Genomic DNA, 67979 nt, shown 5'->3' with positions numbered 1-67979 from the left:
ATATATATACATATATATATATATATATATATATAACTAGATGTGTTGTCTGTATAGTTTTGCCTAATCTTTTCTCCGCCTGGTAACAGTGTATCAGGAAAGTGGAACCAGATTACTTCCTGCCATACTTGTGTGTAGACCTACGTAATAAACTCCAAACAGAAAAAAACAGTGTGTTTGCACTTAACCACAGAGGATCAGCTCTTGCTGTGGAGTCCTGCTGTGGGTGAGCTGTGGCTCGCTTCACTAATTCTGATCCGAGTAGGGTGGGTGAGGGGACAAGGTGATACTTCATACCCAAGATGCTGAGATGGGAGAGATTATTGAAAATTAATTTTCATTTGTTTCTGATGAGGACGTGTGTTTTGACTCTGCCTCCACCGCTTAAGGGGTAAAGACCTTTGGTACACATAATAATAATTTACCTCGATTTGCATGCTAAGTAAATACATGGCGTGTACCTACTGATCATATTATTTTCTTGATATTTTTCATAAACCGCCTCTGATATAATCATCTCCGTTGTGGATGTCCTGAAATGGACGAATTAAATTTGGGCTCACGACACGGGACGTCACGAATCCGCCATAATTGAGCTCAGTGCAATCATATGAAGCGAAGCCAGAACGTTGGCATTTTCTTCTTCTTCTTTTTTTTCCAAACCCTTCGCTAATGAGAGGGTGCCAAGGAAATTAATAAGATAGTATGTTGGCGGCCAGAGGAAAAAGGGAATTGTCATCCGGCACAGAATGGGTTAATCAATATAGACTCCAGCAGTCATTCTCAATCTAGGACTAACTTGACTTCCGAGGGTATGAATGAAATGGTAGGGAGTAAATTTATGTATGTGTACATTTTTTTCCTGATTAACGTTCATTGTGTGCAGAGCCTTGATGTCAATGGTGTTTACCTACTTTTTTTGTACTTAAGAACATAAGAATGAAGGAGACTGCAAGAGACCATAAGGCCTACACTAGGCAGCTCCGTATCCATCAACACCTGTCATCCCCATCCATAAAGTTGTCTAATCGTTTCTCAAAACAACTATGTTGGTTATCCTTTTTTTTTTTTTTTTTTTTTTTTTTTTTTTTTTTTTTTTTTTTTTTTTTTTTTTTTTTTTTTTTTTTTTTTTTTTTTTTAAATAAGGAACGGGATAAATGATTAAAAGTACCAAGAAGAGAGCGTAGTGAATCAATGACGGAAAATCGTTGTGCTATATATGCTGAACCCGAGCGTCACGGAAATGAATCACGCTAGAACAAATGAACATAAGAATGAAGAAGACTGCAAGAGACCATAAGGCCTACACTAGACAGTTCCATGTCCATTACCACCTGACATCCCTATCCATAAATTTGTCTAACCGTTTCTTAAAACAACCGATAGTTTCAGCGCTCACTACATATTTATTAAGTCTATTCCATTCGTTGACCACCCTATTAGTAAACCAGTTCTTGCCTATTTATTTTTTAAATCTAAATTTGTCCGATTTAAATCCATCACTACGAGTCCTGTCCTGTTGTCTTATTATGATGACCTCGTTTGCGTCACCCTTGTTAAAGCCAAAGCCTTTGATCCACTTGAACACCTCTATTAGGTCACCCCGCACTCTGCGTCTTTCCAGAGAGTGTAAGTTAAGGTGCCTAAGCCTCTTCGTAAGGTAAATTTCTGAGCCCATGTATCATTTTGGTCATTCTCCTCTGTACTGATTCTAGTGAATTGATGTCCATTCTATAGGACGGAGACCAAAACTGTACCGTATAGTCAAGGATGGGTCTAACTAACGCTAGATAGAGTTTGATAATTAACTCTGGACTTCTGTTCGTAACCGTCCTAGCAATGAAACCTAATGCTCTGTTATCTTTATTTTTGGCGCTAATGCACTGTTTCCTGGATTTAAGTTCAGGACTCACTAAAACTCCTAAATCTCTCTCGCACTCAGTTTTCTCTAAAAACGTGTTATCTAAGCTATATCTATTTCCAGGGTTGTGTAGCCCTACGTCTAACACGCTGCACTTTGAGATATTGAAGTACATTTGCCATTTCACCGACCATGTGAACAATTTATTAAGATCATCCTGCAGAATCTCGACGTCGTGTCCTGACCTAATTAGGCGTCCTATTTTAGTGTCGTCCGCAAATTTACTAACGTCATTATTAATCCCATTGCCCAAATCGTTTATGTACATAATGAACAATAAGGCACCCAAAACTGAACCCTGGGGAACTCTACTAGAAATACTCCCCTATCTGGATTTTACACCAACTATGGTGACCCGTTTTCTGTCGCTGATCCAAGCTCTAGTCCATTCTAACACTTTTCATCCTATGCCATGGGCTTTGATTTCATTAGTCTATGGTGGGGCAACTTGTCAAACGTTTTGCTAAAGTCAAGGTAAATAACATCGTAACTATCATTGTTATCTAACGTCTTATATACGCTAGTGTAAAAAAGATAGAAGATTAGTCACACATGACTTACACTTGGAGAAATCATGCTGTGACTCACGAATCAAATCATGTCTCTCGATGTGATCTCTGAGTCTATTAACTATTATTGATTCAAGCATTTTACCTATAACTAATGTCGAACTAATTAGCCTTTAGTTGCATGTAGACGATTTATCTCCCTTTTAGAAAACAGGAACTATGTTTAGCTGCCCCCAAGCAATAGGCACAAAACCAGTGTCTACCGACTTATTAAATGTTTCTGTTAACCGGTCGCAGATTTAAAATTTACACTCTTTAAGCACTCTCGGAAACAAAAACGCCTGGACCCGGGGATTGTGTAGCTTTAAGTCTTTCAATCTATTTGACTACTTCTACCTTACGAATGCTGATATTAGATAGTCTACTTTCTTCATCCCCACTGAAAATCGGATAGCATTCAGGTACCTCATCTAACTTCTCCATAGTAAACACCAAAAGAAAACACTTGTTAAACGCCTCACTTATTTTTCCTTCGATTCTATCATGACATTTTCGTCGTTTTTAATTGGGCCTATCCTTTCATTATTTTTTGTTCTGTAGAGATGAAAGAAGCCCTTAGGGTTGGATCTAGCTTTGCTGACAAACTTAATTTCATAGTTACGTTTGGCTCTGCGCGTGTTCTTTTTAACCAGTTTTGCCATATCGTTATATTGGGATCTAAGTTGTGTTTCCCCGTTTTGTATTCTTCCATAAAGTCCTCTTTTCATTCCGATCTCATGTTTCAGTCTGTTCGTCATCCATTTGGGAGAATTGCTATTCTTCCGTATGGACTTTAGGGGAACAAATTAATTTTGTACATTTAGAATTAAAGCTGTTAGGTTTCTGTAAATTTCATCCAAATCGCTGACCGGGCTGTTGACCTCGCGTTTGTAAGTGACCTGATCCAAGATACGCATATTCACCTACGTGACCTGACACCTGACCACGCTAATGACGTCCGGACTGACCGTGTATTTTATCCCGTCACAGCCCCCTGGGTCGGTCTCGTAAGTGACCAAATGTCTTAAATACTTTCTCATCTAATCAAAATTGGCTCTTCTGAAGTCCTGTACTAGAACGTTATTCGTACTATTTAATTCTTCCCAAATAATGTTAATTCTTATTTCTTGATGATCGCTAAAGCTTAGATTATCTTCCACTTTTACGTTTCTTGTTAGGTGCTCATCATTAGGTAAAAGTAAGTCCAGAGTATTCTTTCCCATCGTAGGATCAGTAATCATTTGTTTTAGGAAATTATCCTACACCACACTAAGAAAATTTGCGCTTCCTGATCTCCTAGTAAAAGATCCCAGTCAGTGTTTCTGTAATCAAAATCTCCCATGATCACAACATTTTTGTACTGGGGCATCCTGCAAATTTCATGAGTGAGGGGGTCATCAGTCTGCTCAAGGCTGAGGTTAGGAGGTCTATATAGGACGCCAGTAATAAGTTTCTTATTCTTGCCTATAATCTCCACCAAACAGATTCTGTAATTGAATTGTTGATCAAATAATTTATTGTATTTTTAACGAAAAGTGCTACTCTTCTCCCATTCCTGCCAATCCTGTTCTTGTGAGAAAAAAATTATATCTTTCTATCTCGATTTCCGGAAGGAAATGTTTATCAGCCATATTGATCTAGGATTCAATAATAGGTATTATATCAAATCTATGCATGCTTTACTTCGCAGCAAATAGAATTTATCTATTACGCTTTTGCTCTTTGTATAGTATTTTTTTAGTCTATGTTCCCAACACCTGATTAGGTGATTCTTTTCACAGTCCCTCTCGGAGCTGTTTCCTTGCCTAAACTATATTCCGATAACTCCCCACCCCCCACCCCGATTCCCACGTAATCTACCGAAAAAAAAGCAGGATGCCTAGCCCTCGCTCAAGGAATTCAGCTAGGAGCCGAAATCCTTTGGGTCACAAGTGCACCCCTCCCTTGCATATAGATGATTCTTACCGTAAAAGTGATCCCAGTTCTCGACAAATGCCCATCCATTGGCCTTACATTTTGACAGACCTGGAATTTCACATGCCTCCAACTCTACACCTGACTCCCTATAAAACTATTTCCTGTTCCCATCCTTACACAACACGCGTGAACGCACACACTTGTAAGCTTCATTAATGAAGTACATAAAACTATTTCCTGCCTGTTGACGTCAAAGGTATCAACGCCACCCCTAACTATCTATGCGCCAATCAGATTCCATCAGTTCATCCCCTTACATACGTAAAAACAATCAACACATGTAATGTCAGCGTATGGCCTCCATACACCCGACCCTCTTACACCAATCAAAACACGAGACATTTACGTACAACCAATCAACACACAGAGCGTCAACTTCTAAGCTCCACCCCCTTACACGTGACGTCATCGTGCGACCTTCTTTAGCCCCGCCCACCACCAGACGACGCAGCATCCGAGTTGAAATGCATGTTAACAGTGCGGGACTCGAACCCGGATATCTGAATTAGTGGTTGACAGCGGTACCACTGCATCCGTATAGCCGGTGTGTATGTGTGATTCAACACGGTCTTGTATCACGTGTTGGACTTATGATCGACATTCATTATCATCCCGGATGAGAGCTCATAGCTCATATATATGGTTCGATCTATGGATAATGTTGTGATCTTACACACACACACACACATGCACGCACGCACACACACACACACACACAAAACGACTTGACCATCAGAGCTGGAGTGCCGGCTCGCAGTGAAGCGATACTAAATTGTATTCATCCCTGGGCGGGACTCGAACTCAGATAGCTTCATTAACGGTCAAGAACCCACTGCGCCGTCGAGCCAGTGTGCGCGTGTGTGTACGTGTGTGTATGTGTGTGTGTTCGTGTACAAGTGTGCATGGATGCAAACGAGTATGTGTGTGCGAGCGCTAAGGAAGTATGTATTAGCACGCAAACATGTCATTATGCTAGGGAGAGAGAGACAGAGCGAGAGAGAATTTTACTCTGTGCGATGGTAATTGTATTTATGCATGACAACGTAATGGGAGTGAATGGGAGATGGTGTATAAGTATTGCTACCTAAAGATAAACGTTCATGAATAGGCCCTACATCGTATGCAATCCTGTAGAATCTAGATTGGAAGTGAATTCTATTTAATAATGTTGGAATCCACAACACATGTCCTTGGGATGCTCTAGGTGTAAATTGAATTTTTACAGCACGGTAATACCCTGGGTGCAGCCGGACTATTGGTGCTGTTATCATCATCGTCATTATCATTATTATTATTATTATTGTTATTATTATTATCATTATTATTATCACTATTATTGTTGTCGTTGTTATTACTATCATCATTATTATTATTATTATTACTATTATTATTATCATTACTATTATTATTATTATTATTATCATTACTATTATTATTATTATTATTATTATTGTTTTTGTTGTTATTATTATTATTATTATTATTATTATTATTATTATTATTATTATTATTATTATTATTATTATTATTATTATGGGTGTGAATGTAGTGTGAAAGGGAGTGGGGGTGGAGGTAGGATGTAGATTGAGAGAAGCGAGCAAAAGCCTTGGGGGATTGAAAAGTGTAGTGAGAAATAGACATTTGGGAATGGGTGCTAAGAGGAGATTGTATGAAGGAGTGATTGTGCCGACAGCACTGTATGGGGCAGAAACATGGAACATAAGAGAGGAAGAGAGAAGTTTGAATGTGTTTGAGATGAGGTGTCTGAGAAGTATGATAGGGATTACTAGGCTGGATAGAGTGAGAAATGAGGAGGTGAGGAGGAGAACAGGGGTAGAAAGGGAGATGGGATATTGGGTTGATGAAAGAGTATTGGGATGGTTTGGACACATGGAAAGAATGAGTCAAGAAAGAAGTGTGGAAGGAGTGAAGATGAGGGGTCGACCTAGGATGAGATGGATGTATGGGGTTAAGGGCATTGGGAAAGAAGGGACTCTGTTGAGGAAGGACGGGAGAGGACAGAAGATAGGGGTGAATAATGGTTGTATATGGATGATGCTATGATGCACGAGGGGGAGTGAGTGGGGGATGGGGTTGAGGGAGTGTGTGTGAGAAATATATTGACGCAGTCCGAAGGGATTTCTTCCTGTCCTTTCCTTTTATGCATGAGGGGACGGAGAAGGGGGGGGGGACGCGGATTTAATGAAGCGCCCTTGCTGTGGATGTGCTGTGTCTTACGACACTGCTTCTGACCCAGGGCAATGGACGAGATGCAGGGATAACCCGTCATCCAGAAGCTGCTAAGATAAGAGGGAGGGAAGGGGGTGGATGGGAGTGGAGTATGTGGGGATGGAATGGGTGGGAGTGGGTTTTTTTTTTTTTTTTTTTTTACACTTCCCTTGTAAAAGGAAAAAAGGCCTTGGTATATGTATGAATTATTATTATCATTATTACTACTACAATTATGTTATTAATGTTATTACTATTATTATTGCAATTTTGTAGTTGATCTACATTGGTTTGGTAAGATAAACTAGGAGCAAGTCCGTTTTACTGGTCTCAGTCTTCTCTCTTTTACAAATAAAAGCAACCTCCGAGGAAGACTCGGGAGGTTGCCAGATTCTAATTTCCACAGGTACAAGTAGGCTGTTGCCATGATCATACATTATTTTCTTATATTTATTATTTACATTACATGGACTGAGTCTGGACTCTCAGTATCCATGCATGGGATATATTTACATAAGAATTTACAAAAGATAAGAGACATACGAGAAATATGAGGTGAGGAAATAAAATGTTGACACAAGTTGATCTGGAAAGGTTGGCAATGACGAAAGGAGAAATATCTATTGTGCTCACAGGTGTTGAGCGTCGCCCGAATCCCCTGGCTCCGCTGGTCTCTGCCAGATCCGGAGACAATGTCGCGGTCCCTTGGGAGGAAAATCCGAGCACAATAACGGGTCCCCTGGGAATTGCCTGACGATGTCGCAGTTCACTGATCCTCCATATGCGTGCGTGCGCGCGTGTGCACGCCAGGCATCTTTAGGATTGACTCTTCCTTTCAGTCATCTTGCAATAGATGCTCGGCTCAGCTACCATTCACTGTCCACAGTGAGGTTGATGCTCAAGGAAGATAAGAAGTAATACAAGGCCTTTGCAGAACCTTGGCATGAAGATACATACACATAATGTTGGAATAATGGTGGTATCGGGAAATACTCATTATTAAAATTAAATTGACTTAATTGCATGAGCATGCGGCAGTAGATATTTCCGTTCACATAGGCAAAAGGTACTCTTATAAAATTGTCGCTCGATTTCGAAGACTGTATGGGGAGGGGGTTAGGAGGTTTTGGTGAAGAGGATTGGTGATGGTCCTCTATTGCAGGGGTGGTGTGAGTTTGTGAAGGAACAGTCTATGTCGAGGCCACGGGAGATTTTACTTTTTTATATGATTTTTGTGCAATACGGTCTCTGTAAGATTGTGCAACCTGAGTGCTTTGACTTTGTTCTTTGACTCATGTCCAATAACACGATAGGGTCCAGAGTATTTAGGGGAGAGCTTCAAGGTGGGGGTGTGGTTGAGTGTGTCAACAATGTCTCCAATTTCAAATGTACAAGTTTTGGCTGGTTTGTTATGCAAACGGACCATTTCGTTCTTAGATGAAGAGTATTATGGATTCTCTTGAGAATATATATATTTTTTTTTCATTTTTTACTTCGACCTTGACATAATCATTTAAATTGTACATGGAAAGTAATTCTCAAAGAAGGTCATATGAAAGCCCTTTGTCCGAGCAAAGGAGGACAAAATTATGTGATTCCGATATTGACCTGTTAATGGAACTATTTATGCAAGCTTGAATCATGGGGACATGTTCATCCCAAGAAGGCTTGTCGTTCCCACCGTGGGAGATGGAAATCCACTTATGACACTGTGGTGGTTCTCAACACCATCCTAGATATCAAGACTGCTCTTTGAAGTCAACCAGTTGAAGATCAGCAGTTTCAGTGAGCAGGATATTGACTTACTAAAGGTGTATGCTAATGTGATAACCTAATACGAAACGTTGAATTATGATGTAGATAACATTTGATCCGACAGTCAATGCTTCGTAATTTATCCGCATGCTTGATATGCCGCCATACTCGGGGAAACGAAATTTTGGCGGTATACCAAGGCTTGTGATATAACGAGGTATACCAAGCAAGGAAACCAAAGTATCATTAACAGTTTGGTAATTTGATTCAGTATATATGGGTGCTGACAGCACTGTACAGGGCAGAAACATGGAACATAGGAAGAGAGAAGGCGTTTGAATGTGTTTGAGATGAAATGCCTGAGAAGTATGATGGGGGTTACTAGGCTAGAGTGAGAAATGAGGAGGTGAGGAGGAGAACAGGGGTGGAAAGGGATTTGGGAGATAGGGTTGATGAAAGAGTATTAAGATGGTTTGGACACATGGAAAGAATGAGTGAAGAAAGATTAGTAAAAGAGATGTGGAAGGCAGATGTGGAGGGAGTGAACATGAGGGGACGTCTTAGGATGAGGTGGATGGATGGGGTGAAGGGGGCTTTGGGGAAGAGGGGAATGTCTGTTGAGGAAGGACGGGAAAGGACAGAAGACAGGGGTGAATGGAGAATGGTTGTATATGGATGATGCTGTGATGCATGAGGTGGAATGGGCGGGGGATGGAGGGTGAGGTAGTGTGTGAGCAAAATTTGACGCAGCCCGAAGGGATTTCTCCCCGTCTTCTTTTATGCATGGGGGGACGGAGAGGGGGGGTCGCCGATTTAATGAAGCGGCCTTGCTGTGGATGTGCTGTGTCTGGCGACACTGCTTCTGACCCAGGGCAGTGGACAAGGTGCAGGGATGACCCGTCATCCTGGAGGTGCTAAGATAAAAGGGAGGGTGGAGTGTATTTAGGGATGGAATAGGTGGGAATGATTTTATGCCTTTTCCTTTTTGGCCACCTCCCTTGTGAGGGGAAAAAAAGCCTTGGTATATGTATGTATATATGGGTATGCGTCTGTAAGTATATTACTAAAAGGCTGCAGCTAGTCATTGATAGGTTCAGATTTCAAAATCTAAAGTAAACTGTGTTAAAGTACCCTATATCAATCTTGAGCTAATCATGAGATGTCACAAACTTCAGAGGGACTTCAGCTTTGTTATAATATGTTGATGTAGCGGCTATCACCGATTAAAAACATTACCAATAGCTATTGTGTAATGTGGATGCTCCATTGAAAACATTCCTTTAATTAATGTACAGTGCAAGTGGATGACCATTGTGTAATTTGTCAAGGAACCGGCTCCGACTTCTATGACTTTGACCATTCGGTGTACAGAGCTTGGCGATTAATAACGAAGTTAACTTTTGGTTAACAGTGCCCACTTTTGCATATATATATATATATTCATGTGTGTGTGTATGAACATGCATATATATTTTCGAACCTAGATTTCTCCAATCAATGCTTTTGTGCGCCCCAATGTGCAACACTCGAGCAGACGCTGCATTGTATTCAGAACACTTGCATGCATGCATGTTTGTGAGAGTGCTTGCATGTGTGCGTGCTTGTGTGCTTGGGGGCGTCCGTGCTTTCGTGCGCGGACCAGTGCTCAAAGGGGAGGAGCGGCTTCGGAAATTTCTAGTGACCCGTTTCTCCATCCTTCCCTCCTTTCTCGTTTTCTCCCTCTATTTCTTTCTCTTTTTTTTTTTTTCTCTCTCTCTTTCAGTGTCTCATTGTCATTTGTATCTTCCTTCTTCCTTTTTTATTATTTATTCTTTTGTTTCATTCATTCATTGCATTCTCTCCCTCTGTCACGATTGTTGTCACAGGGCTGAATGAAATCGATTGGCTGCAGCCAGAATGGAACTTGTACCTTCCGGTACAGGAAGAGTTGACCGGAAAGAAACACCGACAAGGGTATTGCAGCTATGGATGTACGGAGGGCAGGTACAGGAGGAAAAACGCAACCTCCATTCTTATCATATAGCTAAATGAAATCGCTTGGCATCGACCACAAAAATATGTAAATAAATATTGAATAAGTCAATTAATTAATAAACAAATTATATATATATATATTATATATATATATAAATGAATAAACTAATAAATGAATGAGCTCTGCTAGATAGATAAACAAAATTTTGTGTATAAATAAACTGATGAATAAATTACCCCTTTTTGTTCAGGGGGTTGTTATTACAGTGCAAAATACGAAATAATATCTAACAAAGCTAAAAGTAATAAACTATCATGACTGCAAAAATAATAATAATAATAATAATAAATCTCTCTTGCAATAAGCTAATTTAAGGAACCGACGCAAGGAGACACCTCAATATGATCCAAACAACAACCTTTGCCTTGTGCACTAGGACATCTAGGGCAAGTGGCATTCACCTTTGGTTGGTGAGAGTGAACCCGGATCGACGAACTGTACAGTAGCTAACGTTGTAGGTTCGAAGGTAATCATAACGTCGTATAATGGTTGTTATCATCATCTTGATTTCTACCACCACACCTTTGATTTAGCCCTTTGTCTTCCAAAACCCCTTCCTATGTAGTCAACCTTCGCCTTCACAGCCCTCCTTGCGCCAAACAAATACCACGTATAAACCGTCCAACAATAACGAGAATAATCTCTCTCTCTCTGGACACTTCACCAAGACATTTAACAGGACGGGCTCATATTCTCATCTGAATGGAATCACCAGATGTTAGTCTGAACAAAAATGTTAAAGAATGTCATCACAACAGAAGTACTTTTGTCTTTCTGACTCCCCGCCAGGCTATTTCATTCAGCCTCTGGGTAACTAAGGGAGTATGGCCTAGCTCGTTAGCCTCCTTCCGTAGTGGGTGGCAATTCCTACTTCCTTCTGGCTGCTGCTCGTCTGTCTTATTCATCCATATGGAACCCCTCGGTAGCAAAGAATGTTTTTTTTTTTTTTTTGGCTACTACCTGGAATTCCATGATGACAAACACGGAAATGGATGGTATCCTGCTCTGCCTGTGATTGCAGGGCAATGTATATCTTCGTACAGCAGACACGACGAAAGCTGTTCACAAGACAGTCGCTTTGGAATTCGAACCGAAGCCTCATTTGACACCAGGCCAATACTTTACCGACTGAGCTACAGGAGTTTCAAAAGTCGACAAAGGCCTGGCGTCAACCAAAGCTTCTGTTCGAGCCCCGAGGTGACTTTCGGAAATTATCTGAAATGATATGCGTCGTCAATGGCGATTCACTTCAGATATTTGCAACGACGAAGGTCCATCAAGGTTTCGTTCCAGCTTCACCACAATGTGTTGAGCTCGGGTCTCTGTGAAAGTTAGGTAAGGACTGCAGTTAGCAGTTTACCTATAATCTTTGGGAATTAGATAAACTCCAAGTTGGAGACTTAAAATTCCGTTAGCTTAGTCGGTAAAATGTTAGCCTTGCGGCAAGCATGGCCTCGGTACGAGCCCCGAGGCGACTGTCGGAAATTATTTGTAATAAGCGCCGCCACTATATATATATATATATATATATATATATATATATATATATATATATATATATATATATATATATATATATATATATATATATATATATATATATATATATATGAGTGGAAAGGGTGGCGAGGTAAAAAAAAAAAAAAAAATAGTAGTTTTATTACTAACGTTTCGTCCTTAAGAGTACTTCCTCAGAGTATACACTAAGAAAAATATTCATAGCTTATATACTTCACTTTGCTTACCCCGTTCCTCCCAGACTCTGTCTTTCCTTCGCTCCACTTCACCTCCAACAAAGTCGCTAGTCACCTTTAATAATTTAATAAATCCTTCTCTGTGGTTATTGCAAGGCTTTGAAGCGATGTATGCTGCTTTGATTATTTTTCTTTCTCATTTCCTTAGCACTTTGTGGAACACCTCTGTATTTTCCCAGACAGGAAGGTGGCCAAAATTGTCTCCATGAACCACTAGTGAATTTGATGTCTGGTGGGCTTTTACATCATTCTTGTGTTCATATAGCCTTTTTATTATTATTATTATTCCTCTGTCAGCCTCCCCAGAATAACTGACGGGACAGCTTTTACAAGGAATTTTATAAATCAGGCTGTCCTCAGCATCTATCTGGTACTCATTTCTGCTTTTGTTTTTAATTATTTCAATTATTCTGGTCCCTGTGCCATGTGCAATTCTTAACCCTGCCTTGGTGAGCAACTGTCCAATTTCATTCGCGTGTCTGGAGTTGGGGACGGACAAGAAGCCCCCATTGTCACCTTTGTCCTCATATATTTGGCCTTCTCTGGTTCTTTTTGTTATTCTTAAAGCCTTTCTTTTCAGTCTATGTAAGAGTCCTTGTGGGTAACACTTTCCTAAATATGTCAAAAATGTAGTCAATTTCAACTTGGAGACACCAAAAATAAGTTTCTTATTCTTGCCTATAATCTCCACCCAAACAGATTCCGTATTATCCTCTGCCTTAATTGAATTGTTGGTAAAATAATCTATTGTATAACAAAAAGTGTTTCTCCTCCCCTGTCCTTGCGAGAAAAAAAAAGTATATCCTTCTATCTCGATTTCCGGAAGGAAATGTCTATCAGGCATATTGATCCAGGATTCAGTAATAGCTATATAAAATTTCTCTACGCATACTTTGCCTCACAGCAAATCAACTTTATTTCACTTCTGCTGTTTGTAAACTTTTAGTTTATCCTCCCTCCACCTGACTAGGTGATTCTTTTCACAGTTCCTCTGAGCTGTTTCTATTGCTTAAACTATATTCTGATACTCCCACCCCCACAAATCCCACATAATCTACCTGAAAAAAACCTGTGGGATGTCTACTTCTCACTCAAGGGATTCAGCTAGGAGCCAAAATCCTTTGGGCGACAAGTGCACCCTGTCCCTTGTATATGGATGATTCTTACAGTAAAAGTGATCCCAGTTGTCAACAAATGCCCATCCATTAGCTTTACAATGTTTTGCCAGCCTGCAATTCATCACAATAGCCAAGGAATGCCACATGCCTCCAACTATACGCCTCAGTAGGATTCCACATACAAGAACCCCTCCCTTATTCCTAATCTTATTGAGCACATCCTGGAAACACGCAAACAATTCCTCACTCCTTAACTTGCCTATGTCATTCCCCCCAGCACTCAAGCAAAATATGGGTTCCTCACCTTCCTCAACTATACACTCTTCTGTCCTGTCTCTAACATCACCTATCCCTGCCCCAGGAAAACACAACTGAGTCCTGTTTTCTATCTTTGTCACAGAAGCCCCTATCTAAGTACCTCACTTGGCTATCCCCTACAACCAAAATCTTAGCTGTGGGCAGGGATCTAGCAACTGCCCTACCCTTCTTCTCTTACATCTTCGTTTCTTCTTCTTGTAGACCCACGAGAGCTTCTTGGCTGTGTCTTGTCTGGGCCTTTGCTCGGTCACCTCTTTTTCTAGTTGGCACTTTTATGCTTGACATTTCTTGCACTTTTGTCATTTTTCACTGTTATATCACTGACATTTTTCAATTTTCACCGATCTATTGGAACACTACTTAATACACCACCAAGTGAGGCCTAAATAAGGCTTCTGTCCACCTAGAGAGGATGATGACTACCTTCACCCACACTGGCCCTGTGAACCATGCGATGGGCCTCCATGACATGGGAGTGGGGGCTGGCCAATCGACTGATTTTTTACAACCTTCCACCCAACATTGTGATCCTTTTCACAATACAATTTTGGCCCTGGCACTGCCATGTGGTATTACTGATTTGCACTTTTGCCCATCTTTCCATTACTACACAGCACCTTCTCTGCTTCAAAATTACTGTCAAAGTGGGAGCTCTATCAGGCACATCTAAACCCAATGATGAACAAACACACACACAAAGTGGTTGAAATATAGAATGTGTAAATAATGTAACAAGTGAGAAATCACTCAACTCCATGTGTTATCAATTGCAATAACAATACCTGTTTACAAGTGCCACCCATTGTTGAGCAGACTTTGATCCTCATAGTATTTGTACCAAGTTTGGGGGAGTGCATGTATGCGTACATATCATATAAACGTAAATAATTTTATTCACAAAAGTGTAAACGACATACTTGTGCCTTGCTATTACATATATGGACTGTATAGTTGTGCTATTGCTATTATTTTGTATACATTTGCAGGCTCCTATTCTACCCTCTTCTCTCTTCTTCCCTCAACTCCCACCCTTTTACTCATCTAATTCCAACTTTCCACCTTCACTTAATAAAACAAGTCTGGAAACCCTAGCCCATGAATCAACCAACAACCAGAAGAGGTTGTACCAAAAATACAACCTTCATATCTTTTGACTTAGCAACCCCTTTTATTAGGCGAAAGGGCTTTTTGGTATGTGTATACAGTACTATCAGATCTCACCCAACATGACTTTACCATGCATGAAATTCCACGTTTACATAAGTAAAATATCCCAGCATTTGCCAAACATGACCATGTTTCACGATAGCACGGTTTGAATAGCCTGCAAGGTCGTGTTGGGCACCAGTGTCTGGAGAAGGTCTGGGAACCTGACCTTTTTTTATCCCATAAGACCTGTTATTTGCCCAACACGAATTTAATCCTGCATGATGGCTAAGGAATCTAATACTCATGTTCGGTGAGGTTGGACTGAATATGTTATACATATTTTTCCTTGGGTCATTCCAACTGCTTTTATGGGTGTGGGTGGAATATATTTTAAAGTTTCAGTGTTTTTCATAGTTCACATTTGTCATTTTCTCATTTTCTTTCTTCTTATTTGTTTTGTGATGTCTTTATTTAGGTGTTGTAACATCCTTTTTCTTGTTGTGTTTCAGTTTGCTTTTAACCACTTCGGTATGATGACTGTATGGGGCAGAAATATAGAACATGAGAGAAGAAGAGAGAAGGAGTTTGAATGTGTTTGAGATGAGGTGTCCGAGAAGCATGATGGGGGTTACTAGGCTGGATAGGGTGAGAAATGAGGAGGTGAGGAGAACAGGGGTGGATGAAAGAGTATTGGGATGGTTTGGACACATGGAAAGAATGAGTGAAGAAAGACTAGTAAAAGAGGTATGGAAGGCAGATGTGGAGGGAATGAACATGAGGGGGCAACCTAGGATAAGATGGATGGATGGGGTGAAAGGAGCTTTGGGGAAGAGGGGAATGTCTATTGAGGAAGGACGGGAGAGGACAGAATAGAGAGGTGAATGGAGAATGGTTGTAAATGGATGATGTTGTGATGCATGAGGTGGAATGGGTGTTGGGATGGGGGGTGAGGTAGTATGCGTGAGAAAAATTTGACGCAGCCTCAAGGGATTTCTCCCCATCTTCTCCTTTTCTGCATGAGGGGACAGAGAGGGGGTTGCCAATTTAATGAAGTGACCTTGCTGTGGATGTGCTGTGTTTTGCAACACTGCATCTAATCCAGGGCAGTGGACAAGATGCAGGGATGACCCGTCATCCAGGAGGTGCAAAGATAAGAGGGAGGGTAGAGGGTGGGGGGGAGTGGAGTGTATTAGGGATGGAATGGGTGGGAATGGATTTTATGCCATTGTTTTTTGGCTACCTCCCTTGTAAGGGGGAAAAAGCCTTTGGTATATGTATGTATGGTATGATGACATGTACATGGGCATAATGAGGCACAAGTGGGTACACAAGGATGCCAGCATCAGTGTCTTGATTATATTTTTTTGTAGTTGTACATGAGTTACCCCCAGATTCTGTGAACTGGTTTGATCATGTTTTCTGTGTTTATTATTAATCAGAGTAAAAGAGAACGAGTAATAAATCAGTGACTTTATATTTTGTAATGTGCGTTATGTGATGCAAATTGCATATGGCAGCCAATGCTGTGTGCAAGAATTTGAGTCGTACTAAGTGGTTAAGTTTATTTCTCTTCCAGAGTGTTTTTTTCTAGTGTGTAGTTGGGGTTATATTTGTTGTGGTGAATTAAAGGGCAAAGAAAGCATGTAAATGTGTGGGTAGAATGAAAAATGTTAGGAGAAATAGGTACTCAAGGATGAATGCAAAAGGTTGTATGAATGAGTGATTGTACCCATGGTGTTGCATGGCACAGTGACTTGGAATATGAGGGAGGTAGAGAGAAAAACATTGTTTTACGAGAGGAAGTGTTTAAGATACATAATAAAACATAGGAGCTCCAGATGTTGGGCGGGCACTGCTGTGGAAACACTGTGTCATGCTGCATTATGGCAGGGGCCAGGGATGACCCTTTATCCATGAGGTATAAAGATGGGAGTGACAATGAATGGATTTTGGATAGGTGTAAGGTAGCTGTATAGGCACCTCTTTTTAAAGGGGGTAAAGATCTTTGGAAGGAATAGTTGCAATGAGAGTGGAAGGAGTAAGGATGTTCCATTCCCATGACTAGCCACCTCATTTTGTAATTAAAATTAGGGGTGTTTGTATGTGTGTGTGTGTGTGGAGTGGGAGGGTCATTATACCAAGCATCAGATTGCTATAAAATCAAAGCAAAACTTGATCACTTGTTGTCTTTCTACCAAATCAATCTCCTGCCACTGAAAGGCTTGTCTTCTTTCCATAACTGCATCACTCACTGCTGTCACTTCCGTTTTCTTTTCCAACATTTTATTATTTCTCCTGTCCATTCACAGTCCCTCCTTTATTCATTTTCCTTTACCCCCTTCCCATTTGCTTCAAGACTCTTATTCTCCTTTGAATCTAAACATTTTATATGGTGAAGAACTTGTTCAGCGGATGGCCTCTTTGCTGGATCTTCTTCTGTACAAGCATAGAAGATCTCAATTATTGGCAGGTAGGAATCACAAATCACACTTTCAGGAACTTCTGGTCGGGTGCCTGCCAAAAGAAAATATAAAAATTACTAAGCAAAACAAAAGTTAAGAAAAATCATAAATAAGTGCTTTAACAAAGCATTACAGAACCTTAACAATTTGTTGCCCTGAGTTTTACTGACTGGAAACCAGCAACAGTCCATTTTTGAGGATTACCATAAGCAGGTACATATCACAGTTTCCATTTCTGAGACAATCATATATTTACATTTAGTCTCCAAATCTACCAATAAAAATAATCAGCCTCAAAAGTTAATCAATCTTACATACATACATATACCAAGGCTTTTTCCCCCTTACAAGGGAGGTAGCCAAAAAGAAAAAGGCATAAAATCATTCCCATGCATTCCATCCCTAAATACACTCCACTCCCCTCCACCCTCTCTCCTACCTTAGCACCTCCTGGATGACGGGTCATCCCTGCACCTTGTCCACTGCCCTGGGTCAGAGGTAGTGTCACAAGTCACAGCACATCCAAAGCAATCATATATTTACATTTAGTCTCCAAATCTACATACACATACCAAAGGCTTTTTCCCCTTACATGGGGGGTAGCCAAAAAGAAAAAGGCATAGAAACCACTCCCACCCATTCCATTTCCTATATATTCCACTCCCCTCCACCCTCCCTTTTATCTTGGCACCTCCTGGATAACGGGTCATCCCTGCATCCTGTCCACTGCCCTGGGTAAGAAGCAGTGTCGCAAGACACAGCACATCCACAGCAAGGCCGCTTCATAAATTCGGCGACCCCCCTCTCCGTCCCCTCATGCAGAAAAGGAGGAGAATGGGAGAAATCCCTTCGGGCTGCGTCAATTTTTTTTTCTCATACACACATCCTCATCCCTCATCCCCCACCCACTCCGCCTCATGGATCACAGCATCATCTATACACAACCCCTCTCCATTCACCCCTATTTTCTGTCCTCTCCCGTCCTTCCTCCACAGACATTCCTCTTTTTTGTAATGCCCCTTTCACCCCATCCATCCATCTCATCCTAGGACGCCCCCTCATATTCACTCCAACCACCTCTGCCTTCCACACTTCTTTTACTAATCTTTCTTCACTCATTCTTTCCATGTGTCCAAACCATCCTAATACCCTTTCATCAACCCTATCTCCCAGTTCCCTTTCCACCCCAGTTCTCCTCCTCACCTCCTCATTTCTCACTCTATCTAGCCTAGTAACCCCTATCATACTTCTCAGACATTTCATCTCAAACACATTCAAACTCCTCTCTTCCTCTTCCTCCAAATCTACCAATAAAAATTATCTGCCTCAAAAGTTAATCAATCTTACTGTAAATCAAATACTTCCTGATACAAAAAACCTTACATTCTCCTACAATTTGAATATCATGAATAACTCATTCTTCTTGTACAGTGAACACTCTGGACACATTATGGCCTGAATGGAGAAAAAATTAAGTAAATACAAATAAATCAGAATGAGACTAAGGAAATATTTCCTTTATTGTATTTACCTAATTATATCAATAATACAGTGGACCCCCACCTATCTGCAACTTACCATTCATACATACATATACCAAGGCTTTTTCCCCCTTTCAAGGGAGGTAGCCAAAAAGAAAAAGGCATAAAATCATTCCCACCCATTCCATCCCTAAATACACTCAACACCCCTCCACCCTCCTTCTTATCTTAGCACCTCCTGGATGACGGGTCATCCCTGCACCTTGTCCACTGCCCTGGGTCAGAGGCAGTGTCGCAAGTCACAGCACATCCACAGCAAGGCTGACCCCCCCCCCCCTCTCTGTCTCCCCATGCATAAAAGGAGAAGACGGGAAGAACCCTGCATATCTGCAACTTTTCCCATGGAACCTAATACATATTTGAGATTCTCCAGCATATCTATGAGACCTACACAACTCCGTGCTAGTACTTGAAACACTTTTGTTTCGTTTTTTCCTAATTTGAAAATTATCATTTATTTATAAATATATTTATCGATTAACCTCTTCAATGTGAATCAAATACTCACACGCACATAGGGGTGGGTGGATTGTGTATACCTTGACCAAGAGAAGGCATTTGACAAAGGACCTCAAAGTCAACTTATGTGGATATTGGAGTATGTTGGAAGACTGAGAGGCAAACTATTAGAATGGATGAAAGACTTTTGTTGGAAAGATATATGAAGACAGTGATATGATATGGTTTAACATCACACACTCCCCCCTATCGGGAGGCTAGGACAGTGCCCCTCACAGAGGGCTTTATAGCATGGAATTTAATGAACCATGCCCTTGGTTCAACTTCGCTGGTGGTAGGATTCGAACTGCCCTCACCTCGACCTTCGCTGCAAGTAACGACGCCCTAACCCGCTCAGAAGCCAGCGAGCTTCTATGAAGACAGTACTAAAGGATAATAGGTCAAGACGGAGAGCAGTAACAAGTGGAGTTCCACAAGGTTCAGTGCTTGCACAAATAATGTTTCGTGTCTATGTCAATGGCATGATGGAAGGAACAATAAACTATGCCAACATGTTTTCAGATGATACAAAAATCATGAGGAGAGTGAAAAATGAGGAGAACAGTAGACTATTGCAAAAAGATCTAGACTACTTTTGCATGGAGTTAAGAATGGGGAATGAAGTTCAATACCAACAAATGCAAAGTACTAGAAATGGGCAGTAGTGGCAAAAGACAATCTTTAAACTACTCCTTGGGAAGTGAACCCATTACAAAAGCAAAAGAGGGGAAAGATTTGGGACTGTAGATAAAAGACTGACCTGACAGACATATCAGCAGGATCGTGGGAGAGACATACTGACTACTGCAGAAGATTAAAGTGGCGTTTTGCTATATGGGTGAAGAGATGATGAAAAGACTTATCAAAACCCCGATCCGTCCAAGACTGGAATATACATCAGTAGTATGGTTCCCACACAGAGACAAAGATATAAGCAAGACTGAGAGAATATAAAGGACAGCAACCAAACTGGTCCCCAGCCTGGCAGATAAATCACAAAGACGTGATATGATTACAGTATTCAGAAGAGATCTCTCATGATTAAAGATGTGAGGGCTTTAAGATGTTATGGGAGCAAAGAAGGATCACATATCTAAAGGATGGGAAGAAATAGTTCTCCATATAGATGCATAAATATGTGGGATAGATTAGGAAGTGATATACTCCAAGCTCAAACAATACACAAGTTCAAATCTGAATATGATAATTGGAAATCAAGGAATAGATCAAGTTGGAACCATACATGAACTTGGGGCTAAGTAGGATAAATAATTAGAGAATAGATGGGACCCAATGAGTATTGCTCCTTTTCCTGTATACCACAATTAAGTAAATACAATATATCTTCCTTGAGTGACTTGTGGACCCACCCAGAGACTGTTGCCAGTTTACCAGAAAACTGCAGATCTACAAGAGACCTGGGGCAAAGGATTAATTGATTGTAGTGTGTTTATGGTGTGTATTTGTTTCATTGTGGTCTTTGGTACATATTCAATGTGATGGCTGCAGTTGCAATTCTTTGTGTACTGATTTGTGTTGGAGAGTGTGGTGCAAAAGAGGCATAGCCAAGAGTGCCATTTACCTACTGGAAAGGTGCAACATTCATTGTACCCCATCTCCTACGCTCCAATTCATCATACTTAGCTACAAATCCATGCACAATTCCAACTTGGTCTATATCCTTAATTTCCAATCATTATACTTAGAATTTAATTCATCTATTGTTACAGCTTGAGCTTTATCACTTTCTAAGCTATTCCTAGTATCTATGCATCTATATGGGAAACTATTTTTTCACATCCTTTAGACATGTAGTCTTTCTTAATTTGTTTTTATGAACTCTTAACCCCTTCGATACGATAACACCTACGTAGGCGTCATGAGGAGCAAGTGGGTATGCGAGGATGCCGATGTCGGCGTCTTGATTATATATATTGTAGTTGTACCTGCGTGACCCCCATACTTTGTAAACTGGCTTCATCATATTTTTTATGGTTATCAAAATTCACGGGTGAAAGAGAGAATGATCAATACAGCGGTGACTTTATTTTTTATAATGCAAGTATTATGACACAACATCGCACATCTGGCAGCTAATGCTGCCCGCGAGATTTTGGCCCGTATTGAAGGAGTTAAAGCCCCCCATCCCTAAACAAGAGCTCTCTTCTGTCAATGTAGTCTATACTCTTTAGGAACCTGAATACTGTAATTGCATCACCTCTTTCTCTTCAATCTTTCAAAGTTGACAGATCCAGTGCTTTTAGTCTTTCCTCATCTGGTTTATCTGCCAGGCGACCAGTTTGGTTAATGGCCTTTGTTTTCTTTTGATATTGCTTTTATCCTTCACTCTGTGTGGGGACCATACCACTGATGTATATTCTAATCTTGGAGAGATTTGGTTTCTAAGAGTTTTTTTCATCATCATCATCATCTCTTCGTCGTCTATATGGTGAAAAGCCACTTTAACCTTCTGCAGCAGTGCATGTGTTTTGCCTACAATCCTGCTAATATGTCTGTCAAGTGACAGGTTGTCTTTTATCAACACTCCCAAATCTTCCTCTTTTTTGCTTTCATAATGAATTCACTTTCCAAGGAATAGTTTAAAGATAGTTATTAGCAACTGTTGTTACCAGTACTTTGCATATTTTGGTATTGAAATGAATTTTCCATTTATGGCCTCCATATCTAGATCTTTTCACAAGAGCCTAGTCCTCATTTTCAACTCTTCTCAATTTGGAGACCTCTTTATGGAGGTGGGGAGTTGTTTATTGGATTTGGAGAGAGAGGGCCCAATTGAAGATTTTTCTTCTTCTATCCCCACTTCTTCTCTTGATCTTGTGCTGTATCTATGGGCAGGACCAGCATGGTTCAACCTCATCCATGGCAATATGGTGAAAAACTTATGTAACCTTTATGTACATTTAAGCCAGTGGCGGTGCCAGGGGGGGGGCTTTAGCCCCCCAAAAAAAGTGGCCAGCCCCCCCAACTAAAATGAGCAAATTGAAAATTTAAAACACTCATTGAAATAATTTTATTAAGTAGAATTTTTAATTGCCAGGGCTAAAGATTTGTCAGCCATCAGTGCTACCCCTACCATTAACCCTCTCCCCTTCTGAAATGAGGATAATATATGTGTATTATCATATTACTATTAGCCCCCCCCCAAAATTTGCTCAGCCCCCCCCTTAGCCTCCCCAACTAAAAATTCCTGGCACCGCCGCTGATTTAAGCATAATACTTTTACAATTAGGACACTTAAGACCTTAACAGTAACTTACCTAGAGCCTTATTATACCTTTCCTCCATCTCATACTCCTCTTGCATCTTTTTATCTTCATCCAATTCATTTTCGAGGGTTTCATAATTCAACTTATCCATATGAGGTGCAAAGAGAGAAAGCATTTCCCTGTTATTTGAAAGAAAAAGAAAATAATGTGAAAGACAGAAATAAATAAATACACATATAACATATCAATATATAATACATATATATATATAGTGAGTCCTCGTTATATGGTACATATGCATTCCTGAAAACCTTACCGCAAATTGAAATTACCGTATACTGAACCGAAGTTTCAACTTATGGCAGACGTACCTTCTCCCTGCTCTTTCCTCTTCAAAATATCTAATTTTACCTCCAAAATACACACGGATACCATATCTGTGAATTTTTCTTACCATAAATAGAATCGAGGGTAGTAATTACCAAATACCGTAACTGTGAATTTACCAAATAAAGAATTATCATATAACGAGGACTCACTGTATATATATATGTTCATATTACTTTGAACCTACTTCTCAGATCACACCACAAACTTAAACAGTTGCTCATGTTACCCCACTTCACAGGAGACCTCGCTCTCCTCGTTCTCATTATGCATCTCATTCATGGCACATTCACTTTCCAGAACATGCATTATTTGCCATTTCTGTGGACAACCTGGACACCTTGCCACTAGGTGTTGGAAATGTCTATCCACTGTTCCTCACCAATTACTCCCTCTGTTCCTCTCCTAATGTCCTCCATCAACAACCTCCCAAAAGCCTTCCCAACTCCAATCAACAAACTGATCCCTCTGAAACTACTGCACTCATATTTGTCCCCCTTTCCCTTGTAAAGCTCTTTTTTGTAGTTTGTAGTTGGCTTTTTTGTAGTTCATGAATATTTCTACAAATAAGTTGAAGCACCTCTATGTGTTTATTTGTGATACTGTTTATGTTTATTTAAGCCATGTTTGGGGCATGCTTTTGTGTTGGCGTGTTTTTCAGAACAGGTCACCTTTGTTTTTACAACCTTCTTACCTTTCTGCCACTCATGCACATTTGCATTTACAAAAATAAAAATTATATTCATAACCAGCATCAACTTTCAAAACATAAAAACCAGACACTAAAAACCCTGAACATTTTTATGTGTCTCTGAGTCATCTTACCATAATATAAGACCATATGGAAACATATCTGTCTTGTCTGAAATATTTCCACCATGGATTGCCTCAGGAGCTGACCAACATTCTGTCCCAACATAAAAATTGTTGATCTTTGCATTACCCTAGAACAGAAGATTAATTAATAATTAAATATATAAAAAGGAAGGGATTTGGGAAAGATAAAGGAAAGGAAAACTGGCTAAGATGAATGAGTGATTGAGTGAACAAGTTTACAAGATAAATATATGTATGGAATGGGTGGGAATGGTTTTTGTGCCTGTTTCTTTTTGGCTACCTCCATTGTAAGTGGGAAAAAGCCTTTGGTATATGTATGTATGCATGTATGTATGTATGAATATATATATATATATATATATAGTGATCCCTCCAGTATCTGAACTACCCATAAAATCTCAGCAGTATATGGGCATCCCAACAAGGCTCCTTTATTCACTTCCCAGACCTGACCAGGAAGTCAACTGGACTGGGCATTTCATTCAAATCAACTGCATGCTTTGTACAATACACACTCCTAATTGGCATGTCTTAATATTTCAATAATTTGTTAATTTTTACTTCACATCACTTTTATATTTTATGTTATATACTACTTTTATACCATAACATTGTAACAAAAGTACAATATACAAGTAAGTTAGTACTTCCGACCAATGGTCCAAGGTGTCATTGTAGCAACCAAAAGGCAATATCAGAGAAGGTTTTGGATGAGGTTATGGTGAAGGATGAGAATGAGCAGAAGGCACAGGGGAAGGACACACAAGGCCAGGAAGAAACTGAAACACTACAATAGTCTGCAATACATAATTGGACAAATGTGTGCACGGAAAGAAGTCTCCATCAAAACTCTGGAAAATGGTTGGTCTTGGCTTGTGACAGGTGCTGAGGCTAGATATGACTTCAAGAGTTTTGAGCTTGATGACTCCCACCTTTGCCTAGGTGCTTCAGACGATTTTGATACCCCCAGGAGTCAAATTTTGACCTTAAATTCTTGCTAAAGTGGGATTTTTAATTTTTAAACTAGAGTTCTAAAACTCTGATATTTGGATTCCTTGTCTTTTTTCTGATTCTAAATATATATACATTTATATAACTATAACATTTATCACCCTAGTTATTGGTCACCAAATGTTAGTGACATCTCATATGACCTCAAAATATCTGAAGTCATATATCCTGAACAGTTGTTTGGATTGACCTTTAAATTTCAGAAATGTGTTTAGGGTCCTAAAACTACCTATAAACAATATTTCGGCAAACTTGGAGAGATGAGGGTGTTAATTTGTGCCTAACATCCTTTCTCTGATTTTGCTGAAATTTGGTTTATAGGTAGTTTTAGGGCTCTAAACAACAGAGAAGCCATTGGTGTATGTATATATGTACATATGTATATACATATATTATATATATATATATTATATATGTATATATATATATATATACACACACACACACATATATATATATTAAGAGATAGTGAGAGAGAGAGAGAGAAGCCTAACACAGGTTATACAACACACATGAGGGGCCCAGCTTTTATCCTGGTGCCCCCACTTTGCAGCCAAAATAATGTTTATAACACTTTAATCAATGGTGTGAAACACCATCTTTGTGACTTGAATATCAATACACTGCAAATAAAGCAAAAATTGTCTGGGTGGTTTATACAGTTTCTTGGCATTGTGAAGGTGAATGGCAGGCATGCTACTGCACAATATCACAAACTTATTGCCACACAAATGCGCACTACACCTCACACCAACTCTTCAAACACAATACTACCAAATGTATAACAATCTCACACAGTTTTGCCAAAAGCTTGACTGAAATTTGTCCCACATAACGTAACATACTGTAAGAAATGTGGGTGATGGAAAAAATTGGACATTAGTTTTTGGATTCTGCATGCAAAAATATGTAAGATACAGCTATTGTTTTCCTTGGGACAAATTCTCTGTTGACCAGTGAAATTGATTACCTGATTTGCCAACACATTTGGCATATCTTCTTGCCATGGCAGTTTACTTTTTCCCCCTATATATAGGTTTTTCAATTGATTTCAGTACATACATACATATACCAAGGCTTTTTCCCCCTTCCAAGGGAGGTAGCCAAAAAGGGAAAGGCATAAAAACACTCCCACCCATTTCATCCCTAAATACACTCCACACCCCTCCCACCCTTCCTCTCATCTGAGCACCTCCTGGATGACGGGTCATCCCTGCACCCTGCCCACCGCCCTGGGTCAGAAGCAGTGTCGCAAGACACAGTACATCCACAGCGAGGCCGCTTCATTTAATCGGCGACCCCCCCTCTCCGTCCCCCTTTGCATATAAGGCGAGGACGGGGAGAAATCCCTTCGGGCTGCGTCAAAATTTACTCACACATACTACCCCACCCCCCACTTCCCCGCCAATTCCTCCTCATGCAGTCACAACATCATCCATATACAACCATTCTCCACTCACCTCTGTCTTCCGTCCTCTCCCTTCCTTCCTCAACAGACATTCCCCTCTTCCCCAAAGCCCCCTTCACCCCATCCATCCACCTCATCCTAGGACGTCCCCTCATGTTCACTCCCTCCACATCTGCCTTCCATACCTCTTTTACTAGTCTTTCTTCACTCATTCTTTCCATGTGTCCAAACCATCCTAATATTCTTTCATCAACCATATCTCCCAAATCCTTTTTCACCCCTGTTCTCCTCCTCACCTCCTCATTTCTCACTCTATCTAGCCTAGTAACCCCCACCATACTTCTCAGACACCTCATCTCAAACACATTCAAACTCCTTCTCTCTTCTTCTCTTATGTTCCACGTTTCTGCCCCATACAGTGCTGTTGGCACAATCACTCCTTCATACAGTCTCCTCTTCGCATCCATTCCCAAATGTCTATTCCTCATTACACTCTTTAAACCACCAAGGCATTTACTCGCTTCTCTCAATCTACATTCTACCTCCACCTTCACTCCACCTTTTCCTGCTACACTTGCACCCAAGTATCTAAAAATATCCACTTCCTCCAGTCGCTTTCCCTTAATGTTCACTTCCAGTCTACTGCCACTTTCACCCCTTGTACATCTCATCACCTTACTTTTACCCACATTTATCTTTAGCTTTCTTCTATCACATACTCTCCCAAACTCTGCCACCAGCTTCCTCAATCCCTCCTCTGACCCTGCCACAAGCGCAGTGTCGTCCGCAAACAACAGCTGGCTCACCTCCCACTTTTCTCCATTTTCTTTAACCATCTCCAATCCCTGACTCACTACCCTAGCATTCACCTCTCGCACCACCCCATCCATGTATAATTGATTTCAGTGATTTCATAAAAAAAATGTCTGATGTAAATATGTGTATATATATATATATATATATATATATATATATATATATATGTGTATATATGTATATACTGTATATATATATGTATAAATAGTGTTGGGTATGATATTGTCTTTTGTTATTAAAAAAAATAATAATAATAATAAAGTCTGAGCATCATAAAACTGATACAGTTGCTGCTGTATCATATTTCCCCTTTCCATTTTGGTGGAAAAAAGTGCATTCTTTGAGCTCCCATGGAAAAAGAACCTGGTCACATGGAAGCATTTCAGCATCTCTCATGACTACAGAAGCAAAACTCTTCTTAGGCAATCTGCCTAAGTTCACAGTTGTGATGTCATGAATAAAGATTATAAAAGGGGATATAAAGGACACCCTTATGGTTAGAAGAATTTATACACCAAGAAGTGTAAAACATGTGATCCCTGTTCCTGATGTCTGCCCAATGCCAACCTTTACAACACCCCTACCTGTTGGACATCTACATGTTACTAAACTCATGTGGTCACCATTCCTGATGTCAGCCCATTGCCAACCTTTACACTCTCCCTAACTACTGGATGCCTCATTGTGATTAAACTTGTGTGGTCACCGTTCCTGATGTTTTAAAAAAAACTCTACTCTTGGATGCCTCATTGTGACTAAACTCGTGTGGTCACTGTTCCTGATATCAGCCCATAACCAAGCTTCATCGTCTAGCAGCTCTACAAGTGACTGAAATCGCTTGTCACCAGCCCGGCTGAGTCAACCTACTCTCAAGAGTAGGAAGCCTACAATCATCCCCACTTTCATACCTCATATCTACATAATCAATTTCCATGTCCTATTGTATGTAAAATTATCATATATGTTATATTGTGTACATATGAAAGTAGACTTAGTAACAAAATGATATCTGTTGATAGTTGAAGATATTCCTCCTCTCTCTAATTTTAAGAACAATGAAGAAAATTTTATTGTCACTCTCTTTTGGTGCTGGATAAGGATTTCTTATCATATACTAGAATAGTAGTGAAGTACTGAAAAGGGTAATGTGATCTTATGCCTTTGACTTTTCATAGGATGAACATACTGAAAGCAGAATCCTTGGTTCCATCACTCCATCTCACTTCATTTGTTTTTATGATTTGCAAGGGAATCACAGGGGATATAAAAATATAGACTCACAGAAGTAGTAGAGGACATTTTCAAGGGTACAATATAAAGGAGGGACATTTGTAGTACAAAAGTAACATATTTCCTCTATGAGTACATATTTTTACTCTAATATAAATTATGTATGGTCTCAAATCTGAAGAGGCACCCCAAAATAGACTCTAAAACATTGGCTACATGCTACCATGCAATCACTGCAGCATAACATGCAGTTAATACCCAAGTCCAGGAAGACAAATAAAATATATAGGAAAAATGAGCAATATCATTAGAAGTCTCAATGCAGAAATACATTGTGAAATACAAGTCAGAAAATGTGTACTTTTGCAGTTGCTGACCAAGAGAACAAAATACAAATATATTACTTTTAAATAGCATAATGAATATTAGAATTTTAAATTAATTTACTCTCCTTTCTTTGGAATGAAGTGTTTCAGAAATATGGGAGTTATCGTGTGGATGGGACAGAGACCAAGAATGAAAAGAAAGCTGTTACACAAAGTTGATGAAAAAGTACCAGCAAGCTTTAGTCATATGGAAAGAACGAGGCTAGACTATCAAATAGAATGTGGAAATTAGTAGTGGATGGATGGAACGTGAGAGGAAGACCAGGAATGAAATTGATGGAAAAGGTGAAAAGGGAACTGGATGCAAAAATTATGTCTGTCAAGCAAGGAAGAAAGTGGCAAAGATAGGAGTAAATGGAGAAAGACTGTAAGTATGTCAACAAATTATACCACTTGAAGGGATGTTCTTCATGTCTGTTATATAAATTATTTCAAGTGAATAAGGGTGGTTGGGAGCTGCCATATAATGAAGCAGAGGCTAAATCAGCTAAGGTTGTCAAACCCTGGTGAGGTGCTGCCTCACTACATTCCCTTTGATCTAAGTAGTGTAGCAGGAACAGGGATGACTCTTCATTCATGGGATGTTAAGATGGGAGGGCAATGAATAGGTATTGGATAAGTGAGGAATGGGTGTAGGGTGGGCATATGCTCCAACTCAGCTAGCCCCATTACAAAGGAAAAAGGGCCTCTTGGTATGTACGTATTAGTGTGATGATACTTTCACTAACCTGGAGAGATGAGTAAAAATCAATACATATACCAAATGGCCCTTTCTTCCTTAAAAACAAACAAATCAATAAATAAAATAAAATAAAATTGTGGAACATCTATTTTTACTCTATCTTTATATCTAACTTTGGATGTCTTTCTAATAATAAAATCCAGGTCCCAGACTCAAGGCTCTGCAACTGCTGGACTGATTACTTTATATCTAGCTTCCTGTGGCTGTTACAGGTTTCAGCCTACTGTACCCAGCTGGGGCCTTACCTTGTCATCTAATGGGACTGTGACCCCAAAGTCACAGAGTTTGACAGTGTCAAAGTCACCCTTGATCAGGATGTTAGCACTCTTTAAGTCTCCATGAAGAATCAGCTTCTCCTTGTGTAAATAATGCAATGCAGAGACAAGATCCAAGGCCACCTGAAATTCAGAGAGGAAAGTTTCAGTTGGACAAGCTCCAATATTCATTTCTCAGCAGTAGGTAGTCCTAAAGGAGATGTATGTATGTATGTATGTATGTATGTATATATATATACATACATACATATACCAAAGGCTTTTCCCCCTTACAATGGAGATAGCCAAAAAATCAAAAGCATAGAAACCACTCCCACCCATTCCGTCCCCTACATACTCCACTCCCCTCCCTCTTATCTTGGCACCTCCTGAATTTATTTAATCAGGCCCATGTATATGGGTGTGGTATGGATGAGAACAATAGGAAGAGGTTAGTAGTATGGTATGCTTGTGAGAACTAAGATGAATGTGTTAGCACTATATAAAACAAAACTGAAAGGAACACATGAGTTTGAGTTCAGGAGCATGGTGGGTAGGGCGTCAGGAGTGGAGTGGTACTATTGAGAATGATATGTGCATGGTGAGGTGACATGTCATCAAGGATAATATAGATGAAACTGAGAATGGAAATATAGGCATTTGTGGCTGTATATGGCAATGCTAGTGACAATAGTTAAAAGAGGAAATCATTTTAGATTTATTTAAATATGTAGACTTTGAAGAGAAATATAAATTTAGTGGTGTTGGGAGATCTTAATGCTAGTGTAGGGCCTGAGCCAATGCAGGTGGCAGCACTGCCAAATAAGAGAAAGGAATCCAGTGGTGAAGACCCCAATGCCTTCAGGCTTTTTGTCATCTCATCCCCACCTCCACATTAGGTGCAGCCCTGAGGGGACAATTATTGATTGTTCTAGAAGATTCACGCCCGCTACACGCATGCACGTAGATACATACACACTTCCAACTACGCATTTACTTGTATCTCCTACATGTATACAAAGTGCTACAATCTATACAATGCCTCATCTCCAGATCACACCCAGAAACTCACTCCAACTATTACTTCCTACAAATACATCTCCCCCTCTCTTATTTCCATTTCTCACATAGGGAAGGGGTGGTGTGGGAGGTAAATGCAAGTGTAATGGGCCAGGGGGTGATGTTTAAACAAAACGGAGGAAAATGAGAGATAAGCCAGTTGTTGTTTGCTGATGACACTGCACTTAAGGAGGGATTAAGGAAGTTAGTGATGGAGTTTGGGAAGGTGTGCAAAAGGAAGTTGAAGATAAATATGGGTTAAATTAAGGGTATGAGATGTACAAGGGAGAATGTAGCAGCAAATTGGAAGTATTAAGGGAGAGAGGCTGGAGGAAGTGGATAGGTTTAGATACTTGGGTGTGAATGTGGTGGGAAAGGGAGGAGTGAGCGTGGAGATAGAATGTAGATTGAGAGAAGGAAGTAAATGCCTTCAGGGGTTGAAAAGTGTAATGAGAAATAAACATTTAGGAATGGATGATAAGAGGAGATTGCATAAAGGGGTGATTGTGCCAATGGCACTGTATGGGACAGAAACATGGAACATAAGAGAGGAAGAGTTTAAATGTGTTTGAGATGAAATGTATGAGAAGTATGGTAGAGGCTACTGGGCCAGACAGAGTGAGCAATGAGGAGGTGAGGAGGAGACCTTGGGTGGAAAAGGAGTTGGGAGATAGGGCTGTGAAAGAGTATTGGGATGGTTTAGACACATGGAAAGAATGAGTGAAGAAAGACTAGTAAAAGAAGTGTGGAAGCCAGAGGTGGAGGAAGTGAACATGAAGGGGTGACCAAAGATGAGATTGATGGATGGGGTAAAAGGAGCACTGGGTAAGAGGGGATTGTCTGTTGAGGAAGTGAGAAGACAGAAGATAAAGGTGAGTAGAGGATGGTTGTGTATGAATGATGCTGTGATGCAAGGAAGTGGGTGGAGGATGGGGGGTGAAGGAGTATGTATGAATGACATTTTGACAGCCCGAAGGGATTTCTCCCCGTCTTCTCATTTTCTGCATGAAATAATGAAGGGGGGGGGGGGGGTCACCAATTAAATGAAGTGGCTTTGCTGTGGATGTGCTGTGTCTTGCTGCATTGCTTCTCAACCAGGGCAATGGGCAAGATGAAGGGATGACCTGTCATCCAGGAGGAGCCAAGAAAAGAGGGAGGGAGGGGTGGTGAATGGGAGGGGAGTATGTGGGGATGAAATGGGTGGGAGTGGATTTATGCCTTTGACTTTGGTTACCTTCCTTGTATGGAGGGAAAAAGCCCTTAGTATATGTATGTATATTGCTGACAACCACAAAGGAAACTGGAAAAGAAACTATAATTTCCAAGCGCTTTCATGGTATTTCACATCCACTGATGATGTGAATTATCACGAAAGTGCTTGGGAATTATCATGTCTTTTCTGGTTTCCTTTGTGGTTATCAGCAATTTATTGGATCACATGGTTTTGTGATCTTTTTGCAATATGTATGTATGTATGTATGTATATATATATATATATATATATATATATATATATATATATATATGTATATACACACATTTTTACCTATCTACCTAGTGAGTTTCTGGGGCCAATCTGAAGACCAGGTACCAACCCCTTGAGGCCGCATATCCTTGTGATTTTTTTTTTTTTTTTGCAATGCCTTGCATCTGGGTTGTTTCCTCCATTGGTTCCCCCATCCTCTCCAGGATGATGATGCTGCCTCTTGCAGGCATGCTGGAATGGCATTGAGTGCAGAAGGAGTGAATGAGGAGTAGTTGCATGTGGATAAGGAAGTGATACAGCCATATGGATGTTGTTGTCTGCTCCATAAATTTCTTGAGAAGATGATGGTGGGGGTAAACCAGTTCTAGCTGTCAGGTCCTACAGTGGAAAAACTGTATTGCTGTATTGTCTCAGACCTGAGTAGTGTGGCTTGGACCAGAGATGACTTTTCATCCATTAGGTGCTAAGATGGAAGGTGACATTTTGGGGGAGGAGGGAAGAATAGGTGTAGAATGGATGTAGGATGAATATTCACTTTGATTCAGCCATTCCCCTTTTAACCCCTTCCATACGGTGCCGCACACGTAGGCGTCATGAGGAGCAAGTGGATTCGCGACGCTGCCATATCGGCGTCTTGATTATATTTATTGTAGTCGCCCCTGTGTTTTTACATTCTCCCAAATGCGCCCTTAATCCCATTCTCTGTGGTTTTCAAAATTCGCGGGTGAAAGAGAGAACGATCGATATAAGCGGCGACTATATTTTATGATGCGAATATTATTTCGTTACGTCGTACGGCTGGCATTGGCTGCTGCCCGCGAGATTTAAGTCCCGTATTGAAGTGGTTAAGGAGAAAACAGCCGTTTGGTATATGCATGTATGACCATAATTCCAGCTAATGGTAGACCCTTTATACATCTGAGATGGAAACTTCATTTTATACCATGCATACATCATGACAAATCACAACAAACAACACCAAGGTTAATCAACAGTACTTTGAGGATGTCTGCAGCTTCAAAGGGTCCTAGGTCTAACTCTTGCCTCGCCTCAATTATGTCTGCAAGTGATTTTTCCCCCGATTCCATAACCAAGCATGGAGTACCATCCTTGTTCTTGGTATAGGACCGATAGCCAATTATATTTGGATGCTTGAGAGTCTTCAAGATCTTGGCTTCTTCATCTAAGCGGTCTTTGTATTCTGGATTGTCTCCTATTTTCCTGGTTCCATGAAAAATGCATTATCAACAACAAATGCCCAGGAGAATAAATACACAAACAAAATGAAAAGCACATGCAACATTTTATAGTACAACTTGCATGCATGTCCAACTGGATTTCATACAGAACTACTTACAAGTTAATTTTCTTCACAGCCCAAGGTGATTTGTAGCACCCACGCATAGGTGAATATCGCTCCAGAAGATAAACATTTACTCCTGTCACAAAGAGAATAATTATTTTACAAATGGTAATTTTTTCCATATCTACAAAGTCAATGAAAAAGCAAATATAGTTCTTTTAAAACCTCCAATGTTTGAATACTAAATAATTCTTCTATCATCCTTTCAATATGAATGAACCTGGTTCAGTGGCCCTTGGTATATTGATAGATACTGTTTACATCACAAAAACAAGTTATCTAAGACAGACCATCAAACTTCCTATTGCATCCATCCCCCCAGACATCAGTCCCATAGAAAAACTCCTCCCATGAAAAGTAAGAATGCTACTAGCATGACTGCATTCAGCACTTAGGACAGTACCAACATACAGTAGGTCAAGCTAATTAATATTTGAAAACACAGTTCTTTCTTTTAATATTTCTTCCTGGTTGAACACTGACCTGTTCCATACCCAAGTCTCTTCATGGAGGGTGAAGGAGGAATGACAAATGGTGGCGTTCCTGATTTCTTGTCATCCTGCAAGAGCTTTGAAATATTACAGTTCTTAACAGGAGTCTTGAATGCTGCCATTACAGTCTGTGGATAAAGATAATGACAAATATATCTTTGCATTTCTATTAAAAAAAAAAATAATAATAATAAAAATAATAAAAAAATAATAATAATAAATAAATAAATTCTATGCTTACCACATTGAATATTTGTATCACCACATACTGGAAAAGCAAAACACAAAAGACTACCATATCAGTGGATACATATACCAAAAGGCCTTTCTCTTCCCTTAAAAATATGCAGAAAATATCTTGAACTCTAGTGTGGTACTGAGATCAGTTACCCTAGCTCATATATAATGATTATGTATTGTAATGCTGATTGCAATTAGTATATAGTATTGGGTACATTGAATCAATCAAGTGTTCCTTGTCTCTCTTTCAGAAGACCTGCAGCCTCCAGGTAATCAACAGCAACCTCTGGGTGGGTCCACAAGTCCTGCTGAAGATTTAGTGTATTGCCGTCTAGGGGGGTTACTGACTGCATGTTATCAAGAACAAGTAATTGCACAGTAGCATGCAGCCAATGTTTTAAGAACTTTTGGGGCAATCCTACAGACTAGAGCCACACTTTATTTTGTCTATGTTAGAGTAAAATTGCTATACCTCAAGGAATGATACTCTTTGTAATGCAACTATCCCTCCTTTATGCATTCCCTTGATATGCCTTTTCTTTTCTTCTGTTACCTGTGGTAGGGGAAGGAAAGAATTCTGCCGATGCAATTCCCATGCAAGTTGTACATGGCATAATACTATGTTACAATTTAATTTCAGCTGAAGGACGAGGAAACAGAGCCAAAGAATTAATTACACAAGCAAGGGAGACTCAATTTTAGGAAAGCAGATTAATCAAGGTTGAGAAAATCCTTTGAAAAAAACAAACTGGGAGGAATTCATGAATACCACAGGAATAAGGAGGAAATGGGAAATGTTTTTTGACATCTACAACCTAGGTAGTGGGTGGTGTTAGTACAAACTTTTTTTTTATATATAACCCCCTTAGAATATGGAGATGGTCAGTATAAATGAAAAAATACTAATCATAAGCCGTTTAATCAAGCCTAACCCGTTACCCCGTACATATACCTTGAAAATGAAGTTTGCACTCCCCCCAAAAAAAACAACATTAGAATAGGGAGAAAAACATGTTTCAAAGAAAAATAGTGGGTGATACTCCTAACAAAAATGGCACTTTGGTGCTGGGTAGAGGGAGTGTAATCACACATTATTCAAGGGTGGAACCTCATATAATTCAAAGGTGGAATCATCTCCCTTATCAACTTGATCAAGTAATATTCACTTGCCACTTTCATGTTTAGGACCAATCATTTCATTCCTATTCTTAGCCATGTTCCAAACTAATCCCTGATGCCTATCCTATTATTGGTGCAACCTTCCGCTCAAACCTCAAATATAATGCTATCAGGTGCCTTTGCGGTTCCCTACTGCAGATAACCGATAAAATAAATAAATAAACCGAGCTGATTTTTTCCAGAATCACACAAGCACACTCTTGGTAAAAACAGAATGCTTTCAAATATTTATAATAATGAAACACTAGAAAGTAGGTGTTCCACTCATATATTACGGTCTGCATTAAGGGCACTCTGAATACAGTACTATGTTTTTATTCAGCATATTACTGTAACTGATCTTACATCTCGCCCAAAGTCAAAGACGACGAAGAGGTAAGAAAGTTTCAACATACATAATAATACTTGAACGTAAATTACGTATCCATTATATAGTACAATACATAAACTATAGGGTAAATATTTAATTCGTGTTTTACAGAAGTATGCAAATCATTGAGTTAAACAATCAGTTTAATAAAAAGAAGTGGGTACCTACTGTTTGGTTTTGTTTGTTTACGAATTTGAACTCTTGCAAGTTTACCCGCTAGCAACTCCAGTGTCCACAGTGGAAAATATGAAAAAGTATCCAAAAAATATTAAAAAGTATCCATTGAAATACTAAAAGGTATCCCAAAAAGTATCAAAATATTTGTTTATAAAATATTTAACATGAAGGTTAATTATTGAATATAATAAGTTGTATTATTGGATTTTCTCACACTGTTTCCATATCGTACATTTGACAGCCAGACTCTTGGGACCTGACGCTGCCTGACAGACAGAAGCAGGGGTACAGACACACAGGTGTAGTTTCGTGTGTATATTTTTGCATTACATTTATTTATTACTAAACAAGCAACGGCTACGCCGTGGGCGCTTGAGATACGTCACTGCTCGCTTTGTTCGCCAAAATCTGCATCTGTATATTCAAAATCTGGCTCATCTCTTATTTTTTCATTGAACAGATGAAGTATTACATGAAACTTCTCTATACTTTTTCCAGCAGAGAAGGGTTTAGTTTTCCCGAATAACCCAGGGAAAGCTTCCTTATTTTCAACTCGAGAGGATGCTGCTACCTTTGGTGTCTATATCAGTTCTTTCGTAGAGGACTTCTTAATAGTAGAAACTGCACTTCCAGAAGGGTCTCTGCCTTGCGTCTCTTGCTTTCTGCTGGCGTTTCACGTATTGTCCTTTCGCACTTCACACAGTAAAGGGTATGTGCAACCTGTTTCACTGTGAACATGCACACACTCTTTTGGTATAATAGAGATATAAGGATAACCTCAGCTGGCGGGTCCGAGGTTCCCCCAGAACACACCGACCCAGACCAGACATAAAAAATAAGAAAAAAACTCAGAATAAATGTTAAAATAGCAATGTGTATGATGAAATATACAGTAATATTATAATGTATGGATAGTACAAAAATGCTCTATGCATGTGTTAGTTTCCACTGTTGTTGTTGTTGTTGTTTCCAACAAATTCCTGACATAAGCCCACGTAAGACTTGTAGCCCACTTACCTAATTTCTGCGATTACCTGTTTCTTTAGTTGCTTCTGTTTCACTTTTCAATCCCCCGACATACTTCTCTCACTCTGCAATCTACCTTACCTAAAACCACTATCTCTGCTAATTCTAATCCTATCAAGGTTACACTTGTACCTCGATTCACATATGCACTGACCTGCAGGCGTGGATACAAGGGGGGGGGGCGGCCCCCACCCCCAACACCCCGAGTGTGGTACATTCATCTCGAGTTTGATTCTCCTTGGATAAACACTTTTTAGTGCGAATTTATTATTTGAATTATATTTGTGAATTATATATGATTCTACATACAATTACGAGCAAAACAGACTTAGGTTTCTGGACTAATCTCCAAGCCAACATCATTATTCTTGGGGTTAAAATATCGGCGTGTTTCAAGTATCGGTTATCGCTTATCGGTTCGCCCCCCCCCCCACCCCCAATAACACTCCTGGATCCGCGCCTGCTGACCTGCACACACCCTCGCACGCCATTCGCCATCCTTGACCTCTGACCCCGTGCCGGGGGTGCCAACTGTGCACCCCTATCTGCACCACATTCATACCACCCACCCCCCTTGATCTCAAGATCAACCCATTCTTCGTCTTCGTTTTTTCCACTTTCTACTTCGTATTCCTGCAGCCATCTTAGTGGATGCCTGTCGCGCTGCGGTCGTCGGGACCCCGCTCCCCCATTCACTACCGCGTCGTGACTCTCTTCCTCATTTTCTCCACCATCCACCACACGACGAAGATCCAAGATATGTCGCGGCACTCCCTCGACAGAGATGTTCCGCGAATTTACCTCCGTTACGATCCCCCTCGTCCACTGTGACGTGCACTTACCATACTTTGGCTTCACCCATACCTCCTCCCCCACCTGTACTGAGGCAGGGCCTTCTTCAGTATTGGCTGGTAGCACCGGCCCTACCCGGGGATGTCGCCAATCATATTTAAATAAGGCTCTCTGTGGAACCGAGCTTTCGTCTTGATTTGACCTAGGGGACATATTATACCAGAAGACTCCCTCCACGGTTGGTATTAGTGCCCTCTCGGCAATGGACTTGATAGTGCAATGGTGTCGCCCTACTTTCATTTCCGCTTGGCCCGTAAGCAGCCCTACAGAAATGTCTCGTGCTTCACTTGTCTAGTATTTCTTTCAGGGCTCCCGACCGAAACGCGGTGCTATTATCCATCAGGAATTCATCCACTGGAGCCCGTTCCAGAAATATTTAATTCATTCATCAGCCGTGCAATTTCCTCTCCCGTCTCCGTCTTCAGCTCCGGCCAGACGGCGAAGCGTCCCGGGCCGCAGTCAACCATCGATGAGTACACATCCCGCCGATAGTGGGTTACATTAACCGCCAATTTCCATTTCTCTTCTGCGCCAAGTTCCTCCGATGCATGCAGTCTAGGGGCAGACTCTGTCGACTGATATCGGACACGCTCTTACCGCCCGCCGGACTTCTTCCCTCGTTATATTCAGGTCAAGTTTCCTTGCTAAGAATGACTTATCTACACCTAGGTGATGAGTTTCTTGCAACTCTTTCGCGAATAGGGACCCTGCGACTCACACTTCAACCTACAAAGGATTACAAAGGCGGAGCATGCCGACAGGCGACCTTTTGGTCCATATCTAGGTCGGATGCGAAAAAAAAAATAATAATAATAAGATAATAAATAAAAACTATAATAACGTAAATAACAAATAAAATACATAAAGAAATGCATAGGTATAGTTTAATAAACAAACAGGTAAATAGTAAATAATAATAAATTTACATATAACTAAACAAATGAAAATCAAACAGACAAATAACAAAACAAAAACAAATAGTATAAAATAAATTATAATCATTACGGCATCTTGCTTAGGTGTTTATCTAAATGATTCTTAAAGCTTTGAACTGAACTAAATTGCACTACCTGTGCAGGAAGTTTATTCCATTCATTAACTACACGGTTGGTGAAGTTGTTTCTACCTACTTCCAAACTGAATCTATTTCCGGTCAGTTCGAGACCATTGTTTCTTGTCTGATTCTCATTCAATGTGAAAATTTTGTCACTTTTGATGTTGTCAATTCCCTTTAGAATTTTAAAGACCTGTATCAAATCACCTCTGAGTCTACGCTTTTTTTTAGGGAAAACAGATTCATATGTTTTAGTCGATTTTCGTATGATTTATTTTTTATATTTGGAATCAGTTTTGTGGCTCGCCATTGTACTTTTTCCAGTCTGTCAATGTCTTTAATGAGATTCGGTGACCATGCGGAAACAGCATATTCCAAATGTGGACGAACTAACGATTTACAGTATATAGCTTGTATGAGTGATGGACTTTTGAAATCAAAAGATCGCGCAATCAGTCCTAGAATCTTATTTGCTTTCTCAGAGGCTGAAATACACTGCTTGGATGATTTGAGGTCGTTAATGATAATTACGCCGAGATCTTTTTCACTATCCACTTTTGTTAACGAATTTCCGAATAACTTGTAATCGTACTTACTGTTATGTTTACCAATGTGCATTACCTTGCATTTACTCGTGTTAAATTTCATTAGCCACTTTTCAGACCATTGCTGTAATTGATCTAAATCTTCTTGAATATCTAATTGGTTTAAGTGATCATTTGCCACTCCGCACAGTTTTGTATCGTCAGCAAATTTGGAAACAGTAGATTTTAGTCCATGGTCTATATCATTTATATATACTATGAATAGAAGTGGCCCAAGAACGGAACCCTGAGGAACTCCACTTGTAACATTTTTCCATCTAGAAGTTTTTCCATTTAAAACAAATCTCTGTTTTCGACCATTCAACCAATTACTTGTCCAACTTAATAGGCTACCACTTATTCCGTGTAAAGCTAATTTAGTAAGTAGTCTTTCGTGTGGGACGGTATCAAAAGCTTTTGCAAAGTGTAGATATATTAAATCTATATTGTTTCTTTTGTCATAATTCGAGATAACAGTGTTGTAGAATACGAGTAAGTTAGTCACGCAAGAACGTTTCCGTCTGAAACCATGCTGGCTATCATTTATCAAACGGTTACTTTCTAAATGATGTTCGATAGCATCTCTGATGATAGTTTCCATTATTTTTCCTACGATTGAAGTCAAACTTATAGGCCTATAGTTATTTGGTTTCTTTTTGTCACCTTTTGAATATGGGAGTAACGTTAGCTAGCTTCCATTCTCTTGGGACATTTCCGGATATGATGGCTTTCTTTAAAATAATTTCTGATGGAACAACAATCTCATTTTTCATTTCCTTTAAGATTCTTGGATGCCAACCGTCAGGCCCTGGTGTTTTATTAACTTTGAGTTTATCTATACACCTTTTAATTTTTTCTTTTGTTATATTTACCTTAGTGAGTAAGTTTACCCTAGACTTTTCACAGGTTTCAGTTTGGAGTTCTATTTGAGGTGTTTTCTTTACGAATACCGAGCTAAAATAATTGTTTAAGATATTATACATTCCTTCATTTGAATATACAAGTTGACCCTCAGCAGATAATAGTGGACCAATGTGATTCCTAACAACCTTTTTATCTCTAATGTAACTATAGAATTCTTTGGGATTCTCTTTGGATTTATCAGCGATGTTCATTTCGTATTGTCGTTTTCTTTTTCCTATTGTCTTTTTTAAAACTCTCTGTATTGATACATAACTTTCAGTCATTAGATGCACCCGAGCACTTATATTTCTTATAAGCCTGTCTCTTTTTTAGCAATACTTTTTTCAGTTTCTTTGTCGAGCCACTTTGGGCGAGCCTGATTTGGGGGTCGTCTGTCCTTAAAAAGAATGTAAGTATGAATCATCTTAGTGAGCGTATTTTGAAATATTTCCCACATCTGATCTACAGGCCTACAGGTCTTCTCCTCCTGTTCTTCCAGCACTTTCAGCCAACTTTTCTTCACGTTTTGTTCATTCCTGACGGCACTTTGTGGTACGCTCACCTTCACGGGGAATTCGTCCATTAACTCCCTCAGCACCCGAAAGCGCCGTTTCGCAATGGCCTCTGCTGCCTCTTTCGTGCGTATTCTCTTCTCAGCCGTTCATCTACCCTGCTACCCTGGCTGAGTCGGTCCTGATTTCAATCTCGCGAAAACCCCATTTCAAAGCCAAATTGGCTCCTTTTACAACCACATCCAAGTCCGATATGTTAATGTGATATTAGTCATCCTTTTTTCGCAGCCACGCCCCATTGTCGACTATTACACCTCCTATCTCCAGGACTACGCCGGTTCCTATGCTGCTAACATCACACCTACGAGTATGCCCTGTTGTGGTGCATTCCACTGTCCTTTAAATGGATCATCGTGTCTCATCCGTTGTACTACGTCACGTATTATCGCGAGCGTGCCCTCATCGATCTTCTCTCCCTAATCTTTCGACCCTGACCGCCTCTTAATATAACTGCACGCTACACGGAGGAGCCAACCGGCGATCGGGCAGTGACCAACCAATTTGCCACACAGGGAGAGGAGCTCTCGTCTGATCATCTCGTCCGTTACATCCGGGATCTCGTTTCCTCTCCTGAACATCAGGTTTCCGTTCCCGTCTCTCTCTAGTCGCAGTCACAACACCGTTCCTCTTTCTATCGGTTCCGACGCCTTCGAGACCAATACAAACCGATCCAAGTGTTTCACTACGTCCGACGCCAGTATAACAGTATCATCCACCAGTATGTCATTGAGGTAGGAGTCCGTGCCCTTCTTCATCGTTTTAGTCTTGTCCGGTACTGTCTTCAGGATCCTCGGGGCTGAGCACAGCCCAAACCCCAGTCTGGTCAAGCAACAGGTTTTACCTTTATTATTTTATTAGTATTTCCATAGCTTCTTCGCCACGTGAATTTGTAGGCAAGCCACCTGTAGATCTACAATCGTGGACGCCCCCCTCATTTGACGCCATTTGCGTAGAGTCTCGTTATATGTCTATAAAATCATCGCCAGTATGACACCTCACGAACTGGTTCAGCTCTCGGAAATCCAACACCGGTCGCACTTTGTTCTTGGTTGGCTACACCACTGCCATCAGCGGCAAGGTTCCATCCTCCACCGGTTCCTCCCGGGGACTAAAAATTCCCTCATCAATCCACCGCTCTACTTCGATGTCAAAGTCATCCCTCACTCCCTCTCCGAGAGTCTGTTCGTAGCAGTCAACTTTGCTCTTCAATAGAGGTGAGCCGTTTTTCAGGTACCACTCTACCTTCCACCTCTGGCCATCGAATTTCGCCCGGAAACCTTCGTCCTCAATCGTATAAGGCGCCAGCTTCTCGTCAAAGTCGAAGTTTGAGGCGACACTGCCCTCCATGGCCCTCACTGTCATTCCTACGTCCATTTCCGGCCTCAGATGGCTCCTCCGTCTCCCTTCCGTGCTCGAGTCGCGTATCGCTCCAATCCTCACTTGTCCGGCGACAAACGTGACTTCTCCAAGCTGTGCAACTGCATCCATTCCTAACACCATGTCAATTCCCTCTATGACCGTTCTAATAACAAGCACTCTTAGTCGTATCGGAATGTCCTCCACCGTCATTTCAACTTCCTGGTCGCTCTCGCATTTTGTCTCCCTTCCGTCAACAGTCATCAGGGTCATATCTCCCTGTATTAATTCTTTAATAAAGTCGGCCGTTACAATCGTGGTTGAACAGTCGGAATCTACTAGTGCTCTTGCGCGTCTTCCTCTCAACCAGACATATACAATTGGTATACAGTTGGATAACGTCCTTACATTTCTTTGGCGGCCCCTTGCGTAGCAGCCGCCCCTCGTCCGTTTCCCTGCTTGCAGTGTCGAACAATATGTCCGGGCTCATTGCATTCGTAACATATGGGCTCCATCTCTCTTCAATTCCTCGCGAAGTGATCGGGTGCCGACACACATAACGTATCCTAAGCGGTCCCCATCATCTGCTGTGGTCACCCCTGAACTCCCCTGTTTTCCCTCTTCCAATGTTCGGTAGAGGGCCTCGCTCCGCCGGCTCTCCCCTGTTCCCATACGAGTCATCGGGCTGGTATCTTGGCCCTGGGTCTCGCGCAGGGCCTTGCGATTTCTTCGTCGCCATGGTGGCTTAAGGACCATCCTTCTGTGTCCTTGTGGGAAGCCTAGCACGGACTATTAACACGTCCATACACGCCGACACGGCATCATTTACTTCCTGTAGTCCAGCAGATACGCGATATGGAACGCCATTCACAAACACCATTCAAACGAGTTGCTCCAAGCCTTCCATTTCTAGGTAGATGGCCAATGCATCGCCCTCCAGGTTAAGGGCAACATAGCTCGCGACGTCCATGATTCCGGTTAATATTGCCACTAATTCTGCCTTTTTAAGTCACCTGGCGACGTCTCCATTGCAATGAAATGGCTTTAAGATGATATTCTCAATCTTGAATGGTTACTTTGAGCTCGTCGCCTCGGCCATCTCTAGTTCACTACCTAATTTCTGCAATTTCCTGGTTCTTTGGTTGCTTCTGTTTCACTCTTCAATCCCCCAACACACTTATCTCATTCTACAATCTACCTTACCTAAAACCAATAGCTCTGCTAATTCTAATCCTATCAAGGTTACACTTGCACCTCGATCTACATACGTACTGACCTGCACACACCCTCGCACGCCGTTCGTCCTCCTTCCTACACCGTGACCTTTGACCCCGTTCCGCGGGTGCCAACTGTGCACCCCCATCTGCACCACAATCCACATATACCGTTAATGGAAAAAAACTGAAGTTCACAAACATGATATCTAATAATTTAATATTCTGAACAGTTGATCCTATGTTTATTCTTACTAGGTTAACCTAACCTAACCCTCTTAACCTAACCCATTAAGCCTAACTTTACCCAGTAACCTAATCCGACCCGACTGTCTTTTTTCCACGAAGGGTGTGAGCTTATGTTTGTGTACCTATCTGACAAGATAATGATTTTTTTTTTATTATTGTTTATAAAATCTTAAACATCCAGGAGGTGCTCAGATGAGAGGGAGGGTGGGAGGGGTGTGGAGTGTATTTAGGGATGAAATGGGTGGGAGTGTTTTTATGCCTTTCCCTTTTTGGCTACCTCCCTTGAAAGGGGGAAAAAGCCTTGGTATATGTATGTGTATGTAAAATCTTAACAAAAATAAAAAATGAAGACATGTTAATATTATAATAACTAAATCTAAGCAACACAGTGATTATAAATAATAAAATTTAAAGATTCTTTAACATGTTTTGTAATATCCTCAACTTAAACTGTGGTTTATACCTGAGGTTGTGTACATGACTAAGCAAATTATTGCAAAACAACGTACTGGTGTAACAAAAGTAAGTTCCATGGCACTTCAATCTGAACATAAGAAAAAATATACAAAGTCTAAATTCCTGCATGAGGGGACAGAGAAGGAGGGTCGCTGTGTTGCTGAAGCAGTCCTGGTGTTGTTGTACTGTATCCTGCTACACTGCTTCTGACCCGAGCAGCGGGTGTGATACAGGAAGGACCATTCACAAGGAACTCGGATGAGAAGGGAAATGGGGTTGGAGTGGAAGAGAGTAAATACATGCCTCAACTGATTACCTCTTTCATCTTTACACCAACATATGGAGAAAGAGTAGAGAATATCTATTACATGAAATAATACTAAACATAATAATGAAAGGAAATGCAGAAAAAGTAACATCAGTCCAGGTATATGCAACTCAACAAGGAAGGCCTCAAAAAAAGTAAATTAATTCTATCATAAAAACAAGGGGAGACTGTAAGAGGCTTAAAAGGCCTACACTAGGCAGCTCCTTATCCAAGTAAAGTCAAGCACATTCAGTCACCAGACTCCATTCCCGGTCACCAGATTGGGCCAAAAGTGCCTGGTGACCAAATGACCCTAAAAGATACCTTGGACAGATGTGGCAATATGATGAACTTGTAATGGGAGACCTAAATGTGTATGTAGGTAGATAATTAAATATTTATATAAAACATTGAAAACAAAGACGCAAAAAAAATCCTTACTCCAAATTCAACAAGCTCAAGGGATTTAACAAGAGCAATGCAGAGGTCACCACACCAAGCCAAAAGGAGAGGACTAGTGGTAATGGATTTAGATTAGGAAATTTTGGCTTAAAAATGATAAAAGAAAGCATTGGTTTTCCAACCGAGTGGTTAATGAGTGAAATAGTCTCGGTAACAAAATAGTGAAAGCCGATTCAATTGATTCATTTAAGAGAAGATAAGTTTATAGATCATGATGACAAGTGGTGAATGGAGGTAAGGTCTGGACTTTTGGTCATAAGACAATAGTTCACCAGGTCATTTGGTGCTATTTTTTTTTTTTTTTTTTCAAAATTTGATAACTATAGCCATAATTACCTACTTAATTTATATATGTATGCTCATTTAACCAGTTTACAATTTATACTTTCTGATTTATAAGATCCATATTCTCTGCATATATTTCTGTATTTTCAAATGGCTTCAAGAGGCTACCAGCACCCCCTGTCATATATGCAGCGAGTACATAAAGAAGAGGGGCAAAAATTTTCCTTGGAAACATTGGTGAAGATTTGTGAAGCTTACCAGAAGTACTTCAGGATGCCAGTTGGGGACCCGGACAAGCCCTGGGCCACTCACTACTGTTGTGAGCACTGTAGGAAGACACTGGAAGGGTGGCTGCTGCGAGGTGAGAAAATGTCCCTGAAATTCTTCAACCCATGGGTCTGGCTGGAGCCAACAGACCACCTCCCAAACAGTTTTTTTTTTTTTTTGCATGGTGGATGTTAGCAAGAGGCACATAGAAAAAAATGCTGCTGCTGTGCATTATCCATATCTCCTATCATCAATTGTCCAATTCCTCACTGCTCCAAATATCCCATGCCAGTGCCACCTGCTCCAGGTGCAGTCCAAGACAGGTATTTTGATGAAGAGGAGATGGATGCTGAGCACTACAATTTTTTCCTGGCACTCCACACTTCCAAACAACTGTCTATTGGTTCATCTCCTACCCTAGTATCGAGATCTCCCAATACCTTACAATGACATTTCTCCTTAACCCCTCTATGCACTCACTCACAGCCTCCTTTTCCTCTACACTCTTCTCACTACCAGGCCCATATGCACTTACAAAGACCCACATCTCCCATCCCAGTTTCACCTATATCTACATTAACTTTGAAGAAACCTCCTTCCACTCCACCACATGCTTACCGATTTCTTCACTTTCTAGTATAATCACCCATTCTCTCCCTCATCCTCTTTTCACTCCCGACACCCTCCCAAACTCAAACTTGCCCCTCCCTCTAGTTTCACTCAGTGCCAACACATCCACTTTTCTTCTTACTGCCTATCTCTCCCCTTCTACTCTCATCTGTATCAATCCACACACATTAAAAGACCCAAACCTTTGGGTTCTGTTTGAAAGATTCCTCCCAGACCCTCTTATGTCTTTTCTTTTTATTAGGAATGTCCCCTTTGGAGCTACAGAGAATAGGATGCCTAGTTCTAACCCCCATCCCATTTATTTTGCCACCTATGACTCAAGTGGGAACACTTAGTGGTGGTATTTTTTTTCCTCTACCACAAGGTTCAGGAAAAAAGGAAATGAATATTTGTACAAGAGGCACGGGACAATATTAAGTGGGGGGAACAGCATAACGGAGGGACTGATAACTTAATTTCTCTATGAACAGAGATTTCCTCTATCACTGACTAAATGATGTGTGGCTCTGGTCTGTAGGGGTGCCCCATATAGACCCTAAAGTATCAGCTGCATGTTACTGAGCAGCTTATAACCCCACAATAACATGCAGCCAATACACCAGATGGGGTACCCTATAAATATTGAAGGAAATTAACATTCTCAATAAATTGCAACAGGCCATTATAAATTATACAGAGATAGAATCATAGGAAATAAGTTTTATTAAGGCAGTAGAATAACTGTAAAATATAAAATATGACAAGAACTTTATTTACAAATTATGGGTAAAATTTTGCACCATATAACCATTAACTGTGAGGTCATATTAGATGCATTGAATGGACACAGCAGTACAAAGAAAGCCTCACTGTCCCATTCTATCACAACATTTCCAAAACCCCAGCCAAAGTCCTCATACAAATGTGTATCTATACAAATGGCACCATTACTGACACATGAGCCTTCCTCTAAACCTTGGATTTCTTTATTTGATACGTAATTTGGTGTAATATAAAGCTGATATCAACATTAGTACTGGTCTTTGCTCTATGAGCTTATCATTGCTGTGGGACTTTTTTTTTCCAATGTACACTTCTTATGAAATAACAGTAATTGTAAACTGTTCCCTAACAACATACAAAAGGTCAAATCAAATAGGTTCCAATTGTTGAGATGATATTAGCAAGAAATCCCTGTCTGTAGCCATGACTGTGCACTGAATGGCTTACACACATCAAGCCCACAGAAAGAGGGAGGATTCATTACATAATGCTTTGCCTAGGATGATAGAGCATGGAAGAATGACAGCTGATAACACACAAGATCACATGTGAGTCTATTCACAGTGTCACTGATCAATGAAAAGCAAGTTTAAGTGTTGTTTATTACCTAAGGACTACCTGTACAAGTGGTGTACAAATTTTCAAACACAAGTTTAATCAGGAAATCACTATTGAAAAATAAAAAATAAAAAATCATTATCATATTTCAATACAACATTCTGACTTGGGTGTTAGAGGAAGCGACATCACTAAAGACATGACAATTTTTTTTTTTCTTTTATCAAAACATGATAAAAAGAATAGAAAACAAAATACATATATATATACATATATCCATTCATACACACACACACACGTTTATATATACATATATATACTAAATCTGTAAATAACTTGCACACATGCTTAGTTGGAAGATGACAAAACTGGTAATGATTTTTTTTTTTTCTTTTTTTCTTCCAATGGACATGAACACTGCTGCCAATGTCTAGCAGCCACTGCTAATATACAGCAACTTGGTTAAGCTCCAAGACTGTACAAGATAGAAATGTGCAAAAAACATGGGACAATATCTGCAGAGGTAAACTGTAATGTTGAATCCCTAAACTGATGCCTTGTATCAAATGCACCAGGTAACCTAACATGAGCAATGCTATCACACTCACATCCCATGTCTACTGATTCTGCTACATACAAATGTCTTCATAACTTAAACATTAAATAAGTTAACTGTCAACCATTTGATCTTTGCTGTCCAATGTTTAAACATCTTCAGCTTTTGCAGTGAATACTCAGCACTGGGCTTTATTATCAAATTAGCACATTCAGTATACTGTCATTCTTGGATGTGGCTACCAGCCCATACAACCGTGAATAGGGCATGTAATCCAGCAGGTTAAATGAGGGAACACTCAGTGATAAGAGGTCATAGACTGCTGCATTCAAAATTGGGTGGAAATTCATTAAATTCTCTGCTGCTGCAGGTCACCGACACTTTTCCACTAAGGTGAGGTGCAATCAACATGAAAATGGCAAGGTAGGCTATTGCTTCACAGTATAGTTAGCACATGCAGGCCAGAAACATTTGGCTAGTAATACTGCATAACATGGCTATTTCATACTACAATTTGGCATGCACTTCAAAATTTCACCTTTCACAATTTTGTAAGAATTGAAAAAATTGTATATACATATACACACACACATGAATATATATATATATATATATATACACACATATATATATATATATATTTACCTAGTTGTAGTGTATGGGGTAGAAGCCATGTTCATAGGGCTTCATTTCTTTTCCTCCATTTGTCACCTTGCCTTCAATTCTTTTATAGCATTGGCTTGGGTTATGCTTTCATCTAACTTATCCCACAATTACTTCTATGTGGAAACCTATACTTCTCGACAACTTCTATTTGATTTTATTTTTCCCAAAATTTTACGATCGTTCTTCCCATACCAGTAATTCTTTTCTGTCCACTTTTTGTATATCATCATCATGTCACCTCTCTTCATTCTTCTAAGGCAAGTGGTTCCAGATTATTATTATTATTTTTTTTTATAGCTAGTTGTTTAGACCAGGGATCATCTTGGTTGCCACCTTTGGTATTCTCTCAATTTTTCTCACATCTTTCTCCAAGTATGGTGACCACATCACTGCTGCATATTCCAATCACACATCAAGCTTTCACCAATTTTCATAATCATGTCCTCATCCATGTAAAGAAATGCCACTCATATATTTCTTGTTTTCTTTGTGTGCTTTAGGTAATAGGTCACCTTTGATTATGACACCTAGTTCCTTTTCCTCCTTTGTCTTTACTCTTATTTCATTCCCCCATTCTGTAATCTATCATCAGTCCTTTCTAACCTTGACCCATTTCCAATGTTTTACATTTGTGTTCAAATTAATTTTCCACCCCTGACTTCACTCATATTTTATCCAGATCCCTTTGCAACAAAGTCCTCTGTAAGGGGCGGCACAATCCTAGCCTTCTGATGGGAGGAGTTTGTGATGTTAAACCATATCATCATCATCTTTGCAAATTTATACAATCCTCCTTATTCTCACCCTCTCTGTTATCTTTGCATCATCAGCTAATAGGTTTGCATGGTTATTTCTTCCATCATGTCATTAATATGTAGAAGGAACATCACAAGAGAACAAACTTGAGCCCTGTGGGTACTTTTCTCCAGTCTGACTTTTCACCAGTCACTACTGTTGTCATATTAAGATTTCTTTTTTTTTTTAATCAAATCTAGTATGTTTCCACTGAGGGTTCCTATGTTTTCTAATGTCCATATCAATATCTTGTGCAACACCTTGTCAAAGGTGTTTTCTAAATATATACAGTCCACCCAAATCCCCTCTCTCTCATGTAGCACACCAGTCAATCTCAAGTAAAAACAAAGCAGGTTTGTAATCCATGACTTTCCTTATCTGATTCCAAATTGTTCCTTGCTGGTCTAGATTTTTCATTCATCTGTATTTTATCATTTTCTTACCCATTTCTATTTTATTAGTTTAGGAAATTTATAATTCAGTGATACCTTCTCTTACCTCTTTTATAAATTGGCATCACATTTGCTGATTTCCAGTCTCATAACTTTCCCTTTTGCTGAATTACTTATCGAATTGTGTACTTTGCCAGCTGTTCTTTGCATTCTCTCAATATCCAATTTGATATCTCATTGGGTCCTAAGGCCTTCCATATTTCCAATCCCTCTAACAATCTAAGTACTTCTATTCTCGCTGGTACCTTCATAACATTCACATTCTATTATGACACATTATGACAGCACCATATGAGACAAATGGGGGTTGGGGTGGCATCAATGAAATGAAGAGGCCTTGCTGTGGATGTGCTGTGTCTTGCTGCATTGTGTGACAATGTACGTCCACAATATATGCCCACACACGGCTGCCCAGACTGCTGAAACCATTAACTAATTGGGTTTTATGGTGCTAGAACACCCTGTCTACAGCTCAGATCTCACTCCTTCTGACTACCATATCTTTGGACTGCTCAAAGATTGTTTATGAGTTTATAGATTTCCTATTTCCTACAAATGAAGATGTGAAAGAAGCAGAGCATGCTGCTAGTGGAGTGGCCATGTTTATGATGTAAAGACAAAAAGCTAAATGGCATGATCAGGCTCAAACGTCAATCACATGACCATAACAGTACCAACTATAAGCATGCATGTGCAGAATGCAGTGTGACAAAAATTAAGATATGTTATGGTGAAAATGTGGATAATTTTTTTACTCTCCCTCGTGTGTGTATATATATATTTATGTGTATGTGTGTGTGTATAGTACATGCCCCATTACCCATAAACATAGTCCCAAATCTGTATATTGCAATTAGGTAAACAGACACATGGCATATATACTCTGTATATACATATACAGTACAGTCAGACCTTGCAAAACGAAATTTGTGTTGGGCGAATAACAGGTCTAATGGAAAAAAATAGGTTAGGTTCCCAGACCTTCTCCAGACACTGGTGCACAACACAACCTGTCACGCTGTTCAAATTGTGCTATTGTGAATCATGGTCGTGTTTAGCAAATGCTGGGATATTTTACCTATACGTGTAAATGTGAATTTTGTGCATGGTGAAGTCATGTTGGGCAAGGTGTGATAGTATATATATATATCTTTTCTTTAACTTAGTTGTGTAGTTAGCAAAGACAGAGTAATGCTCATGGAGTCCCATCTCTCCTTCCATTGGTCAAATCTTGCCTTAAATTCTTTTGAATGGTTGGTTTGGGTTATATTTTTATCTTATTCCACATAAGATCCACTCCCACCCATTCCATCCTCATATACTCCACTCCCATCCATCCCCCTCCCTCTTACCTTGGCTCCTCCTGGATGATGGGTCATTCCTGCATCTCGCCCACTGCCTGCCCTGGGTCAGAAGCAGTGTCGCAAGACACAGCAGATCTACAGCAAGGCTGCTTCATTTAAATCAGTGACCCCCCTCTCCATCCCCTTATGCAGAAATGGTGAAGACAGGGAGAAATCCCTTCGGGCTGCATCAACTTATCTTTCACACACACACACAGATATAGTTAATAAGTACTTGTACGTGGAATTTTTCAAGAGAAAACTATTACCCAGGATTCTTCCCCACCAAGTTGTGTGGAAAAGATATGATGATGAGATTTTGTGCCTGTGGGCAGTTGAGCATAACTTAACTTTTTCTTTGTAAAATTAAATGATATGGTCCCTTCTGCCAAATTCACCACTGAAATAGAGAATAAATTACCATTTTTGGAAATTTTAATACATCATAGTGGTAGACAATTGAAGTATGATGTTTTTAGGAAACCAACTGATATCCTGTCATATGTCCACGTTTACTCAGCTCATCATCAAAAAACAAAACTTTATGTATTCTGTTCCATGTTCCTAAGAGCTTTTTGGATATGCAGCCCCTAATCTTTGGATGATGAGCTGAGGAAAATATACAACATAGCATCAGACTTAAAATATCCAAAACACTTAGTAGACACTTTCCATAACATGGCTTACAAATCTTTCCTTAACACCTCACATGAAAGAAAAATATTTTGCAAAAAGAACCTTCTGGTTCTTCCTTACAGTGGGAAGTTGGACTGCCTAATATATTCAAACAATTCAATGCTTATAAAAAATTAACCTGATGAAAATGAGGGTTGTGTCTACTTAATCCCTTGCCTTCAGGGTGATAACTTTTATAGTGGCCAAATTGGCAAAGATCTAAAAGCAAGGATGAATCAAGACAAGTATAGTGTAAGAAGTGGCCAAATATCCAGTGGCCTTTTTGTACACGTAAGGGACCATATCCATCTAATGACTGGAATAACTCAAAAGAAAATAATTTGTCATAAGTCTTCATTAGAAATATTATTAAATCTAGTCACATGAAACACACTTTTGATCACAATATCAATTCAATTTTAGGCTTGTACAAACATAACTCCTACACAACAAAAATTGCTGAATATTCTATAACTCCAAGTGTTACCAGGCCTGTGCGGTGGTAGCACCTTATTTGATCAAATGTCCATTCGTGGAAATCTTTCCTCGACTTGTTGATGGAGTATCTTATGTGACCTACCCATGTTCCCTACCTTGTGTTATCCATTATGTATATATATACATCTATGTCTTTGTCACTCTGTATTCCCTGAAGGTTTGGACCAAGTTTCTCACTTCTCAGTGGTTCTTCTGCAAATTATTTTCACTTCGTGTTTGTGAATTACTGCAATATATACACTCCTCCCTCGATTTAAGAATGCTCCATATACGAATTTTCGCTATAACGAACAAAACAATTTTGTCCCAAAAATCGAAATACGAACTAAAAATTCGCCATAACGAATAAAATCCTGTTGAAAAAAATTACTGTATTTTTAAATCATAAATATTAAAAAAGAAAATTATTTTTACATCATAAATATTAAAAAACTGCCATATGTCCAGGTTGAAAGAAAACATAATAATAAAAGTGAAAATAGATACGTACGTACTGAGAAAGAACCAACCGCCCAGTTTGTTATTGTTTTCAAAACAACGCCGTGTACTGCTCGGTCTACTCACTCGGTCTCGGTTAATCGTGGATTATTAGCATTATTTCAAGTGACATTGTGCCTCCTAAGCGTTATTATCTACTTTGCATATTAATATTTTATGTGTCTGTATGTAATTAGCAGAGAACAGTATTCAAGATTATGCATATTTAATGTTGTGATGACTTTATAGGGACATGAAATTTGTTTGTAAGAACCTATCTCGCATAATATAATGGGTTTATATGGGAAAAAAGTGCTCGATTTAAGTATATTCGATATACGAATGGTTTTTCAAGAACGTAACTAGTTCATGAATTGAGGGAGGAGTGTATATATATACATATACATATATATATATATATATATATATATACACTATCAGACCTCTCCCAACACGATTTTACCATGCATGAAATTTCAAGTTTATACGACTAGGAAAGATATAGCAGCATTTGCCATATACTACCATGATTCACAAAAGCACAATTTGAATAGACTGCCTAGTCATATTGTGCACCATTGTCTGGAGAAGGTCTGGCAACCTAACCCCATAAGACCATATTATTCGTCCAACATGAATTTTGTCTTGCATGATAGCTAAGGGACCTCATGTTTGGCAAGGTCTGACTGTATACACCTATGTATGTATATATGTATATATATGTGTATATATATATATATATATATACACACACACACACACAATCACATTTGACCTACGAACAAAGATTGGAGAAATTACATCTATCAACACTGGAACAGAAAAGAGGAAGAGGTGATTTGTTGACCATTTATAGAATTATGAAAGGGAAGTAAATTCTTGATAGAGACGACTTATTAAAATGGGACAGAAGAGAAACAAGAGGACATGAAAAGAAGTTAAACAAGGACAGTTACAAAAGAGACCTGAAAAAGAATAGCTTCCCACATAGAGTGATTGATGTCTGGAACAAACTAAATGGAGAAACAGTGAGTGCCAAAACTATATATGATTTTAAGAATAAACTGGATGCGGAGAGATACGAAAACAGGTTACGAGCACAGCTCTTGTTCTGTAAAATACAACTAGGTAAATACACACACACACAAGTACATATATATGAAGTCCACTATAAGGGGCACTGTCCTAGCCTCCCAACAGGGGGGAGTTTGAGACATTAAACCAAATCACACACACATATATATGTATACATGTATATATGTATGTGTGTGTCATTTACAAATGTGCTACTACATTTCTGTTTAGAAATATATATATATATATATATATATATATAGAGCTGGGCACCAGTTCATTAATCCGTTAATTTTAAATTACCGAAGTTAAAATGTTTATTAAAAAATTATCTTTTATGTTAACTTTGAAAATCATTAATGAATTAATTAACCTTGTTATTTTGGCAACTTCTGTTATCATTGTTCATTAACTTCATACATAAACTTCCCTTCTTTTCAGATTTTTAGTACAGATTCTTATGATAATATGACAAGACTGAAAAAATGCCAATATTGTGCCAATATATAAAGAGGGAGACAAGGAAGACTCAACAAACTATAGACTGGTCTCCCTTACAAGTACAATAGCCAAATTTGTGAAAAAGTCATCAAAAGTAGATGGACTAAACATCTGGAGAACAATATACTAAATCTGAAACAATTCGGTTTTAGACAGGGAAGATCATGTGACACAAATTTGATCTGTTTCTATTCAAGGTTAATAGATATAATGCAAGAAAGGGATGGATGGGCAGATTGTGCTTTCCTGGACTTTTAAAAGGCATTTGATAAAGTACCACACAAAAAATTAAGAAAACTAAAAAAAAAGAAATGATAAGTGGAGTCCCACAGGGTTCAGTATTGGCTCTGATAATATTTTATATATATATATATATATATATATATATATATATACACACATATATATATAAATGACATGGATGAAAGTGTAGAATGTTACATGAGTTTCTTTGCAGATGACACAAAACTACTAAAGAAACCATGGAAAAAGATTGTGGCCTGAGATGTGGAAGAGGAGATGGCTTCTTCACCATGAAAATGCACCTATGAACACCTCTTTCATTGTGAGGGACTTCCAGACAAAAAACATGACCACTGTCCCCCATCCATCTTATTTGCCTGACCCGGGCCCTTGTGATTTCTATTCCCTAAAATGAAACTTCAGTTGAAAAGGCAGCATTTTAACACAGAGATCCAAGCAGAATTGTAAATTTGAACATGGTAAAACCAGTGGAATAAATGGGGGAGAAATAAGAAAAGACAAGGTGAAAGCAGTTAAGATGATGAAAGCAGGCAAGGAACCTGGGTTAGATGGATGTTATGTGGAGTGTTTAAAAATGGGAGGTGCAATGATGGTGGACTGGCTGGTGAGATTGTTTATTGTTTGACTAAAAGAGGGTAGAGTGCTAGAGGGCTGGAAGGATGCCTGTATAGTTCCACTTTACAAGGGAAAAGCGGACAAATATGAGTGTAGTAGTTTCAGAGGGATCAGTTTGTTGAATATATTTGGGAAGGCTTATGGGAGAGTTTTGACTGAGAGGATCAGAACAGAGGGAGTAATTGGTGAGGAACAGTGTGGGTTTAGGACAAGTAGAGGTTGTGTAGATCAGATTTTTGTATTGTGATACATCAATCATCATACCTCAAGCATCCAATGCTGTGCACAAGAATTTGACTCATGTTGAAGAGGTTACAATTCCGGACTCCACTCATATACTTTATCCAGGTCCAATTGTAAAATTAAACAATCCTCCTTGGTTTTCAATCTATTCATGATCTTTGCATCATTAGCAAATAGATTTTGTATGCAGCCCAAAGGGATTTCTCCCTGTCTTCTCCTTTTATGCATGGGGGGACGGAGAGGGGGGTCGCCGATTTAATGAAGTGGCCTTCAATCTATTCATGATCTTTGCATCATTAGCAAATAGATTTTTGATGCAGCCCGAAGGGATTTCTCCCTGTCTTCTCCTTTTATGCATGGGGGGACGGAGTGGCCTTGCTGTGGATGTACTGTAACTTGCGACACTGCCTCTGACCCAGGGCAGTGGACAAGGTGCAGGGATGACCCGTCATCCAGGAGGTGCTAAGATAAGAGTGAGGGTGGAGGGGAGTGGAGTGTATTTAGGGATGGAATGGGTGGGAATGATTTTATGCATTTTTCTTTTTGGCTACCTCCCTTGAAAGGGGGAAAAGGCCTTGGTATATGTATATATGTATGTGTATAGTTCTGGCATTTACTGTTTCTCTGTTCAGTTTGTTCCAGACATCGATCACTCTGTGTGGGGAGCTATTTTTTTTCAGGTCTCTTCTGTAACTGTCTTTTTTTATTTTATTTTTTTTCATGTCCTCTTGCTTCTCTTTTGTCCCATTTTAATAGGTTGTCTCTATCAAGAACTTCCATCCTTTTCATGATTCAGAAAATGGTCAACAAATTGCCTCTTTCCCTTCTCTGCTCTAGTGTTGACAGCTGTAATTTCTCCAATCTTTGTTCATATGTCAGATTTGATAGTGTGGGTGCCATTTTTGTTGCTGCTCTTTGGATTCTTTCTAATTTTCTTGTTTTTGTTGTTGTTGTTGTTGTAGGTGCCTACATTGATACAGCATATTCTAATTTCGGTCTTATCAGTGTAACAATTATTTTCTTAACTGTCTCCTCATCCATGTAATCGAAGGCCACTTTCATTGACCTTAATAAGTTGAAAGTCTCTCCAAATAATTTATTTACATGTTTGTCAGGTGTCAAGTCACTAGAGATGATTACTCCTAGGTCCCTCTCTGAGTTTACTTTTTTGACTTCTTTGTTTCCAATCATATATTTTCCCAAAACTCTATTTCTACCTCTTCCAAATTCCATCATGCTACATTTCTTGATGTTGAAGTTCATCTCATGTCTCCTGCTCTATTCCCATATTTTATCCAGGTCATCTTGCAGCAATCTGCAATCTTCTTCTTGAGTGTGTGTGTGTGTGTGTGTATTTACCTAGTTGTGTGCATACGTGTGCACATGCATGCATGCTCGTGTGTGTATATACATGTAAACAATAAGTAAATCATACAGTTGTGTTGGTAATATAACAATCTCTGACTAAGTTTCCAAATAAGTCACTTCACAGGAATGATTCAAATCAAGTACACTGCATCACTATGAACACGTTTGTTTCTTTGAAACAACTAACTACTCAAGAAAATAATATGAAAATGCAATACCCCATCAGGCAAGAGACATGTTTCTACACCTGAACACAGAAAGTTTAGTGCAATTTGAGTTAGTAATGTGACCGAGAGATTGTCCTGAAGTGTCATGGGTACATGCAATATTTGATGGTTTAAGTATCAAAGTACAAAATGGGCTATAGCAATTTCTTGCATAATATCCGACATCTTGATCCTGCATCCAGATTACAATTCCATCCCATGGATTAATGCTGCTATAATTTAGTGTATTTATCTTTCCTATGCATCAAGTCTTATGTACATGTTCCATTTTTATATATTATTTACAATTTAAGAGCTAGAAAAGTTTTACAGTAACACTGGAATATTTTCTAAACGTCTCTTCTGCAGAATATGTCCAATGATGTCACACTGTTTTCCATTGAATCAAAGATGAGCTTACCACTTTTAATTTCTTCACATGGATTGGTGCTAGCAGCTACTGTGGGAAAGCTGAGCCTTTGGTTCCAGGCCAAAGACATGGCAGTGCAAAGGTCCCACACTGTGTAAGATGCTTTTGTAGAAACAAAAACGAATTAAAAAGAACTGCCTCTGCTGGCCTTATTCTTTTTCAGTAAGTTTCCAGCCAATATTAATTCCCCAAGAGCTCTTGAGATAAACATTTAGGGTTTAGAGCATCTAATATTAAAAATAAAAGCTCCAAAACAACAATACAATGGTTTATCAGACATTGGTAACATTACAATATCTAAACAAATAAAATCATACTTTTGGACAACAATGTTTCCCACAAGAGCTCCAATGTAACAAGTGAAAATAATTTTGGAGCCACTAATGAGACCACAAGTACATCGATAAGAAAAAGGTGAGCCAAGAAGACCTGATCTCAAGCTACACATTGACCACATCCTCTATTGACAGGTCATTGGTCAGGACGTGTTTATGAGAGGTCTGGCGCTGTAGAAGGGCTGCTCGAGAACCATCAAGCTCATCTGTCTTCTCTTCGGCATCTATGCACGACTCCTTAAGTTCCTGAACCAAAAACCAAAGGATTAGTAGTGCAAGCTTAGGTAAAATATATCAATACACATATCCCTAACTGAAAAATACAATTAATGTGTGTGCACATATACCTACCTAATTGTCATTTACAGTAAATAAACTATACTTATAGAGTCCTATTTTTCTCCAACTGTCGTATTGTTTGTACACATGCATATATTGTATTTACAAAGCAATACAAAGGAGATGCAAACAGGAACAGACTTATTGGTCCTTATGGGGCTGCTTGCAAACTGAAAGGGCATGTAAACAGTGGAAATGGTAAAGAACCACAGACCTAATTAAAGCCCATGATGCTGAGAAATAGGTTAGATTGGGGTTGGACTCCATATATATATTTGGGTGTTTTATAAGTGTCAAATGTATTTGAAGTTACAACAAGAACAGGTAGTTTGTTCCAAGCATTTACAATATGCTTTGTAGGGCTGCAAAATGTGAAAATGGACAAGTGATCTTGTAATGTCCGAATCTCTGATCCAGGCAGACCAACAATGAAGGGGCAAATGCCTAAGAAACCCATGATCAGACAAAAGTAAAATATTTTCCCAAGAGATCTAAAGGAGGGCCCCAAGGAGCAATGATATTTACTAATAGAAGACTGGGTTCGGTGAAAATAAGCAAGGCAAAGGCAAAAGGTGCAAACAGGCCAATGCTCATGGAAGTGAAGGTAGGGAAGAGGAGAATGATAAGGCTGCAGGAATCAATCAATTGTTGCCTTAAATTTTACTTAAATGGAAAATCTGCAACCCCACAGCAACAGGCACTGCTCCTTAGAAATTCCCAAAGGTCTCTCTGGGAAGAAAATGAGTTGTTGTCTGTGTTGTACAAGTGTATGACTACTTCTACGTCACTGCCTAAAAGTTGTTGGGAGAAGAGGGCAGTTGCCACTTGTCAGCTCTCCTTGTGTGAAAAGTATACAGCTGAAGTTGACAGAGACCTTGGGCCCAGTCTGAGGACCAAGAGTCCAAGGGTTACACAACCTGATGGGAGGGTATGTGAGAAAAGGAAGCTGGAAATAAAGATGGGCAAAGGTAAGGTGTCAAGTCATACAAGGGGTGATGGTGGTTGTGGGTCGGAGGGGGAGTTTGAAAGGAAAGAGGTTGGAGGATATAGAGATCTGTAAGTTTTATGGGTCACGTGTAGCAGAGAATGTAGGAATTAAGAAGGAAGATTATTATAGAGTATGGGAAGCAAGTAAATATTTGGAAGGAATAAAGTGTCATGAGAAACAATGTAAGTACAGTGGAAAGCTGGAAAGGTACCTGGGTTAGATGGTTGTAATGTGGAGTGTCTGACAAATGGAGGAACGATTATAGAAGAATAGTTAGTGAAAATGTTTTGTATGTACCCAAGGGAAGGGAATATACCTGTAGACTGAAGGAATGCCTGTACAGTTCCATATGCATTTACATGTATAGATTATCTGAAAACCATGCAATTTCCAAACTACAGATAATTCATTTTCATCAGATAATCAAAGGTATATATATATATATATATATATATATATATATATATATATATATATATATGAGAAGCTGTGTTTGTTCTGTAGTGTTAACTTCTGATATGAATATCCTTATTTTCAGGTAGCATTCAATAAAGTAAATTAAATAGATCATAAAAATATTTTTTTCAATAACAATAAATATAAAGTAGTACAGTATATAAATGGTCCTCGTAAGGATAATATAAAGTGTCATCACTGCAGGAAAGGAGGAAGAAGGAGTACCCAACACCAACACCACTGATCACACTAAGGTAAAGTACGATAACTTAGATACAATACAGTACACTTTACACATGCAAATGCAAACACATAAAAGGCATAGCACATATTCTGACTCACTAAAGTACACTTAAAATTAGGTTATGCAGTGTTTCTTATTTTCTATTTTATTCACTGTCAGCATCTGAATCTTTGAGGATGGTGGTGGGGTGAGTTGTTGCCATCCACTGGGAGCATACACCAGGGAGCACCTTGCTTCACTCACATACTGTCATCAGTCTCCGTGGTCTTTCTGATCAAGCTCCCATGTGCCCACCCTTCTCACTCCAAACAGCTCTTGACAGTGTAGGAGAGAGGCCAAACGCAGAGTATGGGACCCAATATATTTACCATTTCACCCTGCCGGGCAAAACGTTAAATATATTGGATCCCATACTCTGCGTTTGGCCTCTCTCCTACAGTGCTGTTGCAGTCATTGCTGCTTTTACTCAGCTCTTGACAGGCTAAATGAAACTACCCTAGCCATCAATTCTGTTTGCATCTCTTTTGTCTCCTCCATCAAGGGTATCTTGAGGAGACAGGAACTCTGTGAGACAGGAACCCTGTGAGTGGAATCAACACCAGGGAAATGTGCCACATGCCCATATAGCCTGAGTTGCTGTTCACAATTTATGCTGGTAAATGGCCTAAACCGAGTCTCACAATAAAGTCTTTGGTTTGATACAAAGTCGTTCTAGTGATACTCCAAAGCCACTTGGTACCAAGACAATGAGGCGCCTCTCCAAGTCACCAATCCATGTCCATGTCTCACAGCCATACAGCAGGACAGGGACCACAAGTAACTTGAAGATTCGGATCTAAGTCCTCCAGCACTAATATCAACAACACCAATACAGTCCTGGTACAGCAGCACCTTTGTCATAGGACCAACCCCTAACCACAAGAGCTGGGGGCCAACTGCCCACAAAAAATCCCCTGCCACCGACTCTACGCAAGTAACACAAATCCCCGGGATCAGGTTTAGTTACCCGAGTGAGTACCACAACCCTTTGTTTTACAACAATACACCTTCACATTTTTTTCTGCACTGAGGGGTGATTCTCTGACGATCATCCTTCTTCTCCTACTATTAGCAAGAGATGTAGCCAGCAATACTGGGCCCACTACAAAATACACACGTCCAACAGGCTCCAAACCCATCATATTCAGCAGATACACAAAGGGCTCAGTTCAATGCAACTCATGCAAAAAGTTGGGCCACTTCACTTGCACAACACTTTCTGACATAAATCAATACACAGACACCTGGGCATGCTCTATTCCCCCACCCATAACCTCACTCCCAACTTCCCGTAATATCTTCAGGTACCTTCACATATCTTCCACACTGCTAAAAGCATTCTGTTGATCCCCTCTTTTTTTTTTTTTTTTGGTGGTTTCCTTTGCATTTTAGAAAAGTCCTCCATGATTGCTGCACCTTTTTTTTTTTTTTTTTAATTTCTCTCTCCTTTATATATAATGCTGGCTCCACATTTGCTCCCTTCTAATCTTTTGAATTTTTTTCTTTTCTTTCTGCATAAAAAAAAAAGTTGCAAGTCAAACAAGCATTCTCCTCCTCATACAACATTTCCTTTACTGCAATTCCATCTTTTCTTATCAACATCTTTACTTTCATAATCTTTACTCACTTCTATTGCTTTCCATCTTTCTACTTTCTTCTATGAATTATGAGCTATTATTACCAAATCTATATTATATCCATACTTATAAAAACCTAACGTAAGGACGATATCATATGATTTAATTGTCGGTGGCAAGGTTCAAACCGCCATCCCCTTGACCTTCGCTGCAAATAACAACACCCTACCCCGCTCGGCCAGCGAGCTTCTTAACATAACATATGGGCATGTGCACTAATGTGTATATCTGCATATATTTCAAAATCATGCACACATACAATTTCATACATAGTATATATCAATACGTCACATAAGCTCAACCAAGCAATCAATCTAAGACTTTAGGTTTCATAAGGTAATTAAGCTGAAGCAAAAGAGCATGCAATGAAAATCAAATTAGCTTAAGCATATATGAAATGGAAAAAGCAAAAATGTACAAGTGAAGGGGATTGGAATTATTGACATTTAAAAAAAAAAAAAATATCCACGTTGCTGTTTAGTTATAAATCTCTAAAACATTCTAATAAGCAGGGGAAAAGGATATCACGCTATGCTATAAGGAGGTATGAAATATATCAAAATAATACATTTCACCTAATTTCATATTCTGTGATTCACCACCATCTTGCATTATATGTTGGACTAGTGATTGACAGCTATAACCCTTCCGGGTTATAAATCAGGTCACATATGACCTGATTTATGGGTGGTGCTGTGACCTTACACACACACACACACAAACACCAAACTCCTTACCCACCAGAGTCGGAGTGCCAGCTCACAGCGCACTGATACTGTTTTCTCCCCACCCCAGCCCTATGCAGGACTCGAACTCTGACCAATGAATTACCGGTTAACAAGAGTACCACCACACCAGTGAGCAGAGTATTTACCTAATTTTAGTATACAAGAAAGGAGCAGTGCTCATTGGGGTCACATCTACTCTCCATTTTATCATACCTAACCTCAAATTCATGTACAGTTCCAACTTAATCTCTAGCCTTGATTTCCTGTTATATTTGGATTTTAATTCATGTATTGTTTGAGCTTCGGCTATATTTCCTTCTAACCCATTCCAGGTACTTATGCATCTCTATGGAAAACTGTATTTCTTCATATCCTTTAGACATGTAGGCTTCCTCAATTTGTTCTCATGATTGCCCTCCTATCCTTAATCAAAAAATCTCTTCTGTCAATGCAATCTATTCCTATTAGTGACCTGAATACTGTAACCATATCATCTCTTTCTCTTCAATCTTTCAAAGTTGGCTGACCTAGTGCTTTTAGTCTTTCCTCATTTAGTTTATCTGTTAGGCTGGGGACCAGCTTGGTTGCTGCCCTTTGTATTCTCTCAATCTTGCTTATATCCTTCACTCTGTGTGGGGACCATACCACTTATGCATATAGTCTTGGATGGATCAGGGTTTTTGATGATGTGTTCCTGTATTATCCATTTATATATGTGGCTACCTCCCTTGAAAGGGGGAAAAAGCCTTTGGTATATGTATGTATATATATTCATACATAAACAGCCTGTATATTCCAACAGTCCTTTCTTTCCCTTTATAAGTGAGTAAGCAGTCAAACCAAATACCCACACCACACTGCACCTTCACCCCACACCTGCTATCATCCTGGCACTTTGGGGATGAAGGGTTGGTCTGTACCTTACACTGCTTGGATCTAAGGCAATGCAATGATAGACACAACTTTTTCAGTGCAGGGTCTAACAATTAGAGGTGGTTCACTCCTGCTGTGTCCTCCCTTCATCTATTCATGATTTCCTTCCAATTACTCTTACTTTTTACTCTCTCGTCCCAGCTCAGCAAACATTCCTGGTGGATCCACAGCCCCCTTCACCCCATCCATTTACTTCTCAAGTCTTCCTCTCAACCTCAATCCATCCATTCCATTTTCCAAACTGCCTTTGTTAGTTTTTTCTAGTTCGTTCCAACTGCACAAACAACATCACCACTGATGTACCTTGTTTGATGGCTGCTTCCCCATCCCTGTTTTCCACCTCACCACATTTCTCACTCTGTCTTCTCTTGTGACATCTATCTTGTTTTTTTAAAGATTTTATTTGAAAAACATTCAATCTCTTCCTCTCCACCTCCCATATATTCAGTCTAGAAGGAAACGGGCAAGAGCTGGTTTACTAATAGGGTGGTCAACAATTGGAATAGACCGCGTAATGAGTGCTGAAACTATCAGTTGTTTTATGAAATGGTTAGACAACTTTATGGATGGGGATGATAGGTGGTAATGGACATGGAACTGCCTAGTGTAGGCCTTATGGTCTCTTGCAGTCTCCTTCATTCCTATGTTCTACTGCAAAAAGATCTAGATACTATTTCTGCATGAAGCCAAGAATGGGAAATGAATTTCAAAACTAAATGCAAAGTTCTGGAAATAGTCAATGGCTGCAAAGGTCCTTGAACTATTCCTGTTTCATACTACAGTGACCCACTTTAACAATCACTAGACAACTACACAATATCTTCCCTGTCAATTGAGAACCTACTTCAAGGCTGCCACTGGTTACCTGAAGGGGTCTCCTGCAAGAGCGACGGTGGGCAATGGATGGACTCGACAATGTCTCATTTCTCTTTGACCATTCTTTGTATGCATCCCTTTTTCAACACCATTTTGGCACATTTCGACACTTACTTCTTTTCTTTCACTACATTCCAAAAATCTGTTGCTTTTTTTTTTCTTTCTTTTTCAAGTATTCATCCTTTTTCCTTTTCTCACTCATCTCATTCACTCTCGACACTTCTGACTCCGTTTCTCCTCTTATTTCTCCCCATTACATCCACTTCAGTCCAGTTAAGTCAAGTCTCTTGACTTGGCTACCCCCCTTGTATAAGGGAAAAACTCCTTGGTGTACAGATTCATAGACATCCACTTTCAACCACTCTTCTATCAAAACGACGATCAGATTTTCTCTATTTTCTTCCCTTAACACATCCAGAACTCTTAGACTCTACTACATACAAGTTATGGTATACATAATTATAATTTCTTGATTTTATAAACTACTCTGGGTGTGGTGTAATATATCCTTTGGCTCACCCGCTCCTTTTAAAGGGAAAATGGATCTTTGGTATACGTGTGCTATAAAATAACAAGAAAAAAGAACTGAGAATAACAAAAAGGAAAATGACAAGTTATTCAACAAGCCACTGCAAGACTGCTACCTCCAACAACCACTACAACTCTAAAATGATTACTTTTAACAGACATTTACATATATAATCATCAGCTTAAGTTAGCTACAGACGAGAAATGATTAACTATTCCTCAATACAAAGATTCTCAAAACATCATTCGATTGTATGTCCTTTGTTAGAGGTAACAAGAACTTGTTAATGAACAGAATGTGGTTAAGTAGGAAATAAAAGGGGTGGTAATGCTCAATACCTCTAACTGGTTGGTGATCTGCGTGGATCTCCTCTTGTCCAGGATTATAAGCAGCTCGGGAGTCACACCTACAGCCCATACACATACAAATGGACAAACAAACATGCAAAGTCAAAATGAATATGGATGTCACATGAAAATCTCTACAAAACCATGACACAGATGAATGATAAAACCCACAATGATATCATAAAAGTGTTACTATGTTAATCCAAAATTTTAAAACATGTGTCAACTAAAGTTGGAATGAAATTGTACTGCTGTGCACCTGGATAGTTTTTCAGAAATGTACAAGCCACTTTCTAATTATTCATTCCGAGCAAAATATTGGTTGTAGGTTTTATATTCTCTTGTGCTGTACTTTATACGATTTCAAGCTTTAGAAATGATGCCTGTCTACTGAGCAGTCATTCAGTGCCAGTTAATTACACCAACAATAACACTCCATATTCAAATCAAGCATGATTACATGCATTATCAAATGAAATAAAACATTAACAAGGTATTCAAAATTTACATGCTTAATGGATTCTGGGCCACTGTAATTAGCACAGCAAAATATTTCAAAATTCTTTTACAAGTGACTGGTAACAGAATCATTACACTTGTAATTTCTTGTCAATATATTATAGGGATATCCTTGAAAACTGAAAACATGAGAAAAATGCTTGCAAGAAAATTTAACAACATAACTCGTAATATCAAGAGCTATAACTATTGTCAAAGGGGTTTTGGATATATCATTGTTGACAAAACTAGTCGTGTTTATGAATCAATACAGTGTGTAGTAGCATGTGACAAAGTGAGTGGATGATAGCTTTACTCCTGAAAGTGCGGGTGCCAGTGTGAGACAGCACCAATTAAAAGCCTCCTTATTTGCTGTAAGAGGTAATCATACTGGCTGTTGCAAAGAGGAAAGTCTCAACACATACCATACCTACTGCTGTCAAATGCCACAATTTACTTACTTAGTAATTTTAGACAATACCTGGAAAGATTTGTGCAAAATACACACTTAAAAAAATTCTATAGCTCATACACTTATGTAATCAGCAATATTTATCATGCAATAGATATGATTAGTAGAGTGCAATTCAGCAATCATTCATGACGGACTTTTGGCTATCCCATGCACGGGTCCAAGCTGCGACCACACAGTAATAAGCAAATAACACCTTAAAACAAATAAATCAATAAAATAAAACAATTAATTCAAGAACCACCCAAATCCAATTTTAGAAACATATACTATAAAGACTTTTCCACATTCTCAGGGGGTGGGGGGCAAGTTAAAACATAAATATAATCAACATCTATCCAAAAACCAATTAGTTGTCCCTCCCATCTTAGCTCCTTGTGGATGAAGAATCACACCTGTACCCTGCCACACTGCATAGGTCAGAACAATGCAGCAAGGCAAAGCACCTTTACAGCAGGGATTGACAGTTGGAGTTGGTTTACCGGTACAATCTCAATATAACACAACCCCTCTACACACACACACACACTCGTCAACAAAAGAAATGCAGAGAGAGAAAACAAGACATCCCATTGGGTCATGTTACTTTCTCATCCATTTATAACCATTCTCTTCACAATTATCTTTTGTCCTCTCTCTTCTCTGCTCAACAGACATTCCTCTTGCATGTAACGTCTCCTTCACCCCATCATCCACCTCATTCTTGGTCCCTCCAAGATCACTCCATCCACTTTCAATTTTCCACATTCTTTTTGTTAGTCTTTCTTCTTTCCATACCCTTTTTCACTAGTCTTTCTTCACTCATTTATTTCTCTATGGGCTCATTCCATCTTAGCATTCTTTATAAACCACCCTATCTGCTAGCTCTCTATCTCTGCTCTGTGCTTCACCTCTGCATTTCTCACTCAATCCTTCCTCCTAACCCCACACCATAAATCTGGAACATTTTCAGCCTCTTTTCTACCTCCTTCACATTCCAAACTATCCTTTAATCCCTTGACCAGAGCATTGTATTTCTTCCCTTAGTGACTTATGGGCCCACCAGTCTGTAGCCAGTTACCTGGGAGCTATGGGTCTCCTGCAAGAGTGTCCTCTCTTCACTCCTGAGAACCTCCCAACTACACTCCCAAACTCACACTCTCCCCTCCCTCTCAACTTAGTTTCACTCAAAGCCAACACATACATCTTTCTTCTCACATACTGCCTATCTCTTCCCTTTTACTCTCATGTGTATCACATCCACACACATTAAAAGACCCATGCAGTGAAGCATCCATATATACCGAAGGCTTTTTCCCCCTTACACGGGGGTAGCCAAAAAGAAAAGGGAATAGAAACCACTGCAGTGAAGCAGTGTGGTTAACTCAATTTCGGCTGCTGAGCCCTGCTGTGGAGGTTCTGTTTCTTGCTACTTTGCTTTTGACCTAGACAGTGGGCTGATAAAAAGGAAACAAGGGTGTTGGAGGGGAGTGGATTAGGTAGCGGGTGGGTCCATGCCTTGACTAGCTACCTCTCTTATAAGAGGGAAGAAACCTTTGGGTATATAGATTATTTTCATAGCAGAGTATAGGATGTTTGTATAGTTTGACTCTGCTACCCACTATATATTGGGGAAGTGGCCTATGCATTATTTTCACCTCATTAGTTGCTCAAAACATCAAACTAACAAAACTTTTTTTTTGTTAAACTCAACCAATACTTCATTAAGAAACACACACAAGCCCAGAATGTCTTAGTCACTGAACTTGATCATCACACAGTACTTCAATGTGGGTTAGTCACATTACAATGAAAATAAACAAATTAAACCTGAGCTCTTTTCTTCTTTTTCTTTATCATTTTTATGCCCTTCACTATGTCAGCAGTCTTAATAGCTCCGCTCTCTCTCTC

General features: G+C 39.5%; 2 protein-coding genes across 23 annotated transcripts in view; both read right to left on the bottom strand.

Moving 5' to 3' along the window:
• Positions 1 to 12124: 12124 nt before the first annotated feature.
• LOC143027179 (lymphokine-activated killer T-cell-originated protein kinase-like) lies at positions 12125 to 38621 on the bottom strand. 2 transcript variants are annotated; one of them, XM_076188327.1, is made up of 8 exons: positions 35960 to 38621; positions 33995 to 34130; positions 33506 to 33587; positions 33147 to 33369; positions 29595 to 29747; positions 23745 to 23863; positions 22584 to 22711; positions 12125 to 17318 (listed from the first exon to the last, which is right to left on the bottom strand). In XM_076188327.1, the coding sequence occupies exons 2-8, from the start codon at positions 34122 to 34124 to the stop codon at positions 17122 to 17124; spliced, it is 1032 nt and encodes a 343-aa protein (XP_076044442.1). In that variant the 5' UTR covers positions 34125 to 34130; positions 35960 to 38621; the 3' UTR covers positions 12125 to 17121. The 2 variants fall into 2 exon arrangements, with proteins under 2 accessions (XP_076044442.1, XP_076044441.1); XM_076188326.1 differs by lacking the exon at positions 35960 to 38621 and adding an exon at positions 35697 to 35730.
• Positions 38622 to 57923: 19302 nt separating this feature from the next.
• Positions 57924 to 67979, bottom strand: part of LOC143027176 (F-actin-uncapping protein LRRC16A-like) — a 165291-nt gene continuing 155235 nt past the window's right edge. For 16 of the 21 annotated variants that reach the window (XM_076188294.1, XM_076188303.1, XM_076188295.1 and 13 more), the window contains 2 exons: positions 67899 to 67979; positions 57924 to 58249 (listed from right to left, as the gene is read on the bottom strand). The exon at positions 67899 to 67979 is cut by the window's right edge and continues 8 nt beyond it. In XM_076188294.1, coding sequence (XP_076044409.1) covers positions 58109 to 58249; positions 67899 to 67979 — 222 coding nt within the window. In that variant the 3' untranslated portion in view covers positions 57924 to 58108. Of the gene's footprint in view, positions 58250 to 65110; positions 65179 to 67898 lie in introns of all 21 variants that reach the window. The other 5 variants (XM_076188299.1, XM_076188304.1, XM_076188315.1 and 2 more) reach the window with 3 other exon arrangements.

This window comes from Oratosquilla oratoria, chromosome 7 (genome assembly GCF_046742065.1).
Source record: "Oratosquilla oratoria isolate Oo_2021 chromosome 7, ASM4674206v1, whole genome shotgun sequence".
NCBI classification, from domain to species: Eukaryota; Metazoa; Arthropoda; class Malacostraca; order Stomatopoda; family Squillidae; genus Oratosquilla; species Oratosquilla oratoria.
Note: the sequence above shows the minus strand (reverse complement) of the source record. Positions and strands in the feature narration are given on the sequence as shown.

What these genes read in the sequence shown, in the direction of transcription:
- LOC143027179 (XM_076188326.1), bottom strand. An exon ending in CAGTCCCATTAGATGACAAG is followed by an intron (nt 23,864 to 29,594) that starts GTAAGGCCCCAG and finishes CTTCTGTTCTAG; the next exon opens with GGTAATGCAAAGATCAACAA. An exon ending in AAGGTATAATAAGGCTCTAG is followed by an intron (nt 17,319 to 22,583) that starts GTAAGTTACTGT and finishes TTCTTTTGGCAG; the next exon opens with GCACCCGACCAGAAGTTCCT.